The following is a 59,501-nucleotide window of genomic DNA, read 5'->3' as shown; positions in this document are numbered from 1 at the left end:
CCATATGCTGCGATTTTTGATGAACTCCGCATCATTGAAGCCGCTGACATCCCTATCGCACTACTGTTGAATCCAAACAGTCCATTGTAAAGATGCAGCAGCCATCACACTGCAAATGGCTAGAGCCATAAACCTGGATCTCTTCTTTTTCAGTCTCCTTAAAGTTATGAAGTGCTGACTTCTGTTGGAAAGAAATTTTACTTCCATGAACACAGTAGCCTGCTGGGTCATCTTAGGACCTCTTCTCCAGCTGGAACAGGATCTGGCAGATTTTGACCGGCACTTATTACATTGGATCCAGTACCTTGTTTTTACCCCCAGCATCTCATTTGCTTTTATGTGTTTTGATTCAATTTTGAAGTATTATATTTATTAGCTGTGGTTTTATTGAGTTGAAATCACTGGAAATGTCATTGTAAACACAAAATTGAATGTAGACACTCAGGAAGACAGGGTAATGTCAAGCCATGCTACGTCCAAAGTGTGATTTTCTGCAAAAATTGTTTCTTGACAGACGGTAGAAAATGCCTAAAAACAGGCAGTTGGATTAAAATTATTTTTTTTAGCCAATAAGTGAATCTAAGCCTGAGGTAAAGAACTCCAAGTTTGTTTCTGTGGAAATCATGAAGCAGCAGCAGCAGCACAGCAGCAGTTAGCGTAGCGAGTAGCACCTGTAGCAGTGATGCTAATATAGCACCTGCCTCCAACAGACACGACACAGGAGGAGAACTATCCAGGGGACATGAGGAGGACTCAGGGACAGAAGAAAAGGAGAAATTTCTGCTATGGACATTGAGAAAAGTAAAGTTTGGACAGAGGCTCAGTTCAAAGCCAAGATGAGCTGCTACTCTTGGCTTATGAAAGACAAGGCAAGCCTCAACTGTAAAACATAAAAAAAAGTTGCGAGGATACAAATTACTCTTTTGGACAAATAAAAGGTAACTTTAAAGTGGCTAAATAAGCGGTGATTTTGCGATGTCTGTGGTGCTGAAAAATGGCAGATTTTGACAGCTGTCACTTAGAGTGGATGCGCTCTGTAACGGGCAATTGTCTGTGCTTCTTTAACTCTGATTCATAATTCTTTTATTAAACATTTAGGTCAGTTGGTTGATTTTGTTCACGTGATATTATTGGCCCATTTAGTTAGCAAAAGGTGCTTTTTTGTCTCTCTTAGTGCCAGAACAACACACCGCCGGTGTTCCCGGACTAGATGATTTACAAATTAGGCACTGGTAATACATCAACCACTTCAACCATTAAATGCAAACATAATAAATGGTTGATCCTAGCGAAAAAGGACATTTGTATAATATATTTGTTCTAGTGCCAACAAAGCCACATACAAGTGAAGCACAGAAGCTGACTATAGAATAAATCACTCAGATTGAATGGGGGATGTTATTGATTTAGAAACACCACATTAAAAATATTGTTTGTCGCGTATCAATTGTTATTCCCTAGTGCACTAATAATGTAATTCCAATAGGGGGTGGTATGGCCCCAAACAATTTCAAAAAGAAGAAAATTATTCTGGCGTCTATTACAGTTTTTTTTGATTAGCACAATTTTGAAAACTGGTCCCGTTTTCTCAAAACACTACACACAATTAGCACAAAAAACACCCAAATAGCAAAACACCTTAGACCCTTTGCTAAATTAAATACTCTTGTCAAAACTATACACACATTTATAAAAACGTATTTTGTCACCATATGAAACACGAAACAATGACATGAAATCACAACAAAACATGTCTGCAGTAATGTGTGTAACACTGTTACCACCCAGCAAACAACATCAAATACTGTATCCAGTACAGATTAAAAATTACAGAAATAATAAATTAAAAAAAATCTGATAAATAAAACAGAAAATACATTATCTCTTTGCCTAGCTCAGGGGTCTGCAACCTTTACTCTTAAAGGAGCCATTTTGCTTAATCTGACCTGGATTAAAGACCTTCCGGAGCCGAAAAATACCTTTCTCAATGAAGACAATACAGTTTATAAAATTCTATACAGTTAAAATAATATCAAATAATTTTACGAGTTATTGAATTTGATGATCTACAAAAATAAGCTTGAATTTGATAACACATGATCATGTCGATCAACATATGCTAATTGCTAATTTCTTGCAACATGTCAAGCATGCATATTAAGCTGGCATGTTATCAGTTAAATATATGTTTCCTCACACAAATAAAATCTCTATTTTTTTTCCAGGATTGTGTTTTTGTTGGTTTAGCTATCTTCACCAGGGATTTAAAACTTAAGCTTAGCCACAGGTGCAAGAAAAGTTGATGGTCTGTGGATGTTGCAGGAGGTGATGTAGGGAGGTTCCAGAGTTATTGCACAATGTGATTAGTTTTAGGTTAACCAACTGTTTTGTCATAATTTTATTTGAAGTTAATGTCATTCATCATCAACAAAAAAAGCTTTAGGGAGCCATCGCAAAAGTGTCAACGAGCCACATGAGGCTCCAGAGCCGCAGGTTGCAGACCCCTGGCCTAGCTGGATCTGGCCAGAGAATTTAATCAACATCACAGCAATATCCTTATTGGCAAGACAATGTTGGAAGAACCACCTTGAATGTCTAATCCACCCTTGCACAGCTACGGCGCTGACTTGGTCACAGGCGTCATCCATGGCCCGAATGAGGGGTATCTGAGCCTGGGCCCGGAGATTGTAAACCTTCCACCGCCATGCAGAGATGAAACCAGTTCTGGACCAGAGCAGCACGGTGGAATGACACATTGTTCCAGATGACACTGTATTGCATCTGCTGTATTTGGTTCCTTGCTGTGACTGTGTTGTGCAATCAGTCTAAAAATGTGAGTATGTGAGGTGTACTGCAAGGGCCAACTTTGACGCGACGGAAGAGGACCCTATCCTGTGTAATGGCAACACAATGGGTGATGTTACCCCCACCTTGCCCTGGGACATTGATTAAAGCCCTGTGGCTAATGATGTTTCTGCCTCTCCGTCTTGCTTTGGTGAGGTTGAACCCTGCCTCATCTATGTAGATTCATCTGTAGAACTCTCTGAAATACAGCGAGAGACAAGATTTTGTAGTTCAGAATAGATCTAGTATACAGTCAATGTACATGTCAAAAGGTCATGTGTGCAGTATGCAACATCACAGTGCTACAGTAAAGTCAACAATGCATATCTTCACATATTCATGACGCACCTGTTTGATCCTCTCTGAGTTCCGCTCAAAACTTCAGGAAAATCCCCCCCCTTCCACTCACCATTCAGGTGAGCATCTCTACTATCAGAAAACATGGCACATTTATGACATCTCATGAATGAGACCATGTTACAGAGGGGGAGTCCTCCACGCCCCTCTGCGCTTGCCTTAGGACAGTTTCCCTCCCATTGCTATCATGATAGCTGTGTTCATCGCCATGACAACTGTTGTGATGGTGATGAATATTGTTTTATGGAGACGGTGTCAGTCCCCCGACCCATATTTCACAATGATTTTAACATAAAATCAAATAAAAGAGCTATCAATTATAAAAATCTGAAAAAAATTAAAATCTCAAATCTAGAAACACCAAAACATAAAACCATTAGATGTGCTCTATTAAATATTAGATCACTGAGATCCAAATCTCTACTAGTAAATGACCTTATCTCAGAAAATAACTTTGATTTATTCTGTTTAACTGAAACATGGCTGTATCAAGATGAATATGTTAGTTTAAATGAAGCCACTCCTCCCAGTCATTTAAATACTCATATGCCACGAGACATAGGCCGTGGAGGTGGTGTAGCAGCTATTTATCATTCCTCTCTCCTAATCTATCCTAAACCAAAGGCCAATTACACTTCCTTTGAAAGCCTGGTTCTAAATTTATCTCATACCAAATCAAAAACCTGCCAGCCAGTCTTATTTGCGATAATTTACCGTCCTCCAGGCCCTTATTCTGAATTCTGAGTTTATATCAAACTTAGTCCTCAGTTCTGATAAAATACTGATAGTAGGAGATTTTAATATCCATGTGGACAAAGATAGTGATAGCCTGAGCTCAGCCTTTATGTCCCTAATAGACTCAGTTGGCTTTTTTCAAACTATTAATGAAGCTACTCATCGTTTAAATCATACTCTTGATCTTGTTCTAACATATGGCCTTGATATTAATGAACTAAAAGTCTACCCTGAAAATCCTCTGCTATCAGATCACTTTTTAATATCTTTTAACATTATATTAGAGGATCTCGCACTGTGCAATAAAATAGTTACGAGTAGAAATCTGTCCAACAGTGCTGTGGCTAAATTTAAAGAGGCCATTCCTGCTGCCTTACACTCAGTGCACCATCCAATAAATAACTATGACATTAATTATAACCCCTCTCAACTGGATCTGCTTGTCGATAGCTCTGCTCGTCTACTAAAATCCACCTTGGACTCAATTGCCCCATTGAGGGAAAAAACTATTAAACGTCAGAGGAAAGCTCCGTGGTTTAGCTCTGAAACTCACACACTCAAACAAACAACCCGTAAATTAGAGAGAATGTGGCGCTCCAATAAAACAGAGGAGTCACGAATACTTTGGCAAGAAAGCCATAGTAAATACATGACAGCCTTACGACATAGTCGATCTACATACTACTCCTCACTAATTGAAGAAAATAAAAATAATCCGAGGTACCTTTTCAGCACTGTAGCCAGGCTAATACAAAGTCAGAGCTCTATTGAGCCCATGATTCCTCTAGCCCTCAGCTGTGAGGACTTTATGACATTTTTTAACGATAAAATTCACAAGATTAGAGATAAAATTAGCCACTCCCTGCCTTCACCTGGGCCTGCTGTACCATTAAATGTAAATAGACCTAACCTAAACTGTTTCACACATATAGGACTTGAGGAACTTAACTCTATTATTTCATCCTCCAAACCATTTACCTGCCTTTCAGATCCGATCCCAACTAAGCTGTTTAAAGAAGTTATTCCCCTAGTCTGCCCATCTTTGTTGGAGACAATAAATATATCCCTATCAATAGGCTACGTGCCACAGTCCTTTAAAGTAGCTGTAATCAAACCCCTTCTCAAAAAACCTACTCTTGATTCCAGCAGTTTAGCAAACTACAGGCCTATATCTAATCTTCCTTTTATTTCAAAGATTCTTGAGAAAGTTGTGGCAGCTCAGCTCTGTGAATTTCTTCAAAACAACAGCCTGTTCGAGGACTTCCAGTCAGGCTTTAGAGCTCAACACAGCACAGAGACTGCTTTAGTTAAAGTAACTAATGATCTACTCTGGGCTTCAGATGAAGGACGACTCTCAGTGCTGGTTTTATTAGATCTTAGTGCAGCTTTTGACACTATAGATCACTATATTCTACTAGAGAGATTAGAGAAATTACTTGGAATCACAGGGACTGCCCTAAACTGGTTTAAGTCCTACCTATCTGATAGGTACCAGTTTGTACACGTGAATAATAAGTCTTCTGTGTACACTAAAGTAAGCTACGGGGTTCCTCAGGGCTCTGTGCTAGGTCCAATCCTTTTCTGTATCTATATGATCCCCCTTGGTAACTTCCACTGCTATGCTGATGATACCCAACTGTATGTATCAATGAAGCCAGGTGAGACAAATCAGCTATCTAAACTTGAGGCCTGTCTAAAGGACATTAGGGCCTGGATGGACCAAAATTTTCTTCTTCTCAACTCAGACAAGACTGAGGTCATTGTACTGGGCCCGCGACACCTTAGAGAAACCTATGCTAGCCTAACTGCCCTAGATGGCATTACTCTGGCACAAAGCACAACTGTTAGAAACCTTGGGGTTCTATTTGATCAGGACTTATCCTTCAACTCTCACATAAAACAAACTTCAAGAACTGCCTTCTTTCATCTCCGTAACATTGCTAAAATCAGATCTATCCTGTCTCAGGGTGACGCCGAAAAACTAGTCCATGCTTTTGTTACCTCTAGACTGGATTATTGTAATTCTCTTTTAGCAGGCTGCCCGAGCAAGTCGCTTAAGACACTTCAGCTGGTTCAAAATGCTGCAGCACGTGTACTGACTAAAACTAGGAGAAGAGATCACATTACTCCTGTATTAGCCTCTCTGCATTGGCTTCTCATAAAATATAGAATAGAATTCAAGATTCTTCTTCTCACTTATAAAGCCCTAAATGGACAGGCACCAGTCTATCTCATGGAGCTTGTAGTGCCATACAATCCCCCCAGAACACTACGCTCTCAAAATGCTGGACTACTCGTTGTTCCATTTGTCTCTAAAAGTAGTGTAGGAGGAAGAGCTTTCAGTTATCAGGCCCCACTTCTCTGGAACCATCTACCAACCACGGTTCGGGGGGCAGACACCCTCTCTACCTTTAAGGTTAGGCTCAAAACATTCCTCTTTGATAAAGCTTTTAGTTAGGAACCAGCTCATAGCTCATAATTAAGATGCAATAGGCATAGACTGCCGGGGGGGGGGTCTGGCATGCTCGGTTGGAGAGAGGTTGGAGAGGGCGTTAAGAGAGAGGTCATTTAGGTTAGAGAGGGACCGGAGAGGGTCCCATTCCTCTTTCAAACACTCCCTCTATGTCTGCTTCTTCCCTTGTATGTTTGCTCCTGTACTCCTTCTGGCTTTTGTCTTGCAGGTCCGTGGGATCCTCAGTGTGGAGTTACAGAGACTCAGCGGCTCTGTCTCCACCCTTTTCTCTGCACACACCCAACACAGCATAACGTGGATGGCTGTTCATCATAGGAATGGGATCCACACAAGGTTCCTGCTGCTTAACAGAAGGTTTTCCTTGCCGCCATGATGAATTCATGTTGGGTGTGGGATACATATGTATGTGTATATACGTATATATGCATATGTGTGTATCCATAAAATGAAGAGTCCGTCCTTAAGACTGCTCTACTGTAAAGTGCCTTGAGATACCATTGGTTATGATTTGGCGCTATACAAATAAAGATTGATTGATTGATTGATTGATTGACCATTCTGAACAGCAAAGTGGATACCATGGACTCTTTCAGGTTCCTGGGATCCGCAATCTAACAGGACCTGAAGTGGACCTCCCACATAGACACAATCAGAAAAAAGGCACAGCAGAGGATGTACTTCCTGCGTCAGCTGAGGAAGTTCAACCTAGACAGACACAGACTACAACGGTTAATCAGGACTGCAGAAAAGATCATTGGTGTCGAACTGCCCTCCATCCAAGACTTACACCTGTCCAGGGTCAGGAAACGAGCAGGTAACATCACTGCAGACCCCTCACACCCTGCACACAATCTGTTCAAACTCCTCCCCTCCGGCAGACGCTACAGAACACTGTACGCCAAAACAACCTGCTGTCACTCTGATCAACACTAAACAGTCAAAGAGTGTCAGACCTGTTGCTGTGTAATAACCCTGGAACTAAACATAACAACCCTGGAACAAACTGTCAGTGTGAATGTTCATGTACATAAATGTATACACATATTAGTCTAACTACTGTTTATGTTTTTTCTAGTTGATTGTTATTATTTAATGTTTACATTATTAGAGAGAGCACAGTTCACCAAGTCAAATTCTTTGTGTGTATAACATACATTACATGGTCAATAAAGTTGATTCTGATTCTATACAGTTGTTTCATTTGGACCTGATTTCTTTTCAGGATGCATGCCAGTGTTGACAGAGAGACCTGGACATTATGGAAAATGGCTTGGTCACCAATAATGTTGGCTTTAATTTCTCGGAGCCTGATGGCATTATTGGCCAAAAATATGTTTATTTTCTCTCTCTTGTTCTTGTGTGAAAATGCGCCCCCTTCCCCCTCGTCGTTCTCAAGCCTCTATCCTGTGTAGAATACAAAAAAAAAAAACATAGGAAGGGGTATCCAAAGTGCTGATACGGTGCACACAATCTACTGTAACCGTAGACTGATTTGTTTTTTCCACGTTCTCCTACTGCTTTAGGTCTTCCTCTTCCTTTACGGCCTCTACCTTTGGCTGGGCCTCCACCTCATCATCTAACTCTACCTGGGCCTCTATTTTCTTCTTCTCCTCTGTGGATTCCCCCTCTCACCCTCACTCTTATTCTGACTCCTTCCATTTTGGTATGGCAGGTGAACTTTCCTGCTGCATTTTTATAGTGCTTGAACATGATTAGTGTGTCTCCATTTAAGCAATCATGTGTTTGAGCACCTGATGGCTGTGTTTACTAAATGGCTCACAAGGAGTGGTAATTTCACAGTCAGTGCTTTGGAATTGCAAGGATGTGGCTTCATGATATACTTCTGTGTCTTACAAGTGTGTTGAGTGTTTTGCAAAAAGTGTGAGGCTGACATTGTGCTTTTAGTGGTGGACATGTTTTGCTTCTTGAGTGTAAGGTTGTGATAACTGTGTAATACTTTTCATTTTAGTGCTAAAGCAATTGGAAAAAAACTGTTACCCATAAGTATAATACTAGCTTAGGTAATTTGTAAGTATTTAATCTAATTTTTTTAAGAATGGTACATGTTTATCTTGCTGCATGATTTTCGACTATATATTTTAGACTAGGACTAGATGGAGAAACATGTTCGAATTGTTGAATGTTTTGATTTTTGTCTTTGAATTTGTATATAAAACCACAGGGCTTTTTGCTACCCCCTAACCTTTATCTACCTTAAACAAGTTTAACTTGTGTTCTTAGTCCACACTTGTTTTATCTGAGAACAGTTTGACCCTTCAAAGAACTTCTAAAAAACCAAAACATTTTTACAGTTTTAGATGCTATGTTAATGAGATGTGCATAATTACTAATTTTCCCAGGTTTTTATCTTTTCCTGTTTGAGTTGGAACTATTGTGGTCATCTGCTCTGATGTCGAGTGGAGCTCCGTGAGAGTGTGAGTGCTGTGCAGGGGCTGATTGTGTTCACACTGGGGTCAAATTTCAGGTTGCACTCTGGGAAATGATAGACCACCTGAGCTTCATAAAACACTGAATTGTTTGCCAGCATCACCTGCTTCTTCTCCACTCACCTCCTCCCTGATATTACTTTTTTACTGATTGCTTTCATGAGCTTTTACTGGTGATTTACAATACAACACCTTAATGCAAACTATATTAACAAGATGCTTTGTAACGCTGAAGCTGTTAGGATGTCACTGTCTTTGCACGATTTCCTTTAAAGGGGTCCTTCCAATTATTTTCAAAACATTGAGTAGAAAAAAATGTATAGAAACAATCTTATCAAAGAAACCATTGGAGCACTTAAAAATGTCAACAATTTACAGTGAGTTCAGAGCCAACGATAATTCAGACTAACACTCGTTCTACAAGATTATAGTCGTTTCAAAATACATTCCATATATATAAAAACCAAATAATATATTTTTTTAAAAGCAGAACTAAGTAACTTGCGCTTAGATCTCGCCCTAAGCCTGCCACACCCCACTGCTACATGCGCACTCTTGCTCTCCCAAGACGGTAGAAGAAGGATGACACAAAGAAATGTCTGAAGAGGTGGGTAATATCGAACATGATATTAAAAAAGATTGTAATGTAAACAAGTGCCAGCATATGTCTTCCCCAGGTGGATTTGTGTTTGAGCCCTCTGTCCATCCGATTCCCCATTTCTTTTTCCTCCCCTCCTCGGACAAAGGTCTTCTCTGCCTTTTTTTTGCTGGCTCTGCCATGATATAAGTTTGAGAAAAGGGAATTTTTAGACAACCGTGAGCAGCCACGAGGCTGGTGATAGACTAGCATTAGTGTGTATTGGGCTGCTGTAAAGTAGTACGTCTTGTCGTGAGAACGAAAACAGAGCTGCGAGACTGATACCATCTCAGAGTTACAAGCGTGGTTTTCTGGCCAGAAACAGCAGGGGGAGATGAAAGACCCCATAAACACTTATGTTACCCTCAGAGGGACTACGAGAAGGATTTATTAAGGTGAAAATAATGGAATTATTTTTAATTGCGATTATTTATTTTTTCATTTGATTTTTTCTGAAACTTTTTAAAATTGTGTCATAGCAATATGAATAAAATGTATAGGCAACTCTGTTCCAGCTATTGTGCCAAATCCAGGGTATAAAGTTATGATTATGGGGGCAATTTTGGCCTCCTGTAGTCTAAAAAATAGGGGCATTTTTAAAATAACTGGGGGCCATGGAATAGAAAAAAGTTATTTTCATGGATTAAAATGCATGATACCTTCTGCCAACGCAAATAAAACAAAATCACATCCTTTCTTTTTCAGAGAAGTTTGCAAGTAGTACGGTAGCTATTACAGAAAGAAGACAGATTTAGGAAAACTATGGGCTTATTTAGCTCTTAACAGCTGGTAAATATTACACAAAACAAAATCTTAACAGTGAAATGTAAACAGAAGTATAATAGAAGTTTAATAGACCTACAGTTTCTAAAGAAATTAAAATAAGATATATATATATATATATATATATATATATATATAAATTAAAAAAATTTCCCAACTTAAAGTGTAAATAGGTGTCTTACAAACTGAATCTTGTTTATGAGGCCGGGCTACTGGACTCAAAACGCCACTCACTTTGTTGTTCTTCTTGTTCTTGTGTAGTTAAAATCGCTACTACTCCTCTATTATTGAATTTTAATGTACTTATACTTTTTACCCTTTTTACTTATCACTATGAAATTAATCACTATTTTTATGTATATCTTTTTAACTTGTAAAGATATTTATCTTTTTAACAATAACTATGAAATATGCTTTTAATCAAATCACTAAGTTTAATATATATTTCATTAAATTTCATTTTAATTTTTATATTTTCATTTTAATAACCTTGATTCTGGTAACTGTCCCCTTTTAATTCTTCTGAACCTGACATCGTGGATCACAATACTCTTATCACGCCTTGAACATTGTGTTAGCGTCAAAGGCATTGCATTGGCCTGGTTTAACTCATACTTGTCCAATGTCCAATAACAAAGAATCGTGAGCACATAACTTCGGTGCTCTCTTCACTGAATTGGCTTCTGGTGAGGTACAGGATTGATTTGAAGACACTTTTATTTGTTTTTAAGTCCCTGAATGGGCTTGGTTCAAGGTACTTGGGTGACCTCATTATAATACAGTATATCAGGTCTTCAGTGCTCTGAGGTCAGCTAACCAGATGGTTTTAGATGTCCCTCAATCCTTTTTAAAATCAAGAGGTGATGGATCATTTGCAATGGCAGGTCCTACTCTGTGGAATGCAGTGCTGTTAGCTGTGCAGAGTGCAGACAGGTCCCTTACTTTTAAAACACAACCTAAAACTCACTTGTTTACTTTGGCCTTTGGCAGAGTTTAGTACTTACAGTATGTTTTATATTTATTTGTGGTGTCATTGTTTTATATATTTTAAGGTCCCTCCATTTTATTGTAAAGCATTTTGGTATGCTTCTGGCAGTTTTTATGTACTATATAAATTAAGCTGACATTGACATTGACATTGAAAACCAGGCCAGCAACCAGACAGGAAGGATGAGAAGGAGTAAATGATGCACATATTGCATTCTTTTTCTTTGCAACAACTTCATAAGTGTATGCCATCAGTTGCATGTCATTAAAAAGTTACCTTAGCTAGAGTGTCCTTTGGACCAGTTGTCCTTGATACAAATGATCCACTTCTGAGGTCTCAAACTATTCTGATGATGGAAAGCAGTGTAGATTTCTAATCTCAACCTCTCTCTCTCTCTCTCTCTCTCTCTCTCTCTCTCTCTCTCTCTCTCTCTCTCTCTCTCTCTCTCTCTCTCTCTCTCTCAGGCAGGGAGTAGGTGGTTCTCTGAGGACAAGAGGAGTTCATAATGAATATGTATTCCTAAGTAGATGAGAAGGAATTAAATTAGGCATGCATGTCTCTGCTGACAATCTAAAGGCCTGACCTTTCCTCTGATGACAGGTATAATTTCTATTCTGCAGCTCTTACAGCAATGCACAGAAAGAAAAATGTCTGTGTGAGGACACCACTGTGTAGGTGTGTGAGCTGGAGTTTGTATTCTGCAGCTTTTATCCCAACACAGAGAAATACTGTTTGAGTACAGGTTTGTGAAAGATAACAAACATGTTTACAATCGACTTCTTGCTGTTTTATCTAAGTGTAGTAAAAAAAGGAAAATCTGGTGAGGAAGATACAACTAAGGTAAGTACAAGAGAGATCAATGTAAAGGAAGACCAGACGAAGGCAAGTGATGCTAATTACTGACAATTCTGATGTCATCAGACCTAGTGAGCTTGCTTCTAGCAGATTATACATTGAGCGGTGACTTATTGTCTCTTTAAACAGGGAAGCACTTTATTTTTTGCTTATTCTTTAATCTAGAATCAATTTAATTCACTTGGACAAACCATTTATTACATTCAGGTGTTCCATGAAGACTGCATGTGTAATCCCCTGGCCCGCTGTCCGAGCCAAGACCACCAGGTAACGCTACGAGGGAAAAAGGTTTCCTACGACTAGGGGTACGGCGAGGCAACTTCTTCCCGTAACTGTTGATGAGGTGGCGCGTTCAGGGACGGACCGCCCGTTCAGCAGCAGGAGGTCTGTGCCCAGTGCCTCATCCCTCGACTGCGAGGCGATAGAGAGAGGAGCCACTCTTTGCAGTGCACCAGATTCCATGGCTGTCAGCAGTGTCCCCCCGGCCAAGCCTGCTGGCCAAGTCTAACTACTCCAGTCAGCCCTACAAGGCAGCAGCGCTAACGGCTAGAGTCCTCAATGTTCTCTCCCTGCTCACAGCTTACCAGCTGTGTGAGGATCTTGGGCCGACTCGGGACCCAGCCAGATGGGAGGAGATGTTGGTGGTCACAGACCTGCGTCTCTGCATCCTCCGGTGACGCTGGAAGTTCCCTGTTTTTCAGCTCCACCTTTTCTGCCTTCAAGCGTGCACCTAGGGATCCCCCATGCCCCCGTCTCCCGGAGGCTACCGGTAGGGACGGACATGTTTCGAAGGAGGGTTCGGCTGTCACAAAGCAGCGCTGTCACCTTGGGTGGCGGAGGCGATCGCTTTAGCTTATACGAGTCTGCAGCCGCCTGCGGGTTTGCGTGCACACTCGACTGACTCTGGGTTTGGCCACAACCTGGGCTTTATGTCTGTTCAGGACATTTGTGCTGCGGTGAGCTGGTCCTGGCCCTCACCTTTGTCCTTTTTTATAGGCTGGATGTTTCTGCTCCGTGCATGGCACAGACGGTTCTCTTGTTCTGATCAGAACAATGCTTGCCCTGTCGGTTGGTGTATGCGGGATAAGCTTGTCTGCAATACACTACCACAACCCCCAGTGAGATATTGAACAAAATATTATGAAAGAGAACTTTAGGTTATTTACATAACCCCGGTTCTCTGATTAATATGAGTGAGATGTCTCAACAGACAACTCTTTTTGCTGGGCGAGTGAGAAGAGGTGCTTCTTTTGAATGACGTAGTATCCTCCGCCCACACTACTTACGGTAGGTGGGACTGCCTGCGGTGGATGAATACGTTTCACCAGCCAATCGGGATTAGTGTAATGAGATTGTGCTTCTGAGGGCTGCCAGCAGGGGCGTGCATCCCATAGTGAGACATCTTACTCATATTAATCAGAGAACCGGGGTTATGTGAATAACCTAAAGATCTGTGGACCCTTTACTGTGAAGCTGCTTTAATAATAATAATAAAAATAATGACAGCGTAATGTCGGCATTATGTGTATCCCTTCAAATAAAGTGATAGTGGAATAATCAGTAGTCAGATTGATTTTTCAATGTAACTAAGGCAACGCTGCATGCACTGCATACCTGCCCACATTTTGAGTGCACTCTGAGCAAGACCCTTGTAGCTGTACACAATGTCACCTTTTCCCACAAAATAATTAAGGGAAATGGTGTGTGTCTGTGTTAGTGTGTATACACAATTCCATGTCAACCTCTGGGAGGGTGAGTGGTATAGTGCTCGTTTTACCTCCTTGTTTGAAGAGACAGAGAATGCCTTTGTATGCCTGTGAACACAATGCAAACTCTATCCACCTCACAGGCGCACAAGGGAGAGACAGGCAGCTGATAGCATGTGCAGGCATGGCATGAAGAAAAAGAGCTCTTTTACAAGTAAAAGAAAAAGGTCTGTTCTTTGATATTGACAACAACATTATCTAAGTGCTGTCTTTTGGCACTTCGTGGAGGGATACAGCTTACATGTGGCTTTATTAATTCTATTATGTCAACGTGATTTACCTGAAAGATTGCTTTGCTATCACATATGTGAGGATCATATTTTAAGCTCCATTACTATATGAAAATAACCCAAGCAAATTGTACACACAGCAACAATAAAATGGATCTTGTCTTTGCTTATCTATCTCATTACTGACATGAAAAAGAGACAAATCAACATCTGTTGCCAGCTGAATCACACTTGTGAAAGTTCTGCCAAATCAGTAAAGACATTTTGATACGTGGACGAAAGCCAATTCTCGTTGAAGTGAGCTGACATTAAAAAAATAGAACATGCAGTAGAATCTGTCAGGGCATGTCAAAGCCTGAGGGTAAACCTCAATACATGAAACAACTGAGCTCCTCCAAATCTGGACTCCTCCTTTCAGCTTTCATTCTAGACTTTCTCACATTACTTCTTCAACCAAATATATCTCTGTATTCATAAGAAACAGAGCATGGGGCAATACTTGGAAGAGCTGCTGCAATTTTGACTGATCTCTACTAAAAAATATACACATATTACTCAAACATCATAACTAAAAACTATCTTTGACTTATATTTATGTCAATTTTCATAAAATCCAAGCTTCTCAGCAAATCCTATTATTTATTTACAAAAACAACACACTGGTTGAGGTAAGCTCAATCAGTTAGTAAGACAAACCACATAGCATGGTATTATAAGCAGGTTATCAGAGAGAGCCAATCATTGTGACCAAGCTCTTTACTCCTACCTTAACCTTGGGGGGTGCTGTTACGACCCAAAAGGAATGAACATATTTATAAAGGACACGGGAAAACCAGGATATACAATTTTACCGTTTTTATTTATGCATTGCCAGGATTGCTGAGTTTCCACTGTTTCCTGAGGAAAAAGGAGCAATCAACAAAGCCCTAAATCCCATGTCCCAAAACTAACAAAAAAACAAGGAAAGACAAGGTTACAATTTACAAAGTAAGAACTGAAAGTTGGACCTGACGAGTCAGCTAAACAGAACAAAAAGGTGCAGTTCCAGCTTAACCCTGTACAAGGTCCGCGGAGCTGAGGCCACACCCAAACTAAGAAACGAAAACATGAAAACAGTACCACCGATCCCGCCAGGTTTAAACCCAAAACATAACCTTGGAATCAAAAGGATCCAGCAGTATCCAGCCAGTCAAATGAATGAATAAAGGCTCCAGTAAGGCTGCAGTAAACAATTATTTTAGTAATCAATAAATCTATCCATTTTTGATCGAGTAATCATATAATTATAGTAACTCCACGCAGAGTCTGCCTGGTGAAACAAAGAAGGAGATATGAAGACGAGCTTTGAGGAGTGACTGGCAGACAAGCTATGAGAGTACCAACATGGTCCCAGAAAGAGTACAAGGACTATAGAGAAATACTTAGGATTGTGGGAAATGGAATTGTAGGATTTTACAGGAAACTACTATGTGGCGGTGAGCTCCAGGTGAACTCAAGTATGTAAGTTCTGAGGAGTGCGGACAGTCCATGCAGAGTCCGCTCCACGTACATTCCACCCGAGTATGTTTACTCACACATGGGTTGCAGAAGCACTGGCATGCCTGGGGCTTTGGGAAAGCTCTCGTTGAGGCTTATCTTTAGTTAGGTTGGATCCCAACTAATAGCTCTATCTATAACATGTGTAAGCACCCACCCACTAACTCTGTTCTCGGACACCATCATTATACCTGAGCAGTGTGATATTTCACCCTCTTTAACTCATTCAGTGCCAGCCATTTTCAGATTTTCTACCCTCCTCAGTGCCAGCCGTTTTTGAGCATTTTGACTGATTTTAAAGAACCACAGAATATTTTCTACTCTGACCATCTGAAATCTGACACCAGATTCTGAAAGATTGAATTCTCTACTTTCATCAAAAAAAAGGAATTTGTTTCTGGCTCGTTTCGTTCTTTTGTAATCAGCCGTTGAATAGAGCAAGTTTTACACAAATCTTCAGTTTCAGAGCAGTCAGTTTCAGTGACTTTAAAGCATTTTTTTGCTTTAGTAACAACTCTAACATCTGAACATTGTTTCCTTATATAAAACACACAAAAAAAACACTGAGACCGGGCTTTTGATAGCAAAATTATTATTATTTATCTATCTAGGACAGAGTTGAATGGATTTCTTACTTTATTTTGGCGTTCCTTCAAGTTTCTCTCCCATCAGTCTGCACACACGCAACTTCCTCTTCCTCCCGGACATACAGAGTGTCACTGCGTTCCCCATTTTTTTTAGGGTTTTATCTCACCATCGCCACACTATCCATGAGTTCCACACATGCCCTGGTCCAGTGTGCGCTGCTGGGAACATCAACTCTTGTATGTAACGCCATTTTCTGTCTCATAAACACCTTTCTTCCTCTCCCTCTTAGCTCTGCTGAACATGGATGATCTCTCATCCAAAGGTGCGCTGCTACCTCCTACATGTCACCAATTATTTTGCTATCTGGCTCACAGGCTGGAGGTATTCTGTACCCCCCCCCGACACGCATCGATGATAGCTTAGATATTGATGAGGGACCTCCGCCAGGGTGTTTTCTAGTAATCCCAGTAAAAAAACGCAAATGACGAGTTATCTCGTCAGTGACACTGAGCGTTTGGATTTGAAATATTTCTACATATGTAACACACCATGGCAAATCCTGGAACAAGACGGCATGAGAGAAATGGAGAAAAAGCACAAAATCCTTTGTTCTCTTGAGAAATTTGTGACTTTTTGCTAAATATGGTCGTTGAAGTTATAATAAAGCACTCCGTGTTTCAAATAACTGTATTGGATGTTATAAAACTGTGAACGTTTTGTTTAAAAAACGGCTTGGTTTAGTCCTTTTAATGTATCCCTAACTCACTCTCCCTTGTTTCCCCCCCTCACTGGGCCTCACTAGTGTGTAACACTGACATCTCATAAAGTCAAGCTCACTCTTCCTTGGGAGGGCTGGTCATGGTTACACATTTGTTTATTTTTTGAATTGATAAAACATGTATAGCTGTTGCAAAAAGATTGAATTACATGTAGTGTTAACCTTTGACAACAGATGCCGATAAAGGAAAAATAACGAAAACGGAAAAGAAAATGAAGTAATGGTGTTGGCACACATGAACCATTTATTATGTTAAAGTTTTAATCCCCTGCAAGACTGTGCTGTAATGGCTGTCTTCCTATAAAAAATATGTAATCCATATGTAACTTACTTAAAAAAACAAAACAAAAACAAAAAAAAGCAGGTATGTTTTTGACAATATTGCAGGAAAAATGAGTTGCAGTTAGCTCCTCTATTAGAAAACAGCCCAAAGTGTGTATTCTGTGTGTTCTTTGTTTACACTTGACTGGGTGTACAGGATGCGAAAGAAGGTGGAAAGTTAAGCCAAATAAAATCTTCTCTGCTTTATTATTTGTTGATGTGTTCACCCATGGTGGCCTAAGGCAGGGGTTCTCAACTGGTCTCACCCTGGGACCCACATTTTGCCACAGGCATTAAATCGCAACCCACTTTTTTTCTTTTTTTTTAATTCAACCAATCAAATTTAGTTTTTCAAAAATGAAAACACATATATAAACTTTTTTTTAAACTTGAATCTATATATTTTCCTGTGCAACATGCATTTCACAGCATGCCTGTCAAAAGAAAAGTTTATTTCAAAATAAAAGGCAAGTTCAACATGAGAGACAGACATTAAGTATTTATTTTTGACCAGCTGTCCGCGACCCACCAGTTGAGAATCGCTGGCCTAAGGGATATGTAAGGATTTTTTTGGGTGGTGTTATTAGAGGTTTTCTGTGAGTTTTTATGGTTATGACTCTGTATGTTTACCCTGTGATGGACTGGCGCCCTGTCCAGGGTGTACCCCCGCCCAGCACCCTATGAGAGCCGGAGATTGGCACCGGCAGACCCCTGTGACCTTGATAAACGGGAATAAGCGGGAATGAAGATGGATGGATGGATGGACTCTGTATGTGCTTTTTATGGTTTGATTTATTATTGAGAATATAAACAATAATAAATCTTAATTACAACAAAGAATAGACCATTGAATGAATGAAATTGGAGTAATTAATGGATGACTGAAATATATAATTGTTTATTTTATTATTTCAAGTAAGGAGCCAGCAGACCCGAGGGTTGGAAGATAAATGAACGAATTAATGATTTCATGGTCATGAGCTTTGGGTCATGACCGAAAGGACAAGATCTTGATCTTGGTAAGTGGCCAAAATGAGGTACCTCCTTGGGTGGCAGGGCTATCCCTTAGAGATAGGGTGAGAAGCACAGACATCTGGGAAGAGATCAGAGTAGAGCTGCTCTTCCTCCACATTGAGAAGAGCCGGATGAGGTGGCTCGGGCACCTGATTAGGTTGCCTCCTTGACGTCTCCCTGGTGAGGTGTTCAGGGCACAGGAAGGAGACCCCGGAGAAGGCCCGGGACAGGCTGGAGAGTCTCTTGGCTGGCCTCGGAATCCCCTGGGAAGATTAAAGATGTTCTGTGTGTAAGAGAATGACTTTTTGGGATGATTTTAAATTAAATCCAAAGCACATTTCTTGAGAGGATTTTGCCTATAGTCGACATTTAACATCCAGAAATGAGTCCGGAACATGGTTTTGTCGTTTAAAGTTTTTTTTCTCATTTTTTTTTGGTAGTCGAGGGCATGCTAATCATGAATTAGGGGGTGACAGATGATATCTGATGGGCAACTCATGATATTAACAACTTTCTATGGGATACAGATTTTATATTACTGTCTTCAACATTTTGCATTATTCTCTCCTTTTTACTTCAGGTATTCAAAGTCTTGCTGACAAAATGATGTTAATTTGCTTGGTAACAATGGCCAGAAAAGGGTTAATTGTTTTCTACTTGGATTCAAGTAGCTGTATAAATAAATGAATATTTAGTTATTTATTTAAATAAATAAATATTTATTTATGATATTTATACAACATTAAACACTGTATAAATAAATAAATATTAAGTTTCACAATTTTGATGTGTTTAATGCGAATTAATACCATGGAATCATTGGAAATTCTCATGATTTGGAAGTGTCGGACATGAAGGGGTTAATAACTTAAATTATCCATAAGATATCAACCGTCACCCCCTGGTTCATGATAAACATGCCCAAAACCACCTGAAAGAAGAGAGAAAACTTTATCTGACAAAACCAGGTTCACCTTTGTGGCATCTGGACTAAATACAATGTGCTTGTCTTTACTGTCAGTAGTTAGCTGTGCTGTCTTCCGTACACGCGAGCAGAGAGAGAGAGAGAGAGAGAGAGAGAGAGAGAGAGAGAGAGAGAGAGAGAGAGAGAGAGAGAGAGAGAGAGAGAGAGAGAGAGAGAGAGAGAGAGAGAGAGAGAGAATCGGTCACAGTCGGAGCTGGATCCGTTTATCTCCACCAGGGTTTTTGGAGAGATGCCGCTCCTACCGAGGAGAGGAGTTCGTTGCCAGCCTCTGAGCGCTATCACTCCGTAAGTCCACATCAGTTTCTCAGTGTCATGTCTTTGTCGGACCGTCCTTCACAGGGCTTTGATGCTCTTTCCTCCAAAGAACAACTCTGTACCACAGTCACTCTAAGCTGTGAGGATTTCACAAACATATGTGCATTACTTATGATATCAGATATTACCGCCACGCGTTCAACAGATCGAAGTGTCTATTGATAAGTACGTAATGTGCCAGTGAGATATTGTCATGCCAGGATGGCCAAGTGGTCTAAGCGACTCTGACATTATTCCTTCTGCTGCCGTGGGTTCGAATCCCCCTTTTGTCATTTATATTTTTTCTCATTTCAACATATTTAACACAGGGGATAGTGTTAGGGTTAAACATACAGAAACTAAAGAAAAGAAAAAAAAAAAAACATTTGAGGGTATTTCCTGCTTTAGGGTTACATTTAGTGTTATTTAAAATAAAAGGGTTAGCGGGGAAATTAAACCTAACTGTGCCAGGATAGGTTAGGTTGCTTCTAAGGCACTCACTCACCACTAACATGGGTTTCACTAGTGGTTTTCAAATCCCACATTGGACAAAATTTCGTTTTCTATATAACACGGCAAATTCCACCTTTAAAAATAAATTTCTGACAAAAATAAACATTTTAGGGTTAGGGATAGAGTTCGGGTTAGGGTGAGGGCTAAAATAAAAGGGTTAGTCGGTTAGCTAAAAATAAATATGAGCTAAAATACAAATGATGGAACTTTAAGTCACGTAGTGCAACTATCACGTGACCTAAACTGGCCAATGAGGGGCGTTGGGCATCCATAGAGTGGCAGACTACGGATACGTTTAACGTACCCGTAGCCACGGCCTTAAATTAATTACGCTCATCATTTCTTGTTGCGATTTTCAACGCGAAATGTTACAGCACAAGACACGTTTTCTACGTCAACATAGCCAGTTAAAAAAAGGGGTGTTGGCACACACATTTTCATCCTATTTTAAAACAAGAAATGTAACCTTTGTGTGTGCATTTTAATTACCATGAGATGGGCAACCTGTGGCTAGCATTAGCATGAAGACTATGTGGTTCCTCATGGCACCTCAGCTTGAAGAAGGCTGAAGGCTTTTAGCTTTGTTTTTTTCAAGGGGATGCACCTTGTTCTGTTTTTCTTGTTCCCCACAGGGCTGAATATGCCGCAAAAATGGCTGCCCCCTGCATTTACCCCGGGATGGGTTAAATGCAGAGGACAAATTCCATGTATGTAACAACATTACATGGCCAATTAAAGGCGAAAGCCCCGATTTAATCTTTAATCTTAATCTTAAAACCTAAAGATACACAAACGTTTAATGTATAAATTATGAAGTACAACTGTAGGCCTGTTGATAAATTAAAAATGTTTCTTCATTTATATTGAACAGCCATCCATATCTACAAACAATACCTACAATACTGCCACATGTCTGCTACAAATAATGTAGAATGAATCATAATCATAATCAGAATGGATTTGATTTGCCAGGCGCAGTTTAAAACAGCTCCAGGAATTTGACTAGGCAGTTGGTGCGAAGAACAAGAAGCAAAAAGCAACCCAGAACAATAATAATAATAGCAATAGACATAAAGGGTGAGGGATAAGTATGGGATAAGGATGAATAATAATAAAGCATAAAATAAAACATAATAAAATGAAATATCAATCAATATCAATATACAGTATATGCATATATACAAGTGTTGCAGGTAGTATTGTCTTTATGGAGGTGGTGATGGGGGGGGGGGGGGGGGGGGTCAGTGGGGGACTGGGGCTGTGTTCATGAGGCTGGTGGACTGAGGGAAAGAAACTGTTTATGTGTCTGTAGGTTCTGGGTCCTGATGGACCATAACCTCCTTCCAGAGGGGAGAATTTGAAACAGTTTGTGACCGGGGTGGGAGGGGTCAGCCGCAATCTTTTTGCATGCATTAGAGTCCTGGAGGGAGGGCAGATTGCAACCAATGACCTCTGCAGAGTGGATGATACCCTGCAGTCTGGCCTTGTCCTTGGCCGTAGCTGTAGGGCCTGTAGATCCATAAGAGGCAAGTACCATCCCTACAAAAACCAAATACTTTTTATGGATCCTTTACTGAATTCAATAAACTTCACCACACTACAGATTATATGTAGAATTAGCCTAGATTTAATTTTCCTTCGGTAAATGAAAAATGTTTTGGCATAAAATTGGACAGAATGAATATTAAAAACTGCAGCTGTTCATGTACAAGTTATAGCAACTTTATTTTTAAATCATTCAATCAAGAATAGAACATCAAACTGCAACTAACGGCTATTTTGATAGTCAACTAGTTATTGAAACAATTTAGCAACTAATCATATAATATATCCTCCATTTAATGGCTCTTTTTTGCTACCAGCTTATAAATTTAGCTTGACAACCTCAAGTTTAGAGTATGTGTTAACTAACAATAAAGACAATAAAACTTCATTCAGAAATGTGTCTTTTAATACACAGCCGGTTTGTTACTCCTGATCCAAGAGAGTACTGTGATTCAATAGTAGACACGATTTTATTTTATTTTTTTTGAAAAACCATCCTCCCTTTCTCTCAGCTTTTATAGGGGACCAACAATGAAAGTTGATGACGCGTGATAATCCAAAGAATCTGTCTCAGTCAATAGCAAAATTCAATTGTAATAGCTGGCGTTCAACCCGTAGAGACCAGTAACTCTGATATTTTACAACTAAATACACAAAATTTAAATACTTTTACTAAAATGTGAAGAGTGGGACTACGATCAATCAACAGCTCTATTTATTACCCAAATAGATATGTATTCAGCAGTAAAAAGTGTGTTTGGGGTTTAGTTACTCTTTAAGAGGAGTTAGAAAGTTGCCAGATTTAGTAACAAAGTCACTGCAAAACAGCTCTATAGTCGTGTGCATTCACAAGGATGCCGGTGGATTCAGAACAGGGAGGAAGTGTGGTTATTACCATTTCAGTCTCAAGACTCTACATACTGCAGCTTTAATACATCAGAGAAGTAAAGCCTCAATTAAAACCACATTTATCGGTGCCAGTAAGTACCACACTAAGTGTTTCAGTGTTTGTACCTCACTTTGTTTTTTTAGAAGAACTCCACTGGCTTTTTCTTGTGTTTCTAGTTTGTGTTTCTATTCAAGTCTCCCACATTTTAAATTAGGTCAAACTATTTTCAGATATTTTTGGGTCCAACCACAATATGGTATCATAAATTCAATGCTTAGACCGGAACCCAGGCTGTCTTTTTCAAGTAGTTTATTCCCCCAACATTCCAACTCATTTTTGTAAATTGAGCTTACTTCCTGGAAAACTAAATTGCTGTCATGAAGCGTGCTGAAGTGAAAGAGAGGAGTTTCTCTCCAGCTGGTTGAGAGGTTCACATAGGTAGTGTGAGTGTAAAGTATGCATTTTTAAAAAGAGCATTAAATAATAGATGTCCCGATACAGCTTTTTCACTTCCGATACGGTACCAATATTGCAGCCTTGAGTATTGGCCCATACCGAGATCAATCCGATATGATATCAGCAAGAATCATACATACTTTTATTACTTATTTTATAGTGTGGAATGTTAGAAATGGCTTGATCAAGTGATGTTACTCAAACAGAGAACAATAGTCATTATTTCAAGTTCACTTCAGTTATTTTTTATTGTCAGTATATGGTGGGAACAACTGAGAGCAGAGACAAAAACAACAAATACTTATCGGAGCACTTATATCAAAGAATTTAGATGCAGTCCGTTAAAATCCAATATTCGTTTTCTGGCTTATATCGGACCAATAACCGATATCAATATAGGATCGGGACACGCCCATAAATTGACGCACTTCCAATTTTATCAAATTGTCAAGTATACACTTGAACAAATCAGAGTGTCACATCAGTGCCTGTCACCAATGATACCTAGCTTAGTGTACAAAGATTCTTTGCCACATGATATGCAGTGTGTAACGTTACCCTCCCAGCATCAGATTACTGCCTGCTCATTGCACCTGATAGGTGTACCAGTAGTCAAAGTTAGGTTTTTGCACACTATCAAGCTGTCTTTTTTGCACAGTTCAAGTTCAAAAATGCCATTTTTTAAGATATAAAACACTGGCTGCTGGACTCAGGACACAGTTACCTTACTGGACCTCTAATCTAAATAACAATCACTTTTAAGAAACTGGTGTTTAATAATATGGACCTAATACATCAGGTATGAGAACATGATTTCCTGTTGTCACCTGGGTTGATTTTCACTTTAAAAGTTGCAAAGCTGGCTTTCAGGTTTAGTCCTGGCTCTGACTCTTCAGACGCTCCACTAGGGCTGGGCGATATGCCTGAAAAGTGTATCACGATATAAGTGTTTCATATCGGTCATATTGATAATTATTTAATTGTTTTTTAATCAAATCAAAATAAGGACCAGAAGAAAAAAGGCCAAATTTAAATACTTTTATTTTAAACATGATCTTTAACCTTTCAAAAGAGGTCAACAAAACTGGAAAAACCCACATAAAAAAACTCATCTGACAAAACATCTCTGACATATAATAGTAGCTTACCACCACTGTGTGTGGAGTGAAAGAATAATGCACATCGATGTAAAGTGCGATATAAAATTGAATGCATTATTAATAATAATAATAATAATAATAATAATAATAATAATAATAATAATAATAATAATTTAGACAGGAAGGAAGACCCTTAGTAAATGCAACAAAGTGCTTCAAGTTTGATTAATTCTCCTCACCATGTCACTGTGAATTATCTACCTGGGAGGAAGGACTTGAACCACCACAGAACAGTTTCTGAGATGCGAAGTTCAGAGAGTGTGGAGAGGAGGATCAGCAGCAGACAGGTCAAGCAACAGTAGGACAGAGGACTGGCCAGCAGCTTTAGCCAGTCACAGTGATTGTATGACTAAAAGGAGTGCAGTCTAATTGGAATGGTCATGCCTGAAGCCAGATTGATAAGGGTCAATCAGTTTTTTGTTCTGCAGATGTTCGGACTCTTGGTTAAAATATATGTATAAGAGAAAGTATAAAATAATATATAGGGCCCTATAAAATTTGTGTTAACGGAATCGTGGACGGAATCCACCATGAAAACGGTCAAACGCGGAAATGGACAAAATCGGCATGAAACCCCGTCACCATGGGGCAAAGAATGTTTTTTTATGGGGAAATGTTTCCGGGGACCGCTTATTAGGTGCACCGCCCTTGCCCCTCCTCTCCTGGCTGCATTAAACTCAGCTTAAACCACCACAAACAACGCAAATCATTACTGACTCCTAAATACAGAGCCACCAGTGCCCGTTTAACTTTGCTGTGCCTGTAAAACTCCGTCATTTTTTTGTGTAGAGCAGCGGCGCTCTGTGATCAGCTTTAAACATCTTCTCCTGCTCAGTGTTCAAACTGTTGTGTCTGGCTAACTAAGAATAACTGTGTTGTCCTTTAGTTCTATTTATTCCAGCCTTTTGTCCGTGTCTATAGGTAGACATTCACAGTCAGCAAGCTACCTCAAGTACAAACGTTTCAGTGGGAACTTCGAGTTTACAAAATAAAAGTCAGTAAGAGCAACGTTATTAGAATGTTACATTCGAACAACATCTCATCAAAGCTACAGAAGATAGGATCATTCATATTAGGTTAATTTAAATTAAGTTGATCAAAACTTAATCAGTAGACCTCAGTATACAATTCATCCCTGAGAGGAAATTGGGTGACATCAATGCTGTTCTCATACATCTTTATATGACTTAAATAATTAAAAAGGAGCAGTCAGAATAATCCATGTCACTACAACTTATATCTACCTTTTAAATGTAACTTACTTTATTTCTGACATACATTTTTGTTTAATTATAAGTTTTTATTTATTTATTAGTGTTTATTTTATTAGTGTTTATTTTGTTTCCTTACAGGAGTTAAAAACTAATATTTTCTTTTTCTAAAAAAAACGGAATTTAAAAAATTTAAGTGGAAAAAACGGAATTTGGAAAAAAATAAAACAGATTTATTAGGGCCCTAGATATACTGTCGTTATTCGTGGGTGTGGTTCAATAGTAAGTAAGTAAGTAATCTTTATTCATAGAGCGCTTTTCACAGGTAAAAACCACAAAGTCCTGTACAAACATTTCAGTATCCCCCCGCCTAAAGATTACATGGGAGAACAGTCACAAAATAACATGGGGGACAAGAACGGGAGAAATATAAGCTTACCTCACTTAAACTTAATTTAATTACAGCTTGCAGCTATTCTTATGAAAATTAAAAAAAAAAACATGAAACAGGGCATTAATGAAAGGCATTCAATTCAGCACATTTTCAGCCTGCACAACACAATGTTAGCTTTAAATTTTGTTTTTATTTTTGCCAGATGTCTTTGTTCCTATTGCTGTTTCCACTTTTGGCCACTAAATAATGGAACAGTTTTATATTGCTTGTTTAGCAAGTGAAACTATTTTATTTGTATAGTTTGCAGGAACATTAATAGTAATTTTGACTTTGTTTCCAATTTATTTGTTGATTAAAAAAAAAAAAAAAAAAGGTAGTTATAGCTTAATGATGAGATGTTTAAGAATGGTCATTGCATTCCTCTCAGGCACCAAATGAGTTGCAAATCAGGCATGGAATTGTGTATCTTGGGTCGATCTGCTTCGAGGACCAGAAGCTGCAGACTGAGAATCCCCAGTGAGTGACAGGAGTACACCTGACCTAAAGTCTGTTGATGTGACTGCATTTAAGCCCTCCACTCAATTTCCACTAAAAGACAATTTAAACCTGTAGCTCCATCTGTTCTCACACTAAGGTTAAAAGTTCATGTGTATTTGTGAAGGTTTGGAGAAAGAGGCCTAGAGGAGCTGCAGGCCTAGATCCAGATGTTTTGCTGTTGCTCAGGAAACTTTTTTCTTTCTTTCCTTGAAGTCTAAACATTTCTACTCCAACCCCCTTTAAATCGCACTCATCATCTGAGCTCGTGTCTGCTAATCTTTGCAAAGGAAAATAAAGACAAATCATTCAAATGACTTGTGTATGAAGTAAAAATGTACTGTGTTTATTGTGACTCAGTGACAAATACCTAATGTATGCCAAAACAGACCAAAGAAAGTGCATTCATCATGTTTAGCTATCTATTTGATTTTTAGTCTAAAATACTTATTTTACTTATATACAGGGGATTCACCAAAAATGAGAAAAAAACAAGGCCAAAAACTAAAAACTAAAACACCGAAATACATTTTCATGCCAATTATTAGTATAATCAAATCTATGAATGTATATTAACCTCACTCATATTAAAGTATTGTAATTTTATAAATTAATATTATTGCTTCAAATAATAAATCAATAAAAAATATATGAAAATGCTTATTTATTTATCAGTGACATTCCAAATGCACAATATAAATTAATAATAAAAAATACATAAAATCTTTAACTGCCTACATCCAGTCAGGCCTATAACTGACTGGGCTGCTGAAAGATAATCAAATTAAATATGTTATGTAGCACAAAGAGCATTTACATTTTTAATGAAGGTCAGCTTCTCTGCTTTATCACAGAAAAGTCTGATCAGCATTCTGCTTCTCATTTCCTGTTCTGCGTGCTTCTCTGTCTCTAAGCAGGTACTCCGCATTCATTGCGGCGTGCATCATTTCTTGTGTGCACTGTTTGAATCCCATCCAAGTAATGATCTTTTTAACGTTGACCAAGTATAGTCTTGATGAAGTGCAGAGGATATCTGTGAAAGGTGTTCTGACGCGTCACGGTGTATAGGGTCCGTCTGTTGACAGGGCTGCGCGTCGACGTGACACACTTGAGTTTGTACATTTCATAGTTTTTGCTGTATACATATAGACACACACAGTGACCACAGTGTTTGCTTGTTTCAGCCAGGTTGTTTCTGTAAATAAAACAGTTTTGGCCGAAAATGGCCAAAAAGTGCATTTTCAGTGGCCAAAGTTTTGGCACTTCTCTATTAAATACCAATAATTATATTAATAACAAATGAAGACAATGGACATCTGAAAGATCACATGATCTCACAACATTCTTCTTAGTGCAGAGTCTATTTCCTGGTGCAGGTGGCTTACAGTTTCCTGTAAAAGATTTATCCTCTTTTGTTCCTCCATCCACCAAGGAGGTCAGATTTTCACCAGCTTTTTTTTTAATCAGGATTATGTCAAAAGTACTTAACAGATTTTTACAGAATTTTACCCAAAGATAGACCTTACGTATTGGAGTTCCGCATCAATATACTTATTTTGGATCAGTTTCAAAATAAATAAAAAACCCTATCTGTCATTGTTGGAAAAATTAAAAAAATTCAGTTTATAATTGACCGATCTTTATGAAATTTCACTCAGTTATGTTGGGTTGGTTCTCGTGATGCACCAAAGATTTTGGGTTGAAAACCGAAAATGAATTTGGTCGAAACACCTTTTTCACCCAAACAACCCGGCTGAAACAAGCTGTTGTGACGCAAGCAAACACTGTGGATGTATGGAAACGGGCCAACGTGTCTGAGCACTAAAGTGTCTTCTAAGCAGAGGTTAAGATGAAGCATGGAGTGAAAATAATGAAAAGTTCACCCTCACATGTGATTTATGCTTCTGTGTCACGTCAACGCTGTACCTACGTATAGCACTGTTCCACTTCAGTCACTCTGATACTCTGTTTGCAGAACATGCAAGTAGTTTGAAAGAGAATAAATCTAGATTGACTAACACTGGGGATTATATAACAAAGACAATGCACTGCAGAACGTAGGGTTAGAGGCTTGGACTCCAATGTGTCATTCTTAAGACATCCTATTTTTCTTTAATGCTGTGTTTTATGATTTCATGCATAAGCAATAGTCAAAGATTTTTAGGATGGCAATCAAACTTGGGCACTTGTGCCCAAATTTTACGAGTTGTCCCTGAACACACAACCGTCCCCCACAAGCCGTTCCACCTCTTTACTGAATTTGTAAAACTATATTTTAAAGCCGGATTAGCGCGACTATTCATTCCTGAATAATTCTGCTTTAATATGGTATTTTAAAATGAAATTAAACAGAATATCATGGTAAATGTTTAAATATGATTTTAAATTGATACAAATGATGATAGAATCATTGTCTCATTACGTGTTTAATATGTCCCATACTTTTTAATTAGATGATCACAGTCTGTGTGTTTAAACCATCAGTAATAATATGTTTATATAAGGATACATGCGTATCCATGGCCTCCGTTTACCACATGGTATAAATGTCTATTCATTGACCAGAAATTAATAATGATAAAACTCTGAATATACAGAGAGGGAGGGGCTGGTCAGGGACAGCCACAGGGCAGAGCACTAAGGCTCCTCAATGACAAAAATACACTACTGCTTTTTGGGATGTGCGTACACCTCCCATGCACGCAGTTCACCTGCACCGGGAGCGTCTGCAGTGTTGGAAGTGACATCCAGTGGCGCACACAGCCCCGCTGCTCTCTCTGATCTTTAGTGCATCGTCTTTTATTAAATGCCGACAGATGTTAAAAAAAACTTATCAAACTGACATGATCAGTGTGTGATGACATGCTTCAGTTGTTTTCTATGATCAATTGACTAAATAACACAATATTTAACCCTTTACTACTTTAAAAAGTTCAAACAAGTGACCACAGAAACCTCTTAAACGTGTCCGTCCTTTATTCTCACTGCTCAGTAACAGATGAAGTCTCGTCCTGTTGGTCTCAGCATTGGTTTCTATTGGCTGCTTATTCATCGTGAAAGCTGCAGCGCATGCGCCCTCACGTCTCTAATCATTAAATCTGTGATCGATCTCATCACTTAAGTGAAGATGTGCACTCAAGTAAGGCTGCAATGATTAGTCGACATAATCGATTGTCAACTATAAAAATTTGTTGACACAGATTTTATAGCGTTAATGCGTCGTTTAATCCCAAGGCCGCTTCCTACTTTCTTTAAGCTGCAGTACCTTTCATTGACCGCTAGGGGCAGTCACATAACTAACTTTGTGCAAGTAAACGATGAAGAAGAATGGGTGAGAGAGGAAAACACTGAAGAAAATTCTAAAGCATCAGAACTTTTCACCGAAATCAAACCGGTGAAAAACTTTATGTGTAAACTGTGACGTTCCGCTGTCAATCATTAAAGCACGACGGAGATACACGGACACCTGAAACAGAAACACAGCAGAGCCCCGGTTTGTACACAGACCTAGAGAGGAGTGACATCACTACCGCTGACCCAATCTTCCATTTTTAATCATATGCATATGTGTTTGTTAGCAAACAGTTTGTGATTCAAACAGGTATTAGGTCTGTGTGTATGTCAGAAATCATGTTTATCACTGCACTTATCAGTGAGTTAGTAACGTACCCGCTTTCAAATCTGTCTTCTGCTTTCTGCTGATACTAGTGTTTATTCTGAACAGCAAACATCTTTAATTTATTATCAACTGTGTGATTTGGATATCATTAATTTGACATTTCTTAACATGTAAGGATTCTTTCAAACAAGATGTTATTATTTATTATTTTATTTTATGGACTTGATTTAAGTAAAAGAAACTCTATGATTAGTTTAAACCTCATTACTTCGACAACCTGCAGGTTAGCTACATCTTTTTAAAGTTACTTATTTTCTTTGACTCTTTGTTTACTACTACTTTGTTCAAGACAACTTATACTTTAAGTTTGTGTTGCTTAATTGATTCATGATTTTATTGTGATTTCAATGATATTTTATGTGTTAAATATATAATCTATACTACAAATACGTGTTTTAATTCCTCTCTGTGAAAAATGCTATCACAGTACATAAGGGAAATGTTCACAGGTGGAAGAATCTAAGCAGGTGTGCTAAATATATGTGCTTCAAAACAGAAAAATAATCGTGACTAGTCGACTAATTGAAAAAATAGTGGATAGATTAGTAGACTACAACAATAATCGTTAGTTGCAGCTCTACACTTAAGCTAAACACTGTCAGCTGGCTTGGCTCAGCTGGGGAGCTCCCAGCTGAGGAGAGTTTGATGAAATGGGAAAAGCCAGCAGCTTGGGTAAACCAGGTTTAAACCGTAGGCCTGGCTCTCTTAAGAACACTTTGTTGATGAAATACCCTCCGGTATTCTACTTCTCTTTTAATGTTTATTGTTCATTTTTTTCACATTGCGCCCCCACCCCCACACTTTGAAAAACCTTGTTTTAAGGTAAAGATGAAGCCTGAGAAGCTGTCCTTAGCAGATGTTAGGTAGGTGCAGTTAAGATATGCCATTGTCTCCTGAGTGCAGGGGTAGAGTTAATGAAGAATCCATATACAGAAAATGGATAATGCAGTTGTGTCATATCAATCTCTCGAACACAATGACTCACTCTATGTATGTACATCCCACCCTATTAATAATCTACAAATTTCAAGATTTGAAGAAACATTAGTATATGGAGTCCTGAGAGGTCGTAACAGCAGTCAGGTAAGATGTCAGCTGCAGGAGGACTGATTCATATTGTATGGCACACAATATGTCTGTTAAAGACAGCTATAGTAACTGTTCTGATGTGTAAGTGTAACCACAAACATGTCCTCGCCTCAAAAGGACAGTGGCTGTTCATAACCACTATTAGCACTACTTACCTGTTTAGACAGATATGGATTAGTTCTAATCTTAATGCAGATATGGCCTACCTTATCAAACAAGCTGATCAAATACTTTTGGGTGTTTCTTACTCATCTATTTACTGTATTTATCGCTCATTGTTTGAGAACAGACTAAAGATGAATTATATTCTGAGTTTATGTTAAATAAACAGGTGTGGTTTAGGCATATTGCCAAATAAAACAACCATGTACACTTACACCGTCATTGTTGTAACTGTAATACAAGAATATACAATATTCACCAATATACAAGGTGACATAAAGTGAGTCTCAAGTAGATATTTTCACTATTAGCTTTTTGCTGATATTGACACTTAATTTCTGATAAAGATATATACATAGACTCCCTCTGACTAGTTTTAATTTGCGCTTTTTGAAGTGTGATATTTTATTCAAGGATTGAAGGATGTTATTATCATGAGAACATGTAAAACAAAATTTGTGCCTCAAGACCAGCAGAAAAACACATAAAATGCAAAATGGGTAGAAGACACGCAGGATGTTGAGGTTATGGGGATGTGTGGCAGCATCAGAGCTTCGGCTTATTGTTTATCCGTCTAACAGCTGTGCTGGAGCCTTGTTGTTTTGGCTCTGATGCTGTGGAGTTAAGAGCAGATGTGAAATTATGTGTTTATTTTTTGTAAACTTTCTAAAATTAATTTCTTTTTGTGTGTTAAAATAAAAAAACAGCACTTCGTACAGCACATTCCAGAGAAGTGGAAACTAGAATGAAAAATAGAATATCTGTGGCATGAAATAAACAGAGCAACTGATGAAGCTGAGGAATTTTGTTTGAAATTGCCTTTCTGCATAGCAGTTCATAAGTTGGTAACTTGGGTCAGATGATGTTATCTGTAGCACTGCAGTCTAAGATCCTCTACCACCGACAGTGGTCGGCAATCCACTGCAATCCATTGATTTAGCCAGTGAGTTTGGTCGGTCGAGGATGCAGTCAACATGGGACTGAACTACATCCTGCATCATCTCGACTCCCCAGGGACCTACGCTAGGATCCTATTTGTGGATTCCAGCTCTGCATTCAACACCATCATCCCGGACATCCTTCACCAGAAACTCACCAACTTCCTGACTGACAGGATCACATCTAGCACCTGTCAGTCAGCACTGGTGCCCCCCAGGGGTGTGTTCACTCCCCACTTCTATTCTCCCTCTACACCAATGACTGCACCTCAGGGGACCCCTCTGTGAAACTCCTGAAGTTTGCAGACGACACCACCGTCATCGGTCTCATGATGGGAACGAGTCTGCCTTCAGACGGGAGGTGGAACAGCTGGCTCTCTGGTGCAGTCAGAACCATCTGGAACTGAACCCGCTCAAGACTGTGGAGATGACAGTGGACTTCAGGAGGAATCCCCCCCACTCCCCCCCTTGCCTTTCTGAACAGCAAAGTGGCTACTGTGGACTCTTTCAGGTTCCTGGGATCCACAATCTAACAGGACCTGAAGTGGTCCTCCCACATAGACACAATCAGAAAAAAGGCACAGCAGAGGATGTACTTCCTGCGTCAGCTGAGGAAGTTCAACCTGCCCCAGGAGCTGCTGATCATGTTCTACACCTCCATCATTCAGTCTGTTCTGTGCACCTCCATCACTGTCTGGTTTGGATCTACAACCAAACCAAACAGACACAGACTACAACGGTTAATCAGGACTGCAGAAAAGATTATTGGTGTCAAACTGCCCTCCATCCAAGACTTACACCTGTCCAGGGTCAGGAAACGAGCAGGTAGCATCACTGCAGACCCCTCACACCCTGCACACAATCTGTTTAAACTCCTCCCCTCCGGCAGACGCTACAGAACACTGTACGCCAAAACAACCCGCCATAAAAACAGTTTCTTCCCCCAGGCTGTCACTCTGATCAACACTAAACAATCAAAGAGTGTCAGACCTGTTTCTGTGAAACAACCCTGGAACTAAACATAACAACTCTGGAACAAACTGTCAATGTGAATGTTCATGTATATACTATTTAATTTAAACACCACTGCACTACTGCATTATTATTATTATTATTATTATTATTATTATTATTATTATTATTATTATTATTATTATTATTATTATTTTCTTGTTATTGTTATCTTGTTTTATTCTTTTATTTAGTTTTGCACATATTAGTCTAACTACTGTTTATATTTATGTTTATATTTTGTTGATTGTTATTATTTAATGTTGACATTATTAGTCAGAGCACAGTTCACCAAGTAAAATTCCTCATGTGTATAACATACATTACATGGCCAATAAAGTTGATTCTGATTCTGATTCTGATTGTGATATTGTCACTCATGGACTTATTCACCCTGTCATGTTGTCGGGTGTTGATTGGCGCCACTGCCTGCTCGGACTAGTGCAGTGTCCGAACGGCAAATATCCGTGCTAGCTGAAACATGTTTAACATTCAGGTGCAGGGTTCTCACCAGGAATTTTTCACAGCATAGGGTTTGTGGTGTGAGGAACATTTTGAAATGTATAACTCTTTGAGGGCCAAAATTAGTGAAATAAAGCTAAAGTTGTTTTTTTAATCTTTGTTACTGCCTTACTTTTATGAGTGTGCCATCCAAGGAACCTCACAATTTGATTTGATTCAGTGTGCTACGATTCGATTAATCAACGATTATTACAATATTAACAATTGTCAAAATTTAGCTCTGTGTTGTCTGTGCATCAGTGTTAGGGGTTTACAGGGAGCTTGTGCATTGAGAAGAACGGTTCTGCGCTGTTTAGAAAAAAAAAAAGATGACTTGCAGATTTTTTTTAGGCAAGGCAAATTTATTTGTATAGCACATTTCATACACAAGGCAATTCGATGTGCTTTACATGATCAAAAAGTTCAACAGAAAACATTCAACAGCTTAAAAAACCATAAGAACATTAAAATCAGCAGTAAAAACCTTTAAAGTCTGCAGTAAAAATAGCAGTAAAAACTTTTTTTCTTCTTTTTTTCTTTTCTGCATCTCTTCGAAGGCGGTCACATTTCTTTTTTGCTCCTACCCTCCCAATCTGCCCCAGCTGCTTGTTTTGTCTGCTGTCCGCTGTCTTGTGGATCTACGTAGGAGACTCTCTCTGCATTCATCCAAAACTCAAAATTATGGAATTAGTCAGCTGGTCACCTAATGCTATTGATCAAATTTTCTCAATGAGAAGACCATGATTAAAAATCTCCCTCACAGTCATACGCAGTAAAGAAAAAAAAAACAATGTTCACATTGGATGCTGACTTCAGCTCTGCTGGCAGTTTATTCTACTTCTTTACAGCACAACAACTAAAAGCAGTAGGGATGTCCTGATACAACTTTTTCACTTCCGATACAATATCGATATTTCAGCCTTGCATATTGCCCGATACTGATATTGATACCGATCCAATATCAGCACAAATCATACATACTTTTTTTTTAACTTATTTTGTAGTGTGGAATGTTAGAAAATGTTTTAGAAAGTGATGTTACTGAAACAGAGAACAATAGTCAGCAACAGTAGGTATGAGAAAAACTGAAACAATTATTATTAACTAGTTGGTTACATACATTTTAACCTTCAACATAATATTTACAGTATTCTACAATTGAATAAATATAATATAATATATATCGGAGATTTTAAATGCAGGCTGACAGATTCCAATAATAGTTTTCTGGCTGATGTCGGACCTATACCCGATATCAATATTTGATCGGGACACCCCTAAAAAGCAGCATCACCATGTTTGTTGTGAACTCTGGGCTCCACTATCTGACCTGTGTCCATAGATCTGAGAACCAGCTGGGTTCATACTTGACACATCTCACTGATGGATTCTGGACCAAACCCATTCACAGATTTATACACCAGCAGCATTACTTTAAAGTCTATTCTGAGGCTGTGCATCGTTTTTCTGGAATTAATTAATTGCAATTAATTGCAGATTAATTGCATTAAAAATAATGCAAAACTAACAACAATTTATTAATACTTTATTACCAATTAAGCAAAATATACCCATTCACTTTAACTATAACCATTTTTGTCAGTTTTTTTTAAATATTTAATAACATTTTTAGCTTAATTCTTGTGATAGCTGATGCTGCAACCCACACATTTTTCTCAACAGCCAGTGACATAGAAACCTGGCAGATAGTTGCATCTGTCATGTGGGGTTAGAGGTAGGTCTTGTATCTTTTAGAAATGTCATTATTAAAGACTTTGAACTGTAACTGTAGTGCTAGGCAATATTTAGCAGATAAAGAGATGCTTGTGTTTTCTTGTAGAAGACAACTGGAGTAATGACCTCACTCTGAGGCAAGTCTGCACAGCACTGCTGTCATTTTAATACTGTCAAAATGTGACATCGACAGCATAATTCTGGCTGAAAATGGATATGTATAGATTACTACTCTCTTTCTCTGACTGATGTTCTCTCTCTATTCTGGTCTGTTCTCTCTTTCCGTTCCACTTACTCCAACCAGTCAAGGCGGATTGTCTCTACCGAGTCTGGTTCTGCTGGTGGTTTGTTTCTGTTAAAAGAAAATCATATATACAGTATATATATATATATATATATATATATATATATATATATATATATATAACCCCTACACTTGCCATGAGAAGAATGTGTTGTATATGAAGCTATATTTAAAAGAAGTCAAAAGTCCACAACCTCTCAGCCTGTGTCCTTCGTATGTCTGTCTTGAAAGTCCCAATTGTGTTGCCCCTACAAACGCCACCCCACACTAAATCCAAGTCTGTTTCTTTCCTTTTTTATTGCTGTTTTTTTTTTTTTTTTTTTTTTTTTTTTAAGCATTTAACCATATATTTGTGTGTTTGTCTCTTGGTTTATATACTGCCTGGTGGTCTTTGAGAAGATGGATGTGCAGCAGGCGCTACTCTATATGGTTTCTTCTCATCCTGCTCGTGGTCTGTGCTGCCATTCAGACCTTTGTTGCCCACCTGGCCAGGTAACTCCACACTACCATCAACAACAAGCTCCAAAGCAAGTCGACTCTTCATTTGGTTAAGTTTTAAATTATTATGATTATAGTATAAACCTTTTAACATTTAATTAACAAGTGATAATCAGTACTGACCAAAAATGACTTCAGTATTACTATAATATAATTATTATTTGAATTGAGAAAATTTTACTCATCAGGCCAACACTAATCACTGTTGAGTACAAGAGGGCGGGTTAACTGAACAGTGAAGACCTCTGGCAGGCTTAATGCTGACAACACACAGTGGTGTGTCTTATTCAGTAGTTTCACGAAAGATGAGATTACAGTAGGAGTAGATGTTTGGAGGTATCTTAACCCAATTTACTGAGACTACACCTACTATTCAGCATCACAAGACTGTGGAGATTAAACTCAAACACATTAAATAATGCCCAGGTAAAATTAGGATTACAAAAAGAGATGGAAATGTAACAAAAATGGGGAAGTCCCCCCCATAGTATGGGATGCTTACAAAGCAGTGTTGAGGGGGAGAACAATTTCCTACTCCTCATTACTAAAGAAGCGTAGACAGGAAAAGCTTAATGATTTAAATCGTCAACTTAATGACTTACAGAAACTACACAAGGATAAAGTGAGACCAAATAATGAAGGGGCAATTAAAAAACTGCAAAATGAGATGATGAGATTTATTCAGAGGAAATTAAAAATAAACTGATATTTCTAAAACAAGGACATTATGAGGCAGGTAGTAAAGCATTGAAATTATTAGCTTATAAGTTGAGGAAGCAGGAGCCTGACAATACCATCACTAAAATACGATGTTCTCGAACAAAGAAAATACAAAAATGTATACTCACAACCCAAATTAAATAACACAAATTAAATAGAGAAATGTCTTGAAACTGTGGATTGCCGACAGGTACACAGGAACAAAATAAAACATTAGTAGCAGAAATAACTGACAAAGAGGTGAAGGCCGTAATATCAAGGTTAAAACCACATAAAAGCCCTTGTTCAGATGGCTTTTTGGCCAGTGGTACAAATGCTTTAAGGATCAATTAAAGGTGCAGTCCGCAACTCTCAGATCCCTCCCTCCCCCTCCCTCCCCACTGCTCTCTTGCCCTGCCTCCAAACTTTCCAAAGTCCCTCCCTCAGAGGAGCTAACAAGCTAACGTCAGTCCAACTACAACATCACAGTAATATAACATGCTCTGTTAAAAGCATATTACTGCAGCGCTTCTCTCTCTCAATGTGCACACACCACAGCAGCAGAAACAACAACACAGTGTCACTTACAGCAGCTCACATGGAGGCTGCTGCGTGGACATGAACAACACATGCACTACAGAGTTCTAGTGTATCAATTACAAATCGAGCATAATGTAAATCAAGCAGCAGTAATTACCTTTCAAGCAGAAAAGTCACCAATTCCATCTTCTACTCCTCCAGACCATACACTGTAAAAAAGGCAGTGCTTCAGCCCCGGGAAAGGGACGGGGACTGTGAGCAACAGCTGTCAGTTAGTCCATCAAACACAATCCAGGCTCTGATTGGTTCTTTTTGCTAGGACGCGGTGCATTCTGGCAATCTGCCAAAGGCACCAGAAGCAGCAGGGGGGCTCAATGAGTATGTCTTTTTTCACACAAACTACTAGGTTGATGTAAAGCTGTCCTTACATCATGACAGCTTTAGCAATTATTACAAAAAGTCACTTTTATAAGAGTTGCAGACTACATCTTTAGCCCCAAAATGATGTAATTGGGCACTGAAAAAGGGAGAGATTCCCCACCTCATGGAGGGCAGCTTTAATTTCACTAATTCCAAAAGAAGGTGAAGACAAATTAGACTGCAAACAATACCGACCAATATCTGTGCTAAATGTAGACTATAAAATATTTATGTCTATATTAGCTAGAAGAATAGAAAACATTTTACCATCTCTCATACACCTGGATCAGATGGGCTTCATCCACCAGAGACTGACATAAGATAGTTTGGGAAGCACATTACATATTATGTGTAATATACATCAAAATAAGACACAGGCGATGCTTATGGGAATGGACACAGAGAAGGCATCCGGTCAGTTAGGTGGACCTTCCTGTATAAAGGCAGGCATACACTGTGTGATTCTTGGCCCATTTTGAGCCGATTTTCGACTCGTGCCACTATTTTGAGGGATCGTGTGAGTCACTGCTAGATCATGTGTCGTGCATCGTGTAGTATACATGGGGTCACGAGAAGCAATTAACACCTCACGACCAGCTCTCGATCAGCAATCGTAGGTCGTAAGGATTTCAAACATGTTTGAAATCCAGTCATTCCTCGTGAGCTCCTCGTGAGGGTATCGCACAGTTGAAGCAGTGCCACGGACCGTCTTACCATAAACGATCACACTGCGCGTGCGTGAACATTGTAGGACCGCTGTAAAATTGACGGACTGTCGTGCCCAGCTCCTGGTCCATCACATCGCTGTCTTTTCTTTTTTAAAGCTCTTTTTGCTGAGATTGTGAGCGTCTCTCCACTTCCGGGTTTTTCTTCCTCGTCTGTTTTAATGGCGACGCTTCAGTGTTCTTCTTCTTCTTCTTCTTCTTCTAATTTGTACGTTGCATTTCTGGAAACAAGACGCCAACGTGTCGAGTATGAACGTACAGTGTGAGCAGTCAGATTGTGTCAGAGTGTCGGACCGTACAGTGTGAGAACATGAATCGTGAGCTGCGCACATTCGGGCTCTGCGTCTGAGTCGCACAGTTTGAGCTGGATCTGAGTACGACGATTGAAAAAATCACACAGTGTATCCCAGCCTTAAGGTATTGGATAAGTTTGGATTTCACAAAACTCTATTAGACAAAATGCACAGACTACTGGAGTAAAGATAGCAGGAGATGAGCACAAACTATCATTATTCGCGGATGATGTCCAGCATAAATGTCATCTCTGGGAAAATTTGATCAATTATCAGGCTACAACTAAATGTTCAAAAAAGCCAGATTTGGGCTTTAAATTTTGATCCACCAGGGCAGCTTCTAAATAAATATGGTCTGAAGTATGTCAAATCAATCAGGTATTTAGGAGTTCACCTCACTCAAGATATTAGAAAATTATTTGAAGCCAATTATACCCCTCTAAATTTAAAATTAAAATCAGAAATCTCCAGATGGGACCTCGTACCCTTCCTTTCGTCTAACTTCAAGGATTGACTTAATCAAAATGGTTAGTCTGCTTCGTCTACTATATCTCTTCCAGACTCTGCCAATTGATGTAAATGATCAACAGTTTATTGAGTGGAATAAATTGATTTTTTCCTTTTATATTTGGATGGGTAAGAAACCAAGGATAAGATACAAAACAATGCAAATGTCAAAAGAAAAAGGAGGTTTGGCGGTCCCAATTTTAGGGGATTACTATTATGCAGCACAGTTAAGACCACTGGTGTGTCTTTGTGATCCACAATTTAGAGCAAGATGGAAAGAAATAGGAGAGGTAGAATCCACAGGACAACCACTACAAGCTGTAATAGTTGATGATGGACTGATCAATATCTTTTAAGTTACAGATACTGTATAGTCACTTTGAAAATATGGCATGAAATGATTATCAAGTATAACCTGAAGGATGCAGAGAAAGTATTACGGTGGTGTCCATATGACACAGATTTTATACCAAACAGAACAGATTCCACTTTTAAAATATGGAGAAATTCTGGGGTAACAGCTTATTGTTGTTTAATACAGAAATGAGTTGTTAAAAGTTTTGATATGTGCAAGAAAGAATATAAATGGGAGAATAAAGATTTGTTTTGATATTTACAGATACGACATCGGTTGAATGAGATTTGGGTGAGAGGACCAGGGAAATTGCCTATGTATCTGGGAGTGGACGTGGAATAATATCTAGAATATACAAAAGTTGACAGAGCTAATCAAGCCTAAACACTCTGCATGTTAAAAGTAAATGGGAAAGGGAACGAGGATATCTGAAGAATAATGGGGTAATATTTGTAAATTGCAATAGAAAACTAGTCATTCACACAACTGGAGGGAATTTGATCTGATCATCTGATTTTTTATTACCCCTGCCCAAAAGAGACAACAAGGTGTTGTTACAAATTGTTGGAGGTTGTGTGGCTCAACTGAAGCCAATCATTACCATGTGTTCTGGAGCTTCCCAAAATTTGGAACATTTTGGCGAGAGGTTCGTAAAAGTCTGGAAACTGTATTTTAAATAACTTTCTTTTGATGCTTTTACACTGTATTTGGGAGGCACAGAACTGCTTACACAATCTGCACCAGACAAATATTTAATGAGAATTCTGTTTGTGGGAAGAAGGCCTTAAGAAGTGGTTATAACCAGATGCACCAAAAATTAATGATTGGTATAAAATTATTGATATCTACATGATGGAAAGATGGACTTTTTCTGTTAAAGTGCAGTCAGAGAAATTCCAAACATGGTGGACAAAGTGGGTTGCGCACATTGGTCTCGGAGGCCAGACTTCATTTGATGACCCACCTATAGAATTTACAGGACTACGAAATAAAGGTGTGAATATGTCTTTATGAATAGATGAGTGAGAGTGACAGATTTTTGTTTACTTTTATTTATTTTGTTTTTTTTTGGTTTGGTTGACAGGTGAACTTGGAGAAGCACATCTTGGGTGGTGTGTGTAATTAATGTGTACACAGATATGTGTAGTGCTGTAATGTTTTGAAGTTGGAAAGATGTTGGAATATGTAAGATCTCCGTGTTTCAAAAAAAAAAAAAAATGTATAAAAACAATTAAAAAAAAAAAAACAAGACAAGACATACTGACAGAATATACTAACAACGATCAGACTGAAGCCTATGTCGGTGACATGACTGACATTTACTCAGCATACCATGGTTAGGTATATGTTGAAATCAGGGACTGGCGTATAGAAAGGGGCTTGGCCAGGTAAAGAGTCTGAGCAGATTGTAGGGGAAGGAGGGTACAGACAAGGAAATTACTCAAAATTGCAACTGCTGTGAAACTATTACAATATACTGAACAAAAATATAAACTCCCATCCCACCTCACAGATGTGGCACGTCAAGATACTGATTAGACAGCATGATTACTGCACAGGTGTGCCTTAGGCCGGCCACAGTAAAAGGCCACTATAAAAATGTTCAGTTTAATCACACAGAATAATGCCACAGATGTCGCAAATTCTGAGGGAGCGTGTAATTGGAATGCTGATTGCAGGAATGTCCACCAGAGCTGTTGCTCGTGAATTGAATGTTCATTTCTCTACCATATGCCGTCTCCAAAGACATTTCAGAGACTTTGACAGTACATCTAACCGGCCTCATAACCACAGACCACGTGTACCCACACCAGCTCAGCTCAGGACCTCCACATTCAGCATGTTCACCTCCATGATCGTCTGAGACCAGCCACCCCCGACAGCTGCTACAACATTCGGTTTGCATAACCAAAGAATTTCTGCACAAACTGTCAGAAACCAGATCAGGGAAGCTCATGTGCATGCTCGTCGTACTCATTGGGGTCTCGACCTGACTGCAGTTTGTCGGTGTAACCAACATGAGTGGACAAATTCTCACATTAGATGGTGTCTGGCACGTTGGAGAGGTGTTCTCTTCACAGATGAATCCCAATTTTCTCTGTTCAGGGCAGATGGCAGACAGCGTGTGGCGTCGTGTGGGTGAGCAGTTTGCTGATGTCAACATTGTGGATCGGATGGCCCATGGTGGCGGTGGGGTTATGGTATGGGCAGGCATATGTTATAGACAATGAACACTGGAGCATTTTTTGATGGCATTTTGAATGAACAGAGATACCGTGACAAGATCCTGAGGCCCATTGTTGTGCCATTTATCCGTGACCACCTTAATAATGCACGGCCCCATGATGCAAGGATCTGTACACAATTCCTGGAAGCTGAAAACATCCCATTCTTGAATGGCCAGCATACTCACCGGACATGTCACCCATTGAGCATGTTTGGAATGCTCTGGATCAACGTATACGACAGCGTGTTCCATTTCCTGCCAATATCCAGCAACTTGGCACAGCCATTAAAGAGGAGTGGACCAACATTCCACAGGCCACAATCAACAACCTGATCAACTCTATGGGAAGGAGATATGTTGCAAATGGTGGTCACACCAGATATTGACTGGTTTTCTGACTTTACTGTGGCCACCCTGAGGCACAGCTGTACAATAATCATACTATCTAATCAGCATCTTGGTTTGCCACGCCTGTGAGGTGGGATGGATTATCTCTGCAAAAGAGAAGTGCTCACTAACACAGATTTAGACAGATTTGTGAACAATATTTGTGAGAAATAGGTATTTTGTGTATATGGAAAATGTTTTAGATCTTTGAGTTCAGCTCATGAAAAATGGGAGCAAAAACAAAAGTGTTGCGTTTATATTTTCTTCAGGTACATATATATGTAATATTATATACAGTAAATATATGTAATAGCATATATATATATATATATGGCCAGTGGCCACAGAAAAATTTTGGCCTGAACTTTAATCATCAATGTTTTTATGACGTGAGCAAATACTGTGGCCAGCATACGTCTGGATACGGGCAAAACATATCTGTTGCGTATTTCAATATATCTGGGCACTAAAGCGTTTTCTAAGCAGAGGTTGAGATGCACCACGGAGTGAAAACAATGAAAAGTAAAATACTTTTTACACTATACAATTTTCAAAGAACCCTGCTTAGCTAGATGTATTATCAATAATATTTTACCAAAAACAATACCATAATAGCTGATAGCAAGTATCTCTATATCAGAAATAAAATAAAAATTATCAGTTTCCGTTCATTTAAATGACAGAAATATACTAAAAATAACTAAAGCTTTAAAAACTACACAGTGATTGCAGCTGTTAACCAGACACCCATCATTCTTAATCAGAATGTATTTTTCTTGTCAATAACTTCAATACTTACAGTGTAACTTTCTCCAGGAATGAAAAGCTGAATGGACTTCCATATCTCAGCCAAGAGATTTCTACTCTACCAAATGCCTTGGTTGGCATCAACCACAAATCCTCATTGGCACTGCAAGAGGAGAGTAGATCCAAGCATATGGAAAGAACTGCAGATCTTCATCATCAGTATAAAAGAATATCCTCAGATGGTAGTTTAAAAGGAAGTGTTGCAGAAATGCGAAGTCTTGCTGCAAGTTTACAAGCAGAAACAAAAAATGGTCTAACCGACCAGATGCATCTTCCCAAACTTGATATCAAGGGATCCCTTAGCCTTCTTTTGTTACGCCACAATGAAAGAAGAGAACCACATGAAAGCAACAAGGAACAGACCTTCAAAACTTACCCTGCATCCGCTATTCTAAAGACTACCAGCAACAATGTATATACTAAAGAAAGCTGTCAACCAAAATCTCACATAGTTTTCCTCAAAACACACAAAACAGCAAGTAGCTCCATCCTAAATATCCTATATCGCTATGGTGAAAGCAGGAACTTATCCTTTGCTCTTCCTCTAAACAAACACAGCCAGCTGTTCTACCCATTTTTCTTCGCCTCACACTTTGTGGAAGGAGTCAGCAGCAGACGTGTGTCAGAGTTCCACATCATGTGCAACCATATGAGGTTCAGTAAATCTGAGGTGAGCTCGATCAGAAAACAGTTTGCATTTTTTTCTGTCATTTCTGCATTCTTTCTGCTACCCAACAGGAACCTAAATTTGTGTTAGTAAGTTATAATATCTTAATACATAGCTACATATAATTCCTACTCAATAGAGCTATATTTGGCTTTGCATGCTTTAGACAAAATATGTTTCCTTGACTATACAAGGATAGAAACCAATCCCAGTACAGAATCGTTTTTAAGCAACACAACGTAATTAACAACAGGTCACGTGTACAAGGTTCCGTTTCATTGTCCACCTCCTAACCATGTCCGAATCACAGGGCAAGGTCCTCAGCAGAGAAGCCCAGATGGTCCTCTCCCCAGCCACTTCCACCAGCTCCTTTGGGGGGATTGCAAGGCATTCCTAGGCCAGCTGAGAGATATAATCCCTACAGTGTGCTCAAAGGCATCCTTGAGGTCTCCTGCTTCACATGCCCAGTACACCTCCCTATGGAGGCGTCCAGAGGTAATCTTGATAAATGCCCGAAGAACTCAGCTGGCTCTTCTCGACGTGGATGAGCAGCATCTCTACTCTGAATCTCTCTTGAATCACCGAACATCTCACCATATCTCTAAGACTCAGCCCAGCCGACCTGTGGAGAAAACAAATTTCAGCAGCTTGCACTGATTATTTAGTTTTTTTGGTTATTATCACAGCTCATGACCATGGGTGAACCTTGGAATTTATTTCGACCAGTGAAGAGAGTTTTGCCTTCTGGTTTAGCTATTTCTACACCCCAACAGAATGGTTTAGCATGTGCATACTCCCTCCTACCCTCACTTGGGAACAAGATTGAGATTCTTGAACTCCTCCACTCAGGGCAAGACCTCTCCCTTGACCTCGAGTTGGCAATCCACCTTATTCTGTTTCAGAACAATGGTCTTTGACTTAGAGGTGCTTATCTTCATCCCAGCTGCTTCACACTTGCTTCAAACCTTCCCAGCCAGAGCCGGATGTCGATGTTCAATGGGGCCAAACATTATCTGCAGAAAAAAGTGATCATCTGACCCCCCGAACTCGACCCTCTTCACAGCCCGACTGTGCCTGAATATTCTGTCCCTAAACAGAAATGGTGAAAAAGGGCAGCCCTGGCCTGGTAACAGGTCTGACACACAGTTGTCTATGTGGTCCTACTGTGTGACCTACTAACCCCATGCAACGCCAAACGGGCAAACAAATAGGAGCAATTTGTTAAGAACATTTGCCTTTAATGAAAATGCAATCTGGGCGTCTCTGCTATAACACACAAAATTTTAGGAGTAGGAAATGCAAATAGATCAATTTAGAACACACAATGTTGATTTACTAAAATGCTCATTTATTTACGATGTTTAACAGGCAGGTATCAAATATAAGCTTTAGTGCAGATGGCTATAGGCATGAATGAGAGTATGCAAAACAAAAGGCAACAGAGATAATATTCTTTTTTAGCTTGTGATGCGTCATTGCAAAATCAGGAACAAATCAGAATGGGAGACACTTAGAAAAAGCATGAAAACCTTCATTTTCTGAGAACATAGTGATTTTCGTTTTTTGAAAAGTATGGTAGTTGAAGTCATAAAGAAAGCACTCCATGCTTTGATTAATAGTATCAGAGGTTTTAAAATGGTAAACTTTATCTTTGAAAACCACTTGTTTAGAGCAACATTCTTGCCAAGTTGCTTCTGAAATTTGGGGCTGGGAATTCCAACAGCTGTTTAACATACCGGGATTGCTTGGCTATATATATACTTATGCTTTTGTTATACTGTAGGTTTGAGCCAATAAACTACACATTGAAGTAAAAGTAATGGCTACTATTCTGATTATTAGTCATACAAATGATGCTTCAGAAAGTGTGTTTAGTGTAAATCATAACTACAGACAGCTGTTTTAAACACTCACCAGAATCGCTCGCTGCAAACACACGGATTGCTTTCGTCTCCTCACTTCTTTGACCACAGAAATAATCAATTTAAGCCGTAATTCATTGTTTTTTCTTACCACTGCCTCACATTGACTCAAAAAGTGGAGAACATGTCAGCTCATCCATTGAAGACGATACAAGCAGCTCATGTTCCTTGGATATTTTATCAAGGTGCGCTTAAAAGAGCCACGCCCACAAGTTATACCTGGTTTACTCAAGCTGTCCTTGACCATGCTGGCCTTTCCCATTTTATAAAGTCTCACCAGATCAGCAAAGACAGGTGATACTTTTTTAGCTTGAATGCACGTCTTCAGAAAACCAATGAGACAGATCCCAAAGTTCATAGACGCATGCGCTGCAGCTTTTACTCTGAGTAAACGGCCAATCAAAATCAATGCTGAGACCAACAGGATGTGACATAATCTGTTACTGAGCAGTGAGTGAGAAGAGGAAAAAGCATTAAAGAAGTAGTCTTGTAGAAAAAAAAACTCTAAATCCCATTTCCAAAACATCAACATTTCTCCTGATTTTAGATCAATGCCAAACAAAACACATTATTTTGTACCATATTCATTTTATTAACTATTAAAAATGGAACTAGTTTACTGTTTGAGAGCCTGTGCGCTGTCATGTTAAAATAACGTTATTGATGATCCCAATCACCCCTTTTAGCCCATTGCGTTCTGCAGGAGGTGAAGCATTCAGTATCATCTAGCAGCTTTTTCAGTCAAAATTGCAACTTGTGCTGCTTTGGGTTGCTCTAAAAATCAGTAAAATGTTTAAAAAGTTGATGTAAACCTCTTTACCTGTTTACCGAAATTTGATAAAGAAAATCCGTGCGCCGAAAAATTCTGTGACCGCAAGGGGCGACAGTTCCAACTCTGCTGTTTCGTAGAAGGCATGAAGAAGAGAAGAATAGCTTTGTGCCCTTTTTTAAATGCTAATAATACGAATATGGTAAAAAAATGCATTCTGTTAGGCATAGAATAGATCTTCTTAAAAGGACATTTCAAAGGTTTTAGGCCTCATTCGTAAAAACTGTGGAGGATCCCTTTAAGAGAAGTTATTTAGTCAATTTATCATAGATAATTGAAGCATGTATGATCAGACACTGATTTATGCAAGTTTGCTGAGTTCATTGTGGGGTTTTTGTGATTTTTTTTAAAAGCTGACACCTGTCAGCCTTTAAAAAAAATAATATGTAATTTATGAGACCTGCGAGAGTTTTGATGAATAGTTTCTTGGAATGCAGCACTAAACATTAAATTCAAATTAACAGAGGCTGTGCTGTTGGATGCTGCTACATTTCACATCCAACATTGCAGCCATTCCCACTGTGCACACTCCTGCCGTGCACATTGCTCACCAATCGGAAAAACGGTCCTGTTTATGGATTTTGGCATTGGGGAGACTTAGTGTTCTGCCCTGTCCCTGAACACCCTCTCCCTCTCTGTATATTAAGTGCTTTCTCTTTATGAATCGCTGGATCCTTAATGAGTGGACCTGCCGTGGTAAACGAGAGGCATTGGATGGTTTTGAACACATGGAGACTGCGATCAGCTAAATAAAAACTATGGGACACATTAAACACGTAATAAGACAATGATTCTACCATCATTTGTATTGATTGAAAATCATAATTAAACATTTACCATGATATTCTATTTAATATCCTTTTAAAATACTGCATTAAAGATATAGATGTTGAGAAAATGTATAATAGAAGTATTTTTCACTCCTTTTCCCATTCCTAGATTTTTTTTCTACTTTCTTCATTGCTTTTACATATTAACAATATTTCCATTTAGAAACATCCATACAGAAAATATTTTCTTCAAAAAAAACAAGAGAAACACGCTTATGACATATGAAAAAAAGGGGTTCCAGGATTTTGCAAAGGACCTCTCAGATCCAGATAGGATTAACCTGATCTTTTCCAGTTTGATTAAATGAAGCATTTCTTTGATCCAGTACACACGTTGGTGGGGCTGAGTATTTCCATTTCAGCAGAATCAGCCTCCTGGCCAGCAGGGTTGAGAATGCTGCCAGGTCCTTTTTGTTTGAGCGAAGACAAAGTGTAGTGGGCAACACTTCAAAAAGAGCTGTTTAAGCATTTGAAACAAAAGTTTCCCGCATGACCCTGGATAGCACAACAACAATTTCAAACCAATATGTATAGTTGGAGACTGTTTACACTGATCACAAAGATAAGAAACTGTATCAAATATTTTGGAAAGCCTCCTTTTAGTGTAGTGTGCTCGATGTAAGATTGTGCACTGAGTGAAGATGTGATTAGCACAAATAGATGACTTGTAAACCCTCTGCAGGATTTCTTCCCAAACACCATCTGGAATTTTAAAGTATTTAAAGAGGAGTCTGAGCCAATTTTATAAATGCTAGAATAAATGACAGATATTGCACCCTTCAATGAAGGATGAGGCTCCAGGAAAATATCCAAGTCTGAAGGGGAAGGAGGTTGGGAAAAGAATGAACAAACAATGTTTTCAACGTAATGAAAACTTTTCCACCAATTGGTAAATTGATGCAAATATTGAATCTATATATAAACCTTTAGAAGTTTTTATGCCCAGCCTAGTCCACAAAAAAGCTGTAATGTCCAGTAAGGACGAAGGGAAGGCATGATTCGCTGAGACTGGAGCCCAGACAGAGAAGGTTTGCAGCACAAATTGGGTCAACATTTTAAGACAGGAGGCAACAATAAAAAAAAGTAGCAAATACATTAAGGAAGTGCGTAATAAATACAAGAAGCGTGGAAGAATATTCATCTTAATTGAATTAATTTTAGCAACAACAGAAATATGACCATAAGTAAGGACCATCTTTCAAAACCTGATTTGTTTAAGTAGGGTGACAAAATTCATCTGACAAAGGTTAACCAATGTGTCAGTCACACACACAGATAAGCAAAGCCCGATTTTGATATTTTGAATGAAAATTTCTCTAGCGGATAATCTTTGGCTAATTTATTCACAGGAAAAAAAATCACTCTTCTCTAAATTCAATTTATATCCTGAAATTTCACAAAAAGTTTCTGAAATTGAGAGGGCTACAGGAATGGAGTGAGACAAGTCGGACAAGAAGAATAAAAGGTTATCCGCAAAAAGGGCGACTTTCAGCTCTACCCCATTTATTTTTATACCCTTAAGATGTGAGATTTTAGGGCAGCTGACGAAGCGAGCACCCAGCAGCACCCCCCATGTGCAGTCATAAATTCTTCTAACTGAGCTTTACATGTTGTTCTGAGAAGTAAAAGCAGCGACTCCTAAAACTAATATTTTGTTTCATATGATATATGAAACATTATAGTTTTCTATATCACCAAAATAGAAAACTTGATACATCTTGAATCTCGCCCAGCCCTAATTCCTAAATTATAAAGCAGCCTAAATAAAAACATAAGTGTGTATATGAAGCACGTTGCATATTTACTGTTAATTTCACATTGCTTGTCTTTAAGTTAGACATCAACATTTATTTTTCATTATATATTTCCTTTTAATTTCTCATGCTCACTCATGTGGTTCTCTGGTATTCACTAATGACTTTTTAGACACTTTTGTTGCAGAATTTACATTTTTTAACACTTCTTTAAAGCAGTGTTTATTTGTGGCGCTTGTGATTGGCTGATTTTTCATGGTGACTTACGTGGTTCCTTCTGCTGTGGGAGACGTTAAAATCTCAGTTATTAATCTAACAGAACGTGTAACTGTGTCACATCCTGCTGCTCTTTAGGAAGATAAACTCATTTTACAATGTATTTACACCAGTTCTTTGTTTTTTTCGCCGGAACGTCTTCATTCATCATCTCTTTTCTGAGTTGTTTTTGGGTTTGTTGCAGCTGTCGACACTAATCTAATCTTTGCGAAAACTGCCACTCAGGCCATTTGAAAATACTAATACAAGAAGATGGCGGAAAAGAGGGGTAAAATAAATAAAAGTTTCCTGGCCAAAATGGGATACTTGACAGGTACAGTATGTGCAGTGGTCTAGTGTCCTTTCAGGATACTTTAAATTATAACATGCTCAAAGGTTATTATGGATTGTTGACCAAATGACATAAAAAAACTTACATACTGCAGATTTAGGTAGCCATGTGATTTACTTCAACGAGCAGTTTATTGGTCGAAACTAATAACAAGGGTGTGTGAATAGTCAAAGAAAGCTGGTATGTCAATGAGCTGTGGATTCCCCTCCAAATGGAAGCCGCACTGTATTAAAGCCATTTTCAAATACAAAGTTTATCATTTTAAAACATCCAATGCTGTTGATTGAAGTATGGAGAGCTTTCTTTATGACTTTAACTAGTACCATATTTTTAAATGAATGCTTTTCGTGTGTTTTCTTGGCTTCTGTGAGGCCGACTTGCTTTTCTCGTGGCGTGTAACATTTTCTATGAGCTGTTATCTTTGTTCTTAACTATCTTCTCTTGACCACATGTGCTCTTTCTCTTTTTCCCCCCACAGAATTAAGTGTCACACAAATAGCCTCCCATTTTTTGTTTCTCCTGGTTACGTTTAAATTTGATTACTGTGATTCATCAAAATGTTTATTCGCTTGCTTAACTAACTTGTCTGAATGTGGTGGGTTGGGGTAGTATTTGTTGTGGTTTTAACATGCTTGGAATCATTTTCTATAACCTTTATTTTGTACCAGGTGGCAAAAGTGATGCCTACGGATAGCTTCTACTTTTCTATCCTGAGGAATCCAGTAGCCATGATGGAGTCCATTTTCAACTACTATAAGAGCATTCCAGCCTTTCAAAAGGCACACAGTCTGGACAACTTTTTAGATAACAGCTGGAAAATGTACAACACATCATTAACCAACAATCATTATGCCCACAACATCCTGGCTTTTGACTTTGGCTTTGACAACAATGTGACTGCACGCACGGATGACTTTGAAGAAAGAACCAACATGGCTATTGCAGGGATAGAACAGGACTTTGATCTAATCCTTATTTCAGAATATTTTGATGAGTCAATGATATTGCTAAAACATGCTCTTTGTTGGTCCTTGGAAGACATTGTGTCTTTCAGGCTCAACAGCCGAAGTGAACATCAGCGTCGTAATATTTCACCTGACACTGCAGAAAAAGTTAAGCAGTGGAATGTATTGGACTGGAAGATTTACCTGCACTTTAACAAGACTTTCTGGCACCAAGTGAACAGCCTTGTTGGGATAGAACATTTGAAAAAGGAATTGTCCCAACTAAGAGCGCTGCGGGCCAAGTTGGCGAACACTTGTTTGAAAGATGGACATGCAGTCGACCCATCAGAAGTTAAAGACACTAGGCTGAAGCCTTTTCAGTATGGAGCGGCGGTCATTCAAGGTTATAACTTAAACCCAGACCTGAATGGACAATCTAAATTAATATGTCAAAGGTTGATAACTCCAGAACTGCAGTACACAGACCTTTTGTACACCAAGCAATTTCCAGAGAAAGTAGCTAAACAAAGACAAGCTACTAAGATGGTTGCTTCACAGCATCAACGTTTAAAAAAAACTTCTATGATGAAAAAGCTTTATAAAAGGGAAGCTAATCAAAGACATATTAGGAACGATCCTAATATTTTTTAACTTTAGTGCTCCAAAGGCTTCCACAAGTGCCCTGGTAACACAGAAAATATATGCTATGAAAGGAAATGTTTAAATCACATTGTACATGCATTGTACATAGGAAAGCAGATGTTTACTTAGGAGTATTGTGTTAGTGTTAAAGGGTACCTGTAGTGGAAATTTATGCAACAAAATATGTGTTTAATGTATTACCAATTAACAAAATATGTGCACCTTATTATTAAAAAAACAAAAAAATAAAACATCAAAAGAATGAGTTTATACCTTGGGGCATGAACTATGGATAGCCGCCATTTTAGTCAGGATATGTCGCATGTTCATTGATCGGCATGGCCTGTTGCTTTAAAAAAATGGTGCATTTACATTGTGAGAAGTATAGTTTTTCTTATGTTATGGTGTGCCCTCTCATAAGCTCCACCTTAGTGATAAGATGCACCATCCAGGTTGTATATTACGATAGGATTAAATATCACATTTCTCAGCAACTACCTGCTTCTTGTATGTCTCCCTGTACCCACTCAGCATGCAGAATTAGCCTCGTGGACTGAGCTGTTGTTACCAGCAGAAACGAAGTGCAAAATTATGGCTAGCTACTGCGATGAAAGCTGCGTGAAAGGATATCTGTTCATTGCCTGGATGATGCTCCACGAACTCAGAGGAACAGCACCTGATGGTGCCCTAAGAACCGGCAGGTTCTCCTGACAGTTTATCATTTAGCCACAAGGAAAGAAGAGAGAACAATATGGTGGCGATACAGTTAGTGACATGACAGCCGCCCATATTATCCCCATTAATCCGAGACGTAGTAGTGCACTTAACAAGTACATTTACAAGCTTTTACTTTTATTGTTATTTCTTTATTTTCCTGTATTCTGTGAAGCGGCTTTTAGTCCCAAATAAAGCGCTATATAAAATTGATTTATTATTATTGCATTGAAGGACTTTCTGTGAAGGAATTTTGTCAAGACTGCATCTGATTTCAGACATAACTTTGGCTTTGTGCCCATTAGTTTATAGCTCATAGCATCTTGGCTTGGAGCGGTCCTTGCACACCACAAAACTTTGTCCAAACAAAAGTGTTTTAAGTGTGTATCCCTTATCAATATTATGGAGCAAACGTCTAGCTAATTATTGGGCTTGGAGTTTCTGCAGGAGGGTTTTTCTGTTGTTGTAGTAGCAACCATTGGCTTTACCCCTCACCATTGTTCAGAAACTGTAGACCAACAGAGCACTGTTACCTAACAAGAGCTAACAGGAAGCAACGCACGTGTGTCATATTCTTATCAAAATGGGGGCTCCCCATAGTTTATGCCCTAAGGTATAAAATCGTTCTAAAAAAATATTTTAGTGTGTGTGTTTAAAAGGTTCACATATTTTGTTTATTGGTAATACATTATACACAGCTTTGTTATATACATTTCCACTACGGGTACCTAAGGATGGAACAAATAGCAAATTCTTACAATAAGGGTAAAAAATTCATTAGGTAGTTAGAAACAGCAAAGTGTTTATGGCATAAATGTTGCAAAGTTTGGAAAACTAGTATGGCTCAATTAAAAGTGTCAGCCTCCTTAGCCTCAATTGATCACAGATGTTTTCATTATTTAGAATTTTAAATTGTAGCTTGGCATTGTTAGTACCTGACAAGAGTGAGACTTAAGTGACCTGATGCGTTCCGTCAAAAAAAATGTGCCCTTTTTTAACATGGCTTTGGCCTGTTATAACGTTGATTTCTACTTTAAGACTGATGTCATCACCTCCATGCCAGCGGCTCTCCCTGCACTGTGGCCTCCTAATGCTAGTTTTAATCAACCAGAAATTAGAAATGAAAACTAACAAGAATTTTGACAAAATACATTTATTTGTCAATGTTTCATTTCAACCAACTCCATCATTTAGCAAGGGACATGTCTTGTGTTGTAGGTGTTTGTCGCAGATTTTGATGATAATATCACGTTTTATTTGTAAAATCACGATCACAATACGATTTTTTCCATTCAAATCATTTAGACTATTTTAACTTAAAATCATCGCCCTAAATGGAAAAAAGGAATAAAAGATAATTTAAGACAAGGTCATTTTCAAAAAAAAAATATAAAATTGTATATAAGCAATTTATCAAACTGGTTCCAATACAATTAACATCAAACGAAAAGGCTGACATAAGAACCATGTAGGCCCTGCCCACAAACAAACAGGAGGCTGAGAGCTGCAGATCAATAACTATTAATAAATCAATAATAAAACATGCAAATAACATACACACACTATATGTGAGTGTGCTTTCTCCTTCAATATGTGAGTGCCTGTATGTCACAGCAAAAGCCTGTGAGTTAGTGTGATGTTATTTTACCAGTTTGCAATGAGGGCACGAGCAGGTAGCATATTCCAAGCGAGCTCAAACAGCAGATAGTCTGTCATCGGGCCATGCAATGCACTGTTTGGAGGAGAGCAGCGGCCTTCAGAGTGGGGGCCACATGGCCAGGCCACCACACTGGAAAAATTAAACTTCCATTGAATTTATTTTAAACGCCACTCAGGGCAGTCATTGCAGATTTTATTCATGTTCCACCATAATAGTAAACAGAAAGTGTCTCAGAATAAGTGAGTGTTACTCTCTGAACAACTTCATGGAGGTACAACTATTAGCAACTTTTCTCAGCAGCACTGACTGTTGGAAATGGAGAGCTGGTTCCTCGGCTGTGCTCTCCGCTCGCTGTCGCTCACGTGGCGGGGATTCACTGTAGCGTTAACACTGCCAAAGAGCTTATATTGATGAAGATGAACAGTTCTGCTCACTTCCATCTTTGAACTGGAGTAAATATGTCTCCTCTCCTGATATTTCACAGTAAACATGGGTCATCTGTGCTGCATGACAATGAATGAGCCTGATGACATACTTCATGATCAGAAGGGCACAGTGATTGGTGAAAGAGCCACAGGGGAGACATAGGTAATCCCCTCAACTCTCTGAGGTTGCTAAACAATATTCAACAAAAAACTAAACTGAGGAACATATGGGTGATATGGAGTTGATGCGTGTGTGTGTGCGTGTGTGTATTAAGCATTGTACACTGGATGGTTTACTGACGTGAGTTTAATCAAAACAATTATTTAGGCACTTGTTTCTTTACAGAATGTAGCATTTTGTTTTGACTTAAGTTTTTACTGAAGTATACAAGGTTTATTTTCTACTGTACTAGTTTACAAAAACAATCAAATTAGGGTTATTGAATTTTTTAATTTAGACATTTTTTGTGGAGTTGGTAAATATGGCCTGTCGAGTTAAACAGTGGCACAACTGCTGTTATTTTGGTGTCTGTAAAATAGATAGGCTTAGATGCTCGGGATTTGTTAATTTTTTTGCTATGCTTCCATTTCCTCCTGTAATGCGAGATAGTCACCAAATTAATTTCATGGGGCGTGACTGTTCAGTAAAACAGCAGATCTGATAGTGGGTTAGACAGCCACCGGAGCCAGCTCACTTATTAGAACAGTTTTAATCATCACTTGCTTAGTAGGGCTAACTTTACTGCTGAAATATCATTATGGGATAAAATTAAGGTAATAAAGATTTTTTTTTTTTGTGCATCTGTGTATAATGTGTATATATTTGCAAATAATAAAAAAAAAATATTTTATGTTTGCAAAAATTGTTTTATATTTGTAAAACTTTTGTGTGTGTGTGTGTGAAATATTGTTATCAATTTCCCTCAACCTCCACATCTGTAAAAGAGATATCAAAAAAATTGTGTCTCAGGTAATTTTATATTTATTTTATCTTGCAGTGAGTGGGGCTGAAGCGGTTGGGCATTCTGACGCACGCTAAGGAGCAGCTTACGTGAGCTAAGCAATCTTAATTGAAGCAAATTGGACTGAACTTTTTATAATGGGCAATTAAAGTAACCGGGGCAAACTTTAAAATGCCACGCTGCCGCTTCCTGAATGCAGAGCCTGGGAAATCATGAATCCGTGAATGGGGTGTCAATCGCTATAAAACAGAAGGAGATGCGGAAGAAAAAGAAATGCAGCACAGAACGCGTTATTTTATTTTTTATTTTTTCCCACTGTTTTTTCAGTATATATAAAACAGTACAACACAAATACTGCAATAACAACTGACATGAGGGGGACAAACATACAGAGGCATTGCTTCAGCGTACACATAAAAGTCTTAACAAACATACTTTATGGAGGATGTTTTATGGAGATGGCTCTGCTACTCATATACGATCTGACCGTGTACGAGTAGAACCATTATGTGGAACAGATGCAATGTTTCATGAGATATAATCATACGCACTAATATTCCAGAAGATGTTGTTTGTATGGCCCAAGCAATCACAACCAAAGGATAGAGCACTGGTGAGAATTCAATCCTGGATTAATATATTTAAAAGACAATGACAACTTTTTTTTGGTAACTTGATACAGTTCACATGTCTTGAAATAATCGAGGTAAGATATATTACATTTTTTTGTTCAATGTATGATACTGAGTTTGTTAAGCAATTTTTTTTGCAGAGACTCATTCCCAATAATACTATAATGCCCTGTGAATACATATTCAAACTTTCATTTTTTTGTTGCTCACTTGTGGAACACGCACCGAATTCTCCACAATAGAGCTGATGTGTCTCCAACTGGACGTCCAATAATTATGTAAACCCTACCTCAATTGTTTGGTGGAAGAGAATACATAAGGTGATATACTTTTGAAAATTGAAGCACTGAAGCATTGCATCAGGCCTCTAAAATAAAAAAGTATTTGCACATTAAAAATAAAACTTTCTTTGCACAATGTTTTAAAAAAAAAAAATAGTTTTGCCATTATCGTGTTCTTTTCAAAGCATCCTAATTTGTTTTCGTTTAAAAAAACAAAAACACACACACAATGGCCAGTTTTATGTACCGAAATATAAAAACCATTATTAATCTAAACACTTCTGAAATGAAGGCTTTGTTTATGGTATACAAAAAAGGAATAAGAAATATTCTGCCTTCAATCTGCATTTACAACAACCCTTTGGTGTAAACAATTGCTTGAGATTGTGTTCAACAAGTGAAACATCAACCTTAAACATCTTGAAATTGAAATGTAAAACAATGAATGCAAATATTCTGTAAAGATTATCAGTCACCACATGACTTTTCAAGTAGCGAGTGAGTGAGCTCTAAACAATATCCATTGCATCGAAATTACTATATAGTACAGCCTGCATGTAAGATCTGGATAGCTGTTGTAAGTGGATGGTATTTTTGAAGTTGGGCCACGTGTGTGCAATGGGCAGACGGATCTATCTTTAGCCCCTGTCGCCGGGCGCTGATGCAGTTAGACGCACTTTCTTTATTTGGTCACACCAGATCAACAGCACTTACATTGCCTCCACTTGTTCAGGGCTGTCTTTGACGCTCGTTCTATGACCATTACACACCAGTGAATGACCAAGCTCCACACTCCAAACCACACCACGACTGTCAAGCTCCCGGATGTTGGCACATCAGTCAATGGCTCGGCTCCAATGCTGCCGTCCACGTCTCCCAACGGTCTGGCGCACATTGGTCTACACTTCGACTAGCACACCAGCTAGCTGCCAAGTGTTAGCGCTAAGCTAATCACCTCGACTCCCTGCTTGTGCCAGCGTCCGGCTGGCCCAGGAAACCTTCGGCCTCAGCTGCAGCTCTGCCGGCACAGCCCGCTAGCGCACCTAGACCAAAAAGAAGAAGAGAACGGCCTGACATTGGTCTCCTCTCCTCCTATGAAGCAGCTGAATTGACCTCTCTCCTCTTCTCCAGTGAAGCAACTGGAGGTTCCCCATTCTCCAGCTCCACCTGTTCAGCTTTCATGCGTGCACTTGAGGGGCCTTCACACCCCATTCTCCTCGCTACCACGGCGTGATCCGGAGACAACCGGGAGATGTTCTAAGGGAAGTTCAGCTGTTGCCTTCCCCCTCATGTCCACAAGCACGCACACACACAGAAGTGAAGTGTGCCCCTCTGACGCACTTAGGCCGAAGGATGGCCGAAGTGGATGTGGATGTTACACCCGGAGGAGGTGGAATAGTTATAGGCCCATTACGGACGGGCCAAGCCTCCATTTTGGCCTACCATGCACCGGCTGGTGGAGATTTACCAGTTGCTGTGCGCTCGTCCCTGGCAGCTCCTGCTGCACAGGCGAGGGGCATAATTTTCCACCCACACCCGGAGCTCCTGGTGCTGTGGGCCTGACCCCTGAGTGGCTCAATCTGTCAGCCGTGGGACTCTCACAGAGTGTAATTTCCACTATACAGAGAGCTCAAGCCACCGCCACTGGGTCTCCTTATGATTTTAACTGGAGCATGTTTGAGGGATGGGGTCCCCAGAAGGAACACATCCCCTTTCAGTGCCCGGTGGGAGTGATTTTGTTGATCCTGCAGGACCTGATTGACAAACGCAAAGCCTATTTGGCTGCGATCGCCGCCTGTCACGTGTGTTTTGGGGAGAAAACGGCAGGCCCGCTGATTTGCCATTTTATGAAGGGAACCCGCATTCTCCTCTCCGTATGCAGACCACTGGTGCCATTGTGGGATCTGGCTGTGGTTCTGAAGGGACTTAAATGTCATGTCAGTGATATCCATGCGCTTTCGGTGCACCCGTCATGTGCTCAGGTCTTCCCGGGCGATGGGAGGATGATTTTCAAGCCTAACCCGGCCTTTGTGCAGAAGGTGGTGGGCTCATGTTCTCCTATTGACTTGTTTCTGCCTCACAAGGTGAGCAGCAACCTCAAGTGTTGTGTCTGGTTTGTGCGGTGCGCACTTACATAGATATGACAAGTAGCTTTAGGAAGAACGATCAGCTTGTTCGTCTCCTGGGCTATCTTCATAAGGGGAAACCTGTAATGATGCAGCGCCTGTCACATTGGGTGGTAGAGGCAATTGCTTTGGCTTATATGAGTCAGAGTCTGCAGCCGCCTGCGGGTCTGCGCGCCACATCCTGGGCTTTGTTCAGGGAAGTGTCTGTTCGGGACATTTGTGCGGCAGCGAGTTGGACCTCGCCTCTCATGTTTGTTTGTTTTTGTAAGCTGGACGTCTTCACTCTGTGTGTGGCCGTTTTACTGTCCTGATATGTACAGAACTCTGCCCTGCGGGCTGGTGTACGCTTGATAAGCATGTCCGCAATACGGGAGCTACAACATCCCATAGTGAGACATTTCAAGTAAAATTATGAAATAGAGCTTTAGGAAATTTACATAACCCAGGTTCTACTGTATGTGTACAATGAGTGAGACTTCTCACCAGACAACCCTTCTTGCTTGGGCGAGTGAGAAGAGGTTCCTAATTTGAATGATGTGCATGCAGAGATCACGCTCAGACAAAGATACAACATCAGGGACTCAAACAGTAAAACAGAATGCTCACCAAATGTGACTGCTGCCACAAAGGCTTAAGCCAGACGAAAGGGAAAATAGCTCTCATTATAATTCCTTCACTAAAATCCCGTGAAGGGTCTGTGAAAATCTCAAAACAGTCGATAATGCAGGTGATTTTTCATTCCAAAGTATTTACTTTTTCCCATCATAGCCTAGGTTTTTGTTGGGAGCCCAGTCTAGATGTAATTCATTGTATTGATGTGGTTTTCTTGGAAAAAAAATAATCATTTATTACACAAGTTGCAGTTTGTTAAGATCTGTAATATTCTCCAAATGTAGGAGAAAACATTCACAACATTAACCTTGTGACAACTCAGTCACAAGGTTAATGTTAATTTATGTTACTTCTAAACAATGCTGTGTAAATGATGCATAATTAGTAAATTAATCTTAATAATTAAGTTTTCAGATAAATCAAAAATACACACGGATATAATAGAAATTAAATTTTATAAACAACTACTTATCCCCTGAACATGATCCTGATGTTACCGCCCTGATCCAAGAGAGGCCACTGTTCTACCATGAATGTGCAAACATCACATTGCCCCCTTTTTAATTTTTTTTTTTTGAGGAAAATTGTAACAAATATGATTATAATTACTACCAACATTAGCCCATTACTTACACACAACTGTTGAACGATTGGCCTTACTGTACATGCTGAACAAAGTTACTCT

The 59,501-nt window shown here is 39.1% G+C and overlaps 1 protein-coding gene across 1 annotated transcript; it reads left to right on the top strand.

Annotated features, from left to right (window-relative positions):
* Nucleotides 1-19,521: 19,521 nt before the first annotated feature.
* gal3st2 (galactose-3-O-sulfotransferase 2) lies at nt 19,522-54,931 on the top strand. Its single transcript, XM_028465414.1, has 4 exons — nt 19,522-19,622; nt 36,151-36,243; nt 43,219-43,879; nt 50,487-54,931. Exons 1-4 carry the CDS (start codon nt 19,567-19,569, stop codon nt 51,411-51,413), a joined length of 1,737 nt encoding a protein of 578 aa, XP_028321215.1. The 5' UTR covers nt 19,522-19,566; the 3' UTR covers nt 51,414-54,931.
* The last annotated feature ends 4,570 nt before the right edge of the window (nt 54,932-59,501 follow it).

Source organism: Gouania willdenowi, chromosome 13 (assembly GCF_900634775.1).
Source record: "Gouania willdenowi chromosome 13, fGouWil2.1, whole genome shotgun sequence".
Lineage (NCBI taxonomy): Eukaryota > Metazoa > Chordata > Actinopteri > Blenniiformes > Gobiesocidae > Gouania > Gouania willdenowi.
Note: the sequence above shows the minus strand (reverse complement) of the source record. Positions and strands in the feature narration are given on the sequence as shown.

Coding starts and splice junctions, on each gene's coding strand:
- gal3st2 (XM_028465414.1), top strand. CDS start 19,567: ATGCCGCTCCTACCGAGGAGAGGAGTTCGTTGCCAGCCTCTGAGCGCT. Junction 36,244..43,218: donor TTTGTTGCCCACCTGGCCAG/GTAACTCCACAC, acceptor AACTTTCTCCAG/GAATGAAAAGCTGAATGGAC. Junction 43,880..50,486: donor TGAGGTTCAGTAAATCTGAG/GTGAGCTCGATC, acceptor ATTTTGTACCAG/GTGGCAAAAGTGATGCCTAC.